Here is a 72,089-nt window from a genome sequence, read left to right on the forward strand (position 1 = left end):
CTTGAAATATTATAACTCACAAAATACCAAGAAGTTACCATCCAAAATAATACCAAAATTCCAAAGAATAAATATACAAGTTTACACAAAATATTGGAGAACCGAACTATGAAATGTGACTTACAAAATATTCCAGAAGATTTATTCACAAAAGAGTAAAAATATGATTCTTACGATTACTACAATGGTATATCATATTTTAACAAGGAAAAATATATTATATTTTTGGCAAGTATGAAATATATATTTTCTTGAAATTTTAGAAGATATATTATTTTTAAAGAAATACATATTTTCTTAAACAAACGTGAAATGCAATATTTTTGTGAAAAATATACACTTTCTTAAATAAATACGAAGTATGTTATTTTTGGGAAAAATGAATTTATATTATATTTCTTCCAAGTTGGACTTGAAAATATATTATTTTTGGAATTTATAAGAGAATACAAATATTTTTGCAAATGAAAAATTAAAAATAATTTTTCTAAGTAATATTCCTTGAAGTATATATTTTGGAAATATACATATCTATGATTTTTATTAAGGATACTATCCCGGAAAATTTAATACGAAATTAAGTATAAGGAATACTTAATGAATACAATAAAAAATACGTATCCTCGTACGTATAAATACACACCGGAATACGACCCCAAAACATGGCAAAACATACATGTATAAGATACCCCGATCCTTGGGAAGGAAATACAAACATAAGTACTTGGGAAGTATTATTACAATAATATTGTTCAACGATTATTCCAAAATTTATAAATATAATTTAAGTTAAAATATTAATTATTTTAACAAATAATTATGTAACTTCGAATAATGTCGAAGACACAAAAGAAACGTAACTCAAGGACATTAATACTAAGTCAAGGCACGACCCGTTCGTCTAATAGACGTTAGTACGTTGTAGGTAGTCGTGTTCACCGGATAAGCTCGAGTTACGATTGCTTAAGACGCAAGACTGTGAGTTCATGTCCTCCTTTTATTTTAACTGTTTTCGTTTTAGAACTTCGGGGGTGAAGTACATGTTACAAATGATTACGTTTACCAATGATTTACAAATGAAATGAACTGCTAGATCATGTGAAAGGGTAGGCGTTAGCTTGAGACCATTAATCCTTTAGAAGGACCGAGGGGCATGAGTGATAGATCTATTTGGGTGTTGCGAGCCCCACCCATGAGTCCGCGAGTTGGCTCATGTGGTGACTATGTCGTTCCAGCCGGGAGGCCCGGTGCGAAATACGCAAAGGATTGAGCCTTCCTTCACCGTTGCACACATATTGATGGCCTTGCAAACCATTAATTTATCTGTTCATTTTCACATACAAACATACTTACAAATGTTTCAAAGGTTTATTCACAAACACACACATGAACTCGCTCAACTTTTGTAGGATCGTTTTCAGACCTGTTTGAGTCGATCAGAAGAGTTCTTTGACAAAACAAGAGGCGGAAACTAATGTTTTGGTGCAATCTCAGCCGTATTCACTTTTAACTGTTGCTTTATTGATCACTGAATCGATTACAAGCTCTGACAACACTTCGGCAGCACTTCGTGGCAACCGGAATGACTATGACACGACTAACTATGTGATTTCGCTCCTAAGACACCCCTTCATATAGATGTTCTGATTTCGCTCCTACATGTAAGAACATTACGAGCGAAATCACTATCATGCACCTATGAGCGAAATCAGGCTTAGGTAATTTCGGGCGGAATCAGAATGTTTAGGGGTTTCGCTCCAAATGACAAAATGTCATTTGGAGAGGAATCACTTCCAAATACATGATCTAGGATTCCGTGCCCTGTTCTAGCCTATTTGACGCAATACTCGATACAAGACGTAGGCGACAGACGGATGCACCAACAAACTCCCCCTCGGATGTTGACGGAGTCTTCAGTGTCGAGTCTTCAGTTGTCAACCTTCAGTCTTTATCAGTCTTTATCACCAACAAACTCCTCTTTCTCAAATGTTGAACCTTTAAACTTCATCAGCATCAGCAATTTCAGGATCAACACTGGTTCTAACTGCTTCCTCACTTTGCCTTCAGACTCCCCCTCTCAATTTATGGGGTCGTAGTCTGGAATTCACACATTCATTCTAAGATCGTGACCTGACTCTCTTCCAGCTCAGGTTATCTGCATAATCTCTACCCAACTCATAAGTTTCTCAAAGATTAAATCTTTAAAATTTAGAAACTATGTCAGAAAATCTACAAAATGATTTGTTCCCAGAAAACCATTTGTAAACATAACATCTTCATACACTCTCTCCCAAACCTGTTCTTCATGTTTAGCATTTGAGATTTTGAAAATCAGCTTTTCACCATCAATTGTCGAAAATCTTTTTGGATTTTTGAATAAAATAAATGCATAAATGAAATATTTACAGACAATATTTTTGTGAGTTTGTGCAAGAGGATCATATCAGTTTTGAGACATATCACTAACACCGTTAAGCTTGATTTTATTTTAAGTTCTAAACAATTCACCTAGATTGTCAGTATGTTTGTCCTCTTAAATTTTCACACAAATTTCAACTGTTTCGAGATATGCAATTAATGTCTTAATTACTTAAACTTATTCGCATGTCCCACTACTTGAATATACTCCCGTATCCAGATCCCAATATTCAGTCTTACAGGTGAGTATACCACAGATGATATCTGTAAAGGGGTTAAATTGCGAGGGCCGTGAGAGCTCAGGTCGATACTTCCGTATACGCAAAGAGATGACGATTTCGACTTTTGGTGTGTCCCCTTTAGATGATCTTTTCTTCAACAGCAATGATTATCAATTTTCTTGTTTAATCATAATTGCTGAGGGCTTTTGCTATGTTTCAAGCATTTTACATAAAGCATTATATGGGGACAAGGTCAGTACTTCCATACAGCAGAAGTCCCGGTATAATACCCCAGATATCACTGAGTATAAAGACCTAGTATCTCAGAATAAGGGACCTTTCAAACAAGATTTCAGGGGTTACCTATATATTCAAGAAGTTGTTACCCACAGAATAAGCAAGTTTGAATTTTTAGGTTTATATCTCGTCACAATTTACTAAGTGTGTAAAAACCTACTGACACATCCACAGTGAGATTGTTTATCACATTTTTACTTTACATTTCTTTAGCGTGTTGTGATAGTCCACTGATGTACTATCATTTCCTCTTTTATGCAACAAAAACTCATTTTTCATTTTATCATGTTTTTGGTTTTTTCAGAATTTTCTAATGTTTTTGGATTTTCTGAAAAATTTCTTACTCCCCCTAAAATTCAAAAACATTTAAAGAAATTGAAAACAAACTATACAGAACATGACAACTGATATCGAATTGCCTCAATTCTCCATCCGCTTGGCATAAACAATCAGAACTCCCCCTCACAACAAACTATTTTCCCATTAAGATTTCAAAACACTTAAGTTTGTTTTAATCAAAATGGTTTTTTCGGAAAATAAATTTGTTTATCAATCACTTGAAGATTATGGGGTCATTTCATCACATTGTTTACCAATCTTTTAAATGATAGTTAAATCAAGTTCAACTTAATGACCTTGATTAACCACTTGTAGAATCAATGATTGATTCACTTGTAGGATCAAAAACCAAACATTTCAAACCTGTTTTTCAATCAATTACCCTCTTGTCGGTTGAATTCTCAAGGTGCCGATTCCTACTCCACACTTACCTACTTGGGAGTTCCGGCAATTCACATTTTTCAAATTCAAATTTTCAAAAATTTAAAATGATGCCGATTCATGCTCCTGCGATTACCTACTTGGGAGCTCCGGCAAGTCAGGTTTTTACTTTTTGAAAAATATGTCCACCTAAGCCTGACCTTCCTTGGGTGTAACAATCTCATCAACATCTTTTCTTTCAACAAACTTGTGAACACTTCTTTTGGCAGCATAAAATTCTTTGACACTTTTGGCCTTACCATTGACCATTTTGCCAAAAATGTGTTTCACATTTTCGTTGAAAGTCTTTTCAACATCAAATTTCTTCTTGTCAGTAAAAAATTGATTTGAAATTTCCACTTTCCCGATTTTAGATTTCAAATTTTTAGCATTCAGTGGTGGAAAGTTCTCATCATCCACTGTCAACACTGATTTTTCAATCTTACCTTCAACACATGGCTCCTCTGATTTTGTGGAATCAGATTCATCACCAGAACTGTTACCTGAACTTTTAACAACCCATTTTTGATTATTTTAAATTTTCTTTTCTTTTTAAAACATTCTTTGAACATTCTCCTTTCTCAAAGGTTGAATTTTCAAAGCCTGTAAAACTTTTGGTTGTAAGTTCAGTTTTCTCAACTACTTTCTCTTTCAATTTACCAGAGACTTCCTGTTTTGGTTTGAATGTTTAGGATAGTTTCTAGCAATGTGCCCAGCAGTTTTGCACTGAAAACAGGTTCTCGTTTCAATCTTCTTTTGAACAACATTCTTCTTCAGCTCTTCTTGCTTCTTGGCAAGGAATTCTTGATTCGTCTGCTTCCTGAATGCTTGTTCTTTCTCAGCCTCTGTCGTTTTTCCTGAAACAAACACAGTTTTTGGTTTATAAAATTTTTCATTTTTATAATTTTTCGGTTGATTAAATCCAAGACCTTTCTTTTTGAAATTACGATTATGGTTTGGTTTCTTTTGGAAACTATAACCACAATTATAACCCATTTTCTTGTTAATTCTTTGTTGGTCTCTTGAAGTGTATTGTTTAGGTTTTCCGAAAGATTTAAATCTTTTATTTAAGAAATATTAATTTCTGTGATTTTTGAAAACCTTGTTAATCATTTCAAATTTAACACTTCTTATTGGAAAAGTTTCATCAGAATATAATTTGTCAGAATCTTTCAAAGTATATGCTACTTTGACCAGTTCGTCATTCAAATTAGATTTTAATAGCAAAAATTTCGTATCATAAACCCGTTTGTCCTTTTTGATTGTTGGCTTTGACGTATCGGACTCAGACTTTGACTCGGGTTTGGACTCCATTTTTGACTCCTCACTATCATCTTTATCTAACACCTAATCGACCACACTTTTTATCAACTTTGACTCATGATCAGTGTCGGACGACGTGTACGTGACATCAATATTTTCTGACAAGTTATCTAATGGCCCAGACTCCCATTGTAAGTTAATTGCCTTTTTGACTCTTTCGGAATTTGGATTTCGAGGCGAATATCCATTTTCGACCGGGGGCGGACATCTATTGTAGACCACACTTAGTTTCTTACCAGAGATTTTTACTTCGTCCTCGTCTTTTGTCACAAATCTCTTTTCCTCCGAAGTCTTTACTTCTTCAAAAGTCTTCAAACTCTCCACAATTGGATAAATCCTGTCAACAACAAAAGTAGAACATGAGTAACTATCCAATAGATTTTTAACTCTCTCAGTTTCTATTCTTTGTGTTGCCAGCTTCAACTCCAGATCAGCACACTTCTTTGTGTAAAAATTGACCTCATCAAGCTGTCTTATGTAAGCTCCTTTGAGCGTATTCATTGCAACAGCTTGTTCACAATTCGACTCAGTATACTTCTTGATCCCTCTGTTCATTGTATCATATGATTCTTTCAATCTGTTAATGTTGTGCAACAGTTCATTATTTTGCTTGATCAAAGAATCACAGTTCAGACACTTTTCAGGAACTTTGATTGCTTCAGTATCAACTTTGATCTCACACTCTGGAACGTCTTTGACTGTTCTGTTTGATTGGAAAAACTCATTTCTTCTTTTTCTCTCGGCTTCAGCTTCAGCTTTTAACCTTTCTTCTTCTTCTTCCTCTTCTTCAATCTTTCTTCGCTTTTCTTCTGCAGCTTCCCTGACTTTTCTGCATTTTTCCGCCCACTTCAAATCGTAAGCATTAGCAATAAAGGCTTTAACATTTGACGTCTCTTTTGACATCTCTTTTGACATCTCCATTCTACCATGAGCAGTTTGTGCTTGATGTTGTGCCTGTTGTTGTTGATACAGCTGTGGTGTGACTTGATGATAAATTGCCTTTTTGTGGTAGTCGTTGTTTCCGAAAGGATTTTGAGCTCCACTTGCTTCTCGATTTGTACATTCCCTCTTGAAATGCCCCTTTTCCCTGCAACGAAAACAAGTGACTTTAGATTTATCAAAACCTAAAGTTGACACATGAGCCTCGCGAAAATCATCTCTGTCTGTAATTTGTTTGAATTTTTCAGCCCGTCTCAACACACTAGCCATGCACCATTTAATATCCATTAATTCCATTTCTTCGGCATTGATTTGATCATAATCCTCTTTCGTGAGCATTGGATTAGCGATCCTACCTGCAACTAAGCCTCCGTAGGATTCAAGCATGGTCACTAACAAAGACATGTGGCTTTTAGCAACTTCTTTAGTATTGTTCTGATCATTTTCCAGCTTTAAAGCAATGTTGCATTGAAGAACTTTGCCACTCTTTGTTGTAGTAAACTGTGGATCATATGGCGGAAATGAAGAGAATCCTGTTGTGCTGCTTGATCCCTGAGATGGTTTTTCAGAAGAATCTTTTGCATTGTAAGCTGTTTCTACCTTTGGAGAAAAATTTGTCTTTTCACTAACACCACTCTTGAAATACAGATTGATGTCTTGTTCTCCATCGTAGTTCTTCATCCGGGCAATCTTTCGTTGTTCCATCTCTTGGGCTTCCAGGTGCTTGATGAACTCTCCCAGTGTTAGCTTTTTATATTCTTTTCTGTTGTTTCTCAGCATCATCAGAAAAGTTCCCCAGATTTCATGTGGTAGTGCATCTGCAAGTTTTTCAATCAATTCATCAGTATCCTTTTTAATACCAAGTTTTGACATATTTCTCACCAAGTTACAATATCTTTCAATAATTTGCTTGGTGTTTTCAGATTTCAAACCACGAAATAAATCAAATTCTTTCTTCATGAGCGACATTTTCTTTTTAAGCATATCATCGCTTCCTACAAATTTTGCTTCCAATTCGGTCCAGATCGAATAAGCAGTTCCATCATGTTGAAGCAAAATCAAAATGTCCTCTTTGATTGCTTGCTGAAGCAGACTCACCATCAGTTTTTCATCTCTATATTTCTTTTTCTCTTCAATACTCATTTCTCTAATTGTTTGATGAATACCATTCGTTGTGGGTCTAACATATGGTTCTTCAGTGTGTTCCCACGCATCCAAGTGATAAGCTTCAACCCAATTTCCAAACAGTTCAGACCATGCATTGTAATCATCAATATCCATGAGTTTAGGCGGTTTCTGAGATGTCCCGGTTTCATTTTCAAGTAAAGCATTCTGAGTGATTGTAATCGGACTAGCAATGGCATTGTAAAATTCGTTGTCCATTGTTCAATTGTCCAAAAGTTCACAAATTCCAAGTTTCAGGCAAAATCAGATTTTGGAACGGAATCACCAAGTGCTGTTCAAGCGAAATCACTTTTGTACCCTTGGAGCGGAATCAACACTATAGTTTGGAGCGGAATTAACACGTAGCTTGGAGCGGAATCACAGTTCTGATTTTGGAGCGAAATCAGAAACTATCTTGGAGCGGAATTAGACTTGATGGTCAACAGGAGCGAAATCAGCTTTGAACTCTGGAGCGGAATCAATTTTGGAGCGGAATTAGCCAAGAACTTTGGAGCGAAATCAAGATTCTGAGCGGAATCAGGTTGCAATCTTGAGCGAAATCAAGTCTGACGTCATCATCTCGAACATGTTTTCAAGCGAAATCAAGTAAAATTCAATTTTTAGATCAATGTTAGCTTTGAAATTTTCAAGGGTTTATCAAAACATGATTACGCGTGATGTGTATGAAATTGAGCTGGTTTTACCGTGAAAAATTTCAAATTTTAAGAAGAAGGTGTAGAAAATCAGAAAACACAGCTGAAATGGCAAGAACTCTTCCTCCTGAGCTCTGATACCACTTGTAGGATCGTGAAACGACCTAACGAGTCGATCAGAAGAGTGCTCAGACAGAATCAGAGGCGGAATTCATTGATTCTGTCTTTGTTTAGCTTGTTTAACACTAGAATTCACTAATTTGTCTCTGTTTATTGATATGTTGACAATTTACAAGCTGGATACGATTTGGCAGGGCTTCGCCGTCACATACAAGACCTCAACTCCTAACTACTTGATTCCGCTCCAAACTGCCTATATATAGGCTTGGGGTTCTGCTCGAACATGCATGTGCATTTCGAGCGGAATCAGACATTACATTACAAGCGGAGTTAACATCTAACTACAGGAGCGGAATCAGGACTAAATCACAGGAGTGGAGTCAGGATATATGGTGATTTCGCTCCAAATGACACAATGTCATTTCGAGCGGAATCAGCCTTAATACAAGTATCCTCGATTTTCGTGCACTGTACAAACAACCCTAAACTAAGACTCGAACGAAGATGAAGTCGATAGACAACTGCACCAACAGACTCCCCCTTGAATGTTGACGGAATTTCACTCTGGTGATTTTTCGTCTTACATGTGGTAAATCAGGGACATTAAGTTGTACTTGATTTTCTACAAGTGGTGTTTATGGTAAAATCAGAAAACACAGCTGAAATGGCAAGAACTTCCTCCTGAGCTCTGATACCACTTGTAGGATCGTTTTCCGACCTGTTTGAGTCGATCAGAAGAGTTCTTTGATAAAACAAGAGGCGGAAACTAATGTTTTGGTGCAATCTCAGTTATATTCACTTTTAACTGTTGCTTTATTGATCACTGAATCGATTACAAGCTCTGACAACACTTCGGCAGCACTTCGTGGCAACCGGAATGACTATGACATGATTAACTATGTGATTTCGCTCCTAAGACACCCCTTTATATAGATGATCTGATTTCGCTCCTACATGTAAGAACATTACGAGCGAAATCACTATCATGCACCTATGAGCGAAATCAGGCTTAGGTAATTTCGGGCGGAATCAGAATGTTTAGGGGTTTCGCTCCAAATGACAAAATGTCATTTGGAGCGAAATCATTTCCAAATACATGATCTAGGATTCCGTGCCCTGTTCTAGCCTATTTGACACAAGACTCGATACAAGACGTAGGCGACAGACGGATGCACCAACAACTTTTGTTGAAGTTTTCCAAATTACATGTATTTCAGGAAATTAAAAGTGGATCTGGTGGGCGTTAGAAGGTTTTCAAGTGTTGTTAAAAATAAAAGATGGCATCCATGGTCAAGGGTTTGGTTTAGGGTGTCCTATCCTGGACTAGACACCTCTTCCAAATCTTGGTTTTATTTAGAGTCTTTTGATGAGTCCTAGTGAACTCTTAAAACAATTCGTCTGGTTTGTAAAACTTGAATTTGGAGTCTTGTTTAACAATGATGTTTGTGAAGTTTTCAAATTTATTTAATGGATGACGATCTATGGTTTATCATATAGTTGTTTTTATGATTGAATGTAATGATATTAAGAAAGTCACACCATAATCACGCTTCCTCAAAAGTCAGTGTAACAACTGTCACTAAAACCCGTAATTAGGATAATAATTATCCAATAAGAAAACCCTAATTAAGACACCCAAATAATTTGGCATAAACCCTGAAATTTCCGGAACAATCGGAATCAGGATTAGGGCCCCTAAAACTCGAAGGGGGCAAACCCTAATTGATAATTATCTAATTAAAATCGTTGCTAAAGGCTGATTGGCTGAATTTTTGACTCACCAAAGCTAAGACCCGAACTCAGCTAGGCTAGGAAATAGGTTGCACCCTTTACGGACCGTAAAGGTTAAGCCTTACGGACCGTAAGCCTACCGGTCAGCCTTACGGACCGTAAGGGTTAGGTCATACGGTCCGTAAGCGAGTCGAATTTCTGGCTATAAATAGCCGACCTTGGCACTTAACTGTTGAAACAAAAGCGACGTAGAATCGCTGTCTGTACGTCGAGTTAGATCGATTACAGTCCACAACACACACACACGATCACGAGGTGCTGCCGCAATCAGGGTAATAACTCGATCGCTATTACGATTCAACGTCCGATCGATTATAACTATCCAACGATAGTCCGGGTGCTGCTCAAATTGAGCTTGTACTTTGATTATTTGTCGTGATTTCGACTTGAATATTAGAGTGCTGTTCGAATTCGGACTATGCTCTGTTATTTGTTGTGAATCCGATTGAATTATCGAGTATTGCACTGATTAATCGTTGTGAGGGTTTAATCTCGTGAATTGACGTAACTGCTGTATTAGTTACTAACCTGCCTGTGTGTGCATTGTGTTAAACTAGGTTTAATCAAGGCTAATCAGTAGGCTTATATCTTGCTCGTAATCTGCAAAGTGAGTCATTCTTCTTTTAAAACTGTTTTCTCACAGATTGTGAGTAAGTTGTACAAAACTCCAAAGTTATTTTCAAAGTTATAAGTACAGGGATTAAGTCTTTGTAATCACCATATTACAGCCGGTATGTGGGGTTTTGTATACATTACTTGTTTCCCGTCACACTTGGACAAACGGGTGGCCAAGGGGTGATCTGACCACAGTCACAGACACCATTGGACAAATGGGCTAGCCAATGGTTGGTCGAGTGACAAATACTGTGGGTAGTTGGTTTGATATCAGAAACATTGTAATCGCTCTTAATACTGTAATTTATAACTAACGGGTCGTTTTAGAAAACAGAATGATTCACTCAGTATTTCCCCGCTGACAAAACCTTTTTCCAACATGTTTCAGGTGATCTATGTGATCCAGGAAAAGTGCAGTAAAGCACTACAAGCTCAGAGAAGTGGCTCATTGTGAATAAATAAATAAAACATGTTTTGGAAAATAATGATTTCTGTGTGAAATCAACTTATTGTAAATTATGGGATTTTATCCCTAAAAACTTTGTGTAATATATTAAACGAGCATTTTATGGTGAAAAGATCCTGTAATAAAAGACTTCCGCTGTCGCATAAATCAGATATCACGGGATTTCTGTCCCGCGGCCCCAGGAACGGGTCAAACCGGGCCGGGGGCCGTGACAGAAATAAGGTGGTATCAGAGCTAATTAATAACTATTGAGCCACTAATCGAGCCACTAATTTAAGCCTATTACTGAGTTAAGTATTTAACCAAATACTTAATCCTACTAGCTGTTATTTTGTGACTATATGTTTTATTAACTGATTATTTGTTAGTTACAGTATGGGTAAACAAAAGCTGCCTGCTATCTACCACAAATTAGATATCGCATCTTCTTCTAAAAACCCAGTAAACTAGAAGAAGGAATCTTTGTCCGCAAGACAAACTATGAGAATCCTCTTTCCCCAGAGAAAAGGGATTCGATACTTAAAAAGAGTCAGGAGAAAAAAAAACCCCGAACCAAGAAAGTTAGGTTTAACCCAGAAGTCCAGGAATTGGGTAATAGTTCACCTTGGGAAGACAAACTAGACGAAAAATGGGCAAATCTCTATATGCTAGCTACTGTAGCAGAAAATGCAAATCTCTAAATATCTGATAAGTCGGGGCTAGTAAGAAAAATCACTATCCAGTAAATAAATAAAATCCTAGCATGTTTATTTCTGTTGTCCTCTGTACAAATTGGTATGCAATAAAACTTCAGTGTTTGTTTGTTAAACTTTGTTCCAAAGTTTTAACATTGCATTCTTGTATTTTGCATATATACTATGCAGCATGAGTGAGATATCGGAAGCATTTCAGAATCTCAACTTATATCCAGTGCCTATCGAAGTCTCTTACGACTTTACTGGTTACATTGCTGACATAGAAGAACCTGTGGAATTCCAAGCTCCACCGCTGGAAAAAGCTAAACCTAAAAAGAAGAGAAGATACGTAGGGTGGAGGAAAGTACGCCGTAGGAAACCAGCCACTAGGAGACTTCCTAAAATAGAAAATCCTGTGAGCATGAGCAAGGGAAAGGAAATAGAAACTGGAGAAAGTTCGAAACCACCAGAAAAGGAAATAGGAATAGATCTTAAGCAAAAGGGAATAGAGATTGGCGAAAGCTCAAAACAACCAGAAGAAATCACGTTCCAAGACGAAATAGACCGTCTACTAGAAAACTGTGAGGTCATAAGCCCGATCCGCAATAATTTGTACCCTTACCCGGCTACAGTCCAATTTCCCTTAAACGTAGTACCAACTATTCCGGAACCTTTAATCCACACCCGACCACTAGGCGAGCTGGAGGAATGGTGGACAAATGACTGGCAATTCCAAAGCATAGTTAATAGTCCTTATAGTTTCCTTCCACAATTCGATCCAGAACCAATCCCTAATCCTCCCATGAGTAATGAAAACCTAGCCGAACTTCGTCAGTTCGGTGAAGAACTGATAGGTACAGGAAATAGGATCAGGGAAATGGGGTTTTGTATACATTACTTGTTTCCCGTCACACTTGGACAAACGGGTGGCCAAGGGGTGATCTGACCACAGTCACAGACACCATTGGACAAATGGGCTAGCCAATGGTTGGTCGAGTGACAAATACTGTGGGTAGTTGGTTTGATATCAGAAACATTGTAATCGCTCTTAATACTGTAATTTATAACTAACGGGTCGTTTTAGAAAACAGAATGATTCACTCAGTATTTCCCCGCTGACAAAACCTTTTTCCAACATGTTTCAGGTGATCTATGTGATCCAGGAAAAGTGCAGTAAAGCACTACAAGCTCAGAGAAGTGGCTCATTGTGAATAAATAAATAAAACATGTTTTGGAAAATAATGATTTCTGTGTGAAATCAACTTATTGTAAATTATGGGATTTTATCCCTAAAAACTTTGTGTATTATATTAAACGAGCATTTTACGGTGAAAAAGATCCTGTAATAAAAGACTTCCGCTGTCGCATAAATCAGATATCACGGGATTTCTGTCCCGCGGCCCCAGGAACGGGTCAAACCGGGCCGGGGGCCGTGACAGTCAGGGCGTGACATATACGGGCCGTATACAGTATACGGGCCGTATATAAGGATGTTTTTTCAAGTATCACGTTTTTCCAGTAAAAACACCATCATTCTAGGGTTTCTAAACTCTTCATCACCTTTAACAACGTTGATCGGAACACGCCGCTTAAATCGGCGCACAAGTAGAGTAACATTACCGATCAGTCCGTTGATCGAGTAACTAGCAGAAGAACCCGACAAAAACAAGTTCTCCACAGTTTGTTATTCAGATCTCTATTCGGCCATCTTTCCAAACTACAACACACGATAACTTTAAACTTTATATTGTGTGATTTGACCAGGAAATGATTGGAGGTGATTTCTACTTTTAATAAGCTGTCATAGTTGTCAAATTCGATTTCAACAAACCTTTTCCTTTTCCTTCAATTTCTAGAACATTCTCTGTAACATGAAGACGTGTCGGGTTCTTCTACTAGTGGTATTTTAATGAAGTATTGAAGATTGAATGTGCAAACCGCAACCGTTTTTTACTACGGAAACAGTGGTTATGCGAAATACAAATCGCAACCGTTTTTTACTACGGAAACGGTGGCTATGCGAAATACAAACCACAGTCTTTTGTGACTATGGGAAACACAAGTTATCTTTTTGAGCTTGATGGATGTCCGTTATCTCAGTTGAGGCGTGCATTGTTTAAATCTGAATATAACTAGATGTTACGTGTAACTTCATTAAACCAAGAACAAAGCCTATTTCAAAACATATGTGTTCGTATCAGCGTTGTTTATCACCTTGTGTGAGCATTGGAAACCCGACAAACAGTCTTGACAACTGTGACAGCTTATCTATCTGTGTGTGTCACATCCATCCTGTTATAGAAATCGATATGATTAATTTTACAGATTTTTTTCTAGTTAGCGTTGTTAACTACCAAAAGAATGCATACACAAATAGTTCTAGTGGATGAAGCAAAGTGACCGTTGTGTATCTGAATCAGGTTCTCAAACAAACACTACTAAAGATGAGTTGGTGATAAATACCGGAGCTGTTAACTCGGTTGTTCAATACTTTCGTGATAAATACAATGTTCATCTTCGTTATCCTTTGCTTTCTGCAATTCAAGCAGGCACGGATGCAAAACGTACTATTTTAAAACACATGTAGACGAAAATAATAAAACAAGCAGGCATTGATTTTGCTAAGATTGAAGGAAAGAATGTCACAACCCCCGTCCCCTAACAATCCAGGAACGGGCGGCCGTGTCCAGTTTCAGTGGTATCAGTGTTTATCAAGTTGGCAGCGGAAAATTTCATCAGGACCGTAGTTAGGAAATATTTTATCAGAGTTAAACACCACAATTTTAAAATAGAACATTGGGACAAAACCCAAGTTTGTCTAATAATACATTTATAAGCGGGACAAAACCCGATTTTTCATTTGAAATATTTGTAGGGAATAATCCCAATTATTGAAAACAATTCTCATTTTTTATTAGGTAACTTTTATTGCCACTTTTCTAAGCCTTCAGTGCTCTCTAGCTGGCTTTTATTGGCTTCACACTAAGTTACCTGAAACACGTGTTTAAAAACATTTTGTCAGTGGAAAATACTGGTGAGTGAATCCCAATTTAATCAAGAAAAGTGTTATTAATTTAAACAGTATTAAGAGCGATTACGATGTTTATATCTACACAATTACTCATTCAGTACTTGCCACTCGACCGGATCTGTGGCTATGGTCATATCACACATTGGCTAACCCGTTGTCCAATTGTGAAGATTATCATGTAATGTATACAAAACCCCATAATACCGGCAGTAATTGAAGAATTACAAAACTCAATCACTGCTAAATTGCATTGTAAAATATTTAAGGTTTTGTAAAAACAGTTTATAAAAAGGAGATTACTCTTAAAAAGGTTTACACAAAAAGAGGATTACTCACATTGCTATTATAGGGCTTTCCTTTGTGACTTGCTGGTTATAATATAATTAAATAAACAATGCACACGTGTTAGTATAATAACCCATTTTAACATTAGCAATACTCTCCCCGAGACGGCATTCCAACGACTCCGTCGGGTAGAACCACGACAGCCGTTACGAAACCCTAGATCAATCGGGCAACGTATCTAATACGTATCCAGGGGTTATGATACTTACAACGAGGCAGAGCTTCACTAATTAAGGGGGAGGGGTATAATGCCCGGGTATAGGGCCTACACTGCAGAAATTGAGAGAGAAATTAAAATTGTGAACGATTTGAAATGAGAGCTGAAGCCCTCCATTTATAGGCTGTTCGTCGACCTTGTCGCGCCCCGCGAAGACCACACCAAGGTATTACGCGGCCCGCGAGGTCCAGAAAAGGCAGCTAGGGTTTGCTGAGTCATCAACACGTGGCGGCACCAGGTTTCCTCTTGTCGTTGAGTTGTCGCGCCCCGCGTAGCTCCTAACCAAAACGTACGCGGCCCGCGAGCGAGGAAAAATCAGGTTTTTATTTTATTTTTAATTGTTTAAAGGTATTTCGGGCCTATTTTACGTATACGGGGTGTATTTAGGACATTTGGGGGTGTCTAAAATATTTTAGGAGGGTTGATATATCTTGGTACAATTTCTGGGTTATTTAATAAAATATATAGTGCACTCACATTAAGTATAGTAACCCGATTCTACTTTATCCCTACGTCACGAGACAAAACCCCAACGAATTTAGGCAGAGCCTTGACATACGTTACGGGGCCCTATGTCAGTCGGACAGGGTATTAGTGATCAAGGGTTAAAACACTTAAAACGGTGCAGGGCTTTTGAAGTAAAATTAGTAATATACTTAAAGAAATATGGATGTAGAAGAGCGAGAGAAGGAACGACAGACTACAAATGAAATGCAACATCTTATTTATACTCAATGTGACTTGGAGCTCACGAAACATCTTGATTCCTTATGACTAACAATTACATCATTCATATATACGTTGACATGAATTCTTAAATATTAGTGTTAATTATTTTATTAATTTATTATTATAATTAATTCAACTGCTTCACTTATTTGGCGCGTATAACTTCTAAAATATGATGTTTTATAAAATAATGAATATGTCATTGGAACGAGAATAATCTTATCTATATTTTGAACCAAGTTTCATTAAAAAACGGAGTACGTTCAAATATAATGTATTTTTATTATTATAAAACGGTTCCCACGTTTGCCAAAATTACCTCATATTTCTATTGGTCAACTTTCCCATGACCTATGCGTGTAATAATTTAGAAATTTTGGGAGTGTTTCATCCTCCCCACCTTGTTTTAAATCTCGTCCTCGAGATTTGGGCTACAATATTTTCTTGGGGTTACGTCACGTCTTTTAGTTGGTTATCAAGGTATCTGGGATAGAATCAAAACATAAGGATATCATAGGATAATTAGAATTCAGTGGTCACAAAACTTAGTTTCAGGATTTGATGTTACCCAAACCATACCATTAGCAAGGTGACTAAGTTTCATGAATCAAAAGAGATATTTGATAGGCATTGAAATGCAATGACTTGTAGAAACAATAGGATTCAACGCTAGAAAAGAACTTACTTTGATCATCAATTGAGGGAGATTCTAAAACAATAATCTCAATTTTTGAATGGAAATATGGAAAATGATTTGTCAATGATCAACCCAGAAATCAATAACATTTATTTAAATGGCAATGATACACTGGACAAAACAATAGAATTTAGTGTATCATGGTCTTAATACATAATCGTATCAAGACTACTTGAATAATGAGTTAAACGAATGATGTATGATTAGGGTTTACTATTAGCACAGGCTACAATTTATACAGGCACCGCAAGGTGTTGTAGTGATTGAAAGAATTTAATAATTACGGTGACCGAATGAATTTACCGTTTTCGAAATTATCTGGAAGGTTCAAATGGAGTAAATCTGGATATTCAAAAGATAGGATGTTCCATATAATGAAAGATATGAATATTGTAGGATAAATTCAAAGATGAAAGAAATGTTGGAGGTACATAAGAATTTAGGTACCTTTATCTTAATCACAAAATTGTATTAAGACTGGTTTAGGATAATGAATCAATAGATAAATTTGTAGCTCAAGTGTAGAAATGAGATGAGTCCAAGTTTTAAAGAAATCGCCACCGCAAGGTGTCGTGTTTTAACAAATGATATATCGAAATTGAAGACTTAAACAAGTTCAAATAATGAAATTACCTTGAATATGATGATCTCAATTCATCATACGGGATTTTGAAATTGAATATATATGAGCAAGTTCAAACAATTGAGCTTGGTTTGGACATATTCCAACAATGGATATATATATTGACAAGAAATGGTTTCAATGAAAATCTGGTAAGTAACTTTGAAAAGGAGTTTTCCAAGAAAGTTGTTGACTTGATTATCAAAGTCAACATTTTCATGATCGGGGGATTATTGAAATGAGTATAACAAAAATATTTATTCAAAAATGGTCTTTTGAAACGAATTCACATGAATGACAAGCAATGCACGTATGTCATAGAAATTTGGTCAAGAGATGAGACAAATAAGAGTTGACTCTATAAAAGGAAAAACAAAGACCTTTTATAGATGAAGTTTTGATCGGAATCAAAAGTCAACTAATAATTAAGTGCAGACAAAAATATAAGGGTGCTTTATTTTAAAAGTTATTATGGTTTATGGTGTTTATGCGTTCTTCTTAGCTTCATTTGGGTTTCTGTTCTCGTTGTCGGGGGCCTTAGATAGTTTTGGGCAGTAGCGACAGAAGTGACCTGGATTTCCACATTTATAACATACATTGGTTTCCCTTTTCCTTCTAACTTCTTCCTCTGTATGCCCAGCCTTTTTGCAGTAGTTACAACGGAGTATCTTCTTAAAATGGCGTTTTCTTGTGTGCTTTTTGCCGTTGCAGGTAGGCTGTGCGGTTTCTGGCTTCATTCCTTTGTCCTTGGAGGATTTGTTAGAGTAGAATTCCTTATAGGAGTATCCATAGGTTGAGGTTTCCTTTCATTTGGAAGATGGAGTTTTGATATGAATCTCATGACTTCCGTTGATACTAGGGTTAGGTTTGAAGTGATGGGTATGCTTACAGTGTATAGTAGGATTCTTGTTTATAGGCATAGAAATTTTAATAGCTTCAATGATCGAAGGTATGGCATTCGATATTCCTTGAGCTATTATATTTTCTATAGTGTTTCTATCAAAAGAGTTTCCATTACTATTCTCAATTTCTTGATCACATGCCATTTCCTTTGACATCTGAATTACAAACATGTTTAGATATAATTATCACAGAACTAAGCAATTATACAGGCATATTTTGTTTATCACCATTATAATCATAGCTATTAGTATTATGTGATGATAATTAAGGTAACATATACCTGTTATGTCTTAACATTTTCTTTTACTATATATCTTATCAAATTATAAGGAAAATGGAATCTTATATGTGTTGTTTCCTCCTTTGATGTAATAGCTTTTATATTGCCTTAATTTACTTATATTTCCAGGGCTTATGGCTGGATAGGTATTCAAAATAAAGGTAAGGGTTTTATATGAAATTATGAGATTTTCCGTCTTTGACCCATTTATTGTTTTTCAAGAGGTGGTGCTAATACAAATAATCTTAAGGTATCTTTTGAATTAAAGTTGGGTAACAAAATAGATCTTAAGTAAACATGTTGGTTGGTTTCTTCTGTTATATAAAAGCTTGTCCTTTTGCAGAAGACATTTAATTCTTATATATTAAAAATTGTGTCTTGTATATACATACGTATAATTATAAAGTTTTAAAATTTCTTTTATAATATCAATTTATGAAAATTCCAGTTAATTAATTGTATTAACTATCATGTTTATTTTCATAACTTTGTTTATTCCTTGATATTAACCGAATAAATTTCTATCAAATTTATTAAAGATAATATTTTAGAACAAAAAGGGAATTCATCAGAAAGAATAAATTTAAAAGAGATATAATTTTCTGGATTCTTTTTAGAGCAATTTTTAATCTTGGCAGGTTGACTCAATTTTTGTTATAACATATTTATAATTCAATTTAAATTCTTAATTTATTATATCTATGTAATTAAGATTCGTAATAGAATACAAAGTCTGGTGTTTCTAAATTCGATTCTTAATATATTAAGAATATTAAGAATGAAGTACTATTCTTCTATCATAATATATATATATACATATGACTTATCTATAATTTAAGAAATGAATCGAACTTATCAAATGGTAAAAAGTGTTTCCTTTAGAAATATATGTATATATATATTTTAAACCATATTGTTATGCCGTACTAAATATTTTTGTACATATTTTACTTCATGAATAAAATATTATTTATAATATTGGTACAAGTCATAAAATATACATACATTTGACTTACAATTAAGTTTTATGTTATTTCCTGTTGATACATAGGTATTATGTATTAAAATCATTTAATTACATAATATCAAGTTATTGTATGTATTCTGGTTTCATAAATACTGTTTTATAAAATATTTTGCATCTTCTGTGGTATACGTATATGTGTTTAAATTTTAGAATCGTCGAATTGTAATAATTCTTGTTCGTTATTAAATTTAAGGATTACGTTTTATAAAATTCTTTCTAGTGCAACTTTATTCAAGAGCCAAATATTTTATTCTTCCAAAAATATTATTACTATTATTTGTTTAATTTAAAATAGAATTTAATAATATTTTTGGTTTAATGTTTTATATTAATAATAATAATAACAACATATCTTAAGGATTTTCTTTAGAGAGCATGTGTATATAAAATTTTTCTAATGTATTAATTATTATAAATATTGACTTTACACATAATTTCTGAATATTACGTAATTTATCAAATTTTGATAAATAATATTTAATATTTAATAATACGATAAAGAATTATAACGTGATTTACAAAGTATTTCAAATTATTGTATTTAAATAATACTGAAATATTATATTTTAATAAAATATATGTGTTATCAAAACTTTGCTAAATAAACATCTTTAAATTAAGTAAAATATCTTTCTTTCAGTGAATAACATTTTATATTCTGATATTTTAGTGATATCGTACCTAAAGGTGTTATTTTACATCTCTAGTTAATATACTAATATTAATATCAATATCATAATAATATATTGGTATGGTATATATCTTAAGACATGATATTATTAATATATATATATATATATATATATATATAGGGTAAGGATGGTGTAAAAAGGGCCTGAAGTGTGAGAAGTGTATTATAACACTATATATAATACTATATAACACCATATAAACACCGTATAACAATATGTAACACCATATAATACCATATAACACTGTGTAACACTACATAACATTATATAACAAATATAACACTATACATCTATCATAGACATGCTATCAGACAAACTATAGTGTTATATTTGTTACATAATGATATATAGTGTTACATAGTGTTATATGATATTATATGTTGTTACATATTGTTATACGGTGTTTATATGGTGTTATATAGTATTATATATAGTGTTATAATACACTTCTCACACTTTGAGCACTTTTTACAGGATCCTCTACCTATATATATTTATATATATATATATATATATATATATATATATATATATATATATATATATATATATATATATTATAGCATAAATGTAAGATACAGATATGGGTAACACATATTGGAATTCAAGATTCGTTAAATGGCATAAAAATCATAATAAACACATTAAGATTTTATGTTCACATGATAACACATAAGATATTAATTTCCTAACACAAATGGTTAAGGGTTTAGATATTGGAAGAACACCTAAAGGGCTTAAACCAGTGACATAGCTCTGATACCACCTTCTGCCACAACCCTCGTCCCCTAACACTCCAGGAACGGGCGGCCGTGGCCAGTTTCGGTGGTATCGGTGTTTATCAAGTTGGCAGCGGAAAATTTCATCAGGACCGTAGTTAGGAAATATTTTATCAGAGTTAAACACCACAATTTTAAAATAGAACATTGGGACAAAACCCAAGTTTGTCTAATAAGACATTTATAAGCGGGACAAAACCCGATTTTTCATTTGAAATATTTGTAGGGAATAATCCCAATTATTGAAAACAATTCTCATTTTTTATTAGGTAACTTTTATTTTCACTTTTCTAAGCCTTCAGTGCTCTCCAACTGGCTTTTATTGGCTTCACACTAAGTTACCTGAAACACGTGTTTAAAAATATTTTGTCAGTGGAAAATACTTGTGAGTGAATCCCGGTTTAATCAAGAAAAGTGTTATTAATTTAAACAGTATTGAGAGCAATTACGATCTTTATATCTACACAATTACTCATTCAGTACTTGCCACTCGACTGGATCTGTGGCTATGGTCATATCACACATTGGCTAACCCGTTGTCCAATTGTGAAGATTATCAAGTAATGTATACAAAACCCCATAATACCGGCATCAATTGAAGAATTACAAAGACTCAATCACTGCTAAATTGCATTGTAAAATATTTAAGGTTTTGGAAAAACAGTTTACAAAAAGGAGATTACTCACATTGCTATTATAGGGCTTTCCTTTGTGACTTGCTGGTTATAATCTAATTAAATAAACAATGCACACGTGTTAGTATAATAACCCATTTTAACATTAGCAATACTCTCCCCGAGACGGCATTCCAACGACTACGTCGGGTAGAACCACGACAGCCGTTACGGAACCCTAGATCAATTGGGCAGCGTATCTAATATGTATCCAGGGGTTATGATACTTACAACGAGGCAGAGCTTCACTAATTAGGGGAGGGGGGTATAATGCCCGGGTATAGGGCCTACACTGCAGAAATTGAGAGAGAAATTAAAATTGTGAACGATTTGAAATGAGAGCTGAAGCCCTCCATTTATAGGCTGTTCGTCGACCTTGTCGCGCCCCGCGAAGACCACACCAAGGTCTTACGCGGCCCGCGAGATCCAGAAAAGGCGGCTAGGGTTTGCTGAGTCATCGACACGTGGCGGCACAAGGTTTCCTCTTGTCGTTGAGCTGTCGCGCCCCGTGTAGCTCCTAACCAAAACGTACGCGGCCCACGAGCGAGGAAAAATCAGGTTTTTATTTTATTTTTAATTGTGTAAAGGTATTTCGGGCCTATTTTACGTATACGGGGTGTATTTAGGACATTTGGGGGTGTCTAAAATATTTTAGGAGGGTTGATATATCTTGGTACAATTCCTGGGTTGTTTAATAAAATATATAGTGCACTCACATTAAGTATAGTAACCCGATTCTACTTTATCCCTACGTCACGAGACAGAACCCCAATGAATTTAGGCAGAGCCTTGACATACGTTACGGGGCCCTACGTCAGTCGGACAGGGTATCAGTGATCAAGGGTTTAAACACTTAAAACGGTGCAGGGCTTTTGAAGTAAAATTAGTAATATACTTAAAGAAATATGGATGTAGAAGAGCGAGTGAAGGAACGACATACTACAAATGAAATGCAACATCTTATTTATACTCAATGTGACTTGGAGCTCATGAAACATCTTGATTCCTTATGACCAACAATTACATCATTCATATAGACGTTGACATGAATTCTTAAATATTAGTGTAAATTATTTTATTAATTTATTATTATAATTAATTCAACTGCTTCACTTATTTGGCACATATAACTTCTAAAATATGATGTTTTATAAAATAATGAATATGTCATTGGAACGAGAATAATCTTATCTATATTTTGAACCAAGTTTCATTAAAAACGGAGTACATTAAAATATAATGTATTTTTATTATTATAAAACGGTTCCTACGTTTGCCAAAAATACCTCATATTTCTATTGGTCAACTTTCCCATAACCTATACGTGTAATAATTTAGAAATTTTGGGAGTGTTACAATGGATAAGAAAAGACTAACTAGCAGAAGACGTGTCGGGTTCTTCTACTAGTTATTCGGAATGTTTCGAATCATCACACAAGACGTGTCGGGTTATTCTACTAGTTATTCGGAATGTTTCGAATCATAACAGAAAACAGATGCGGTTTGCATATTCAATCTTCATTGCTTCATTAAAATTACAACACACGATAAAATGCTTGGAAAATTACATCAACTCTCCTATATCAACATACTCTTCTCCATACGCTTAGTTGTTATGCATGACAACATGAGGGGTCTAGTTAACTTTTAGATTCAGATTCAGGAAGCAGATGATTTGTCAAAAAACATGGTCAACGTAGTAAAATGTGAGCTTTTGCACCAACCGTATCGAGATACTTTGTGTTAGTTGCTTCTCTTGTTAAGTTTCTGAACCAACCGAAATCCACAAATTCCAACAGTTTCTTCGTAGATTCTGTCCGGTTTCAAAGCCGGTTGAGGATTACGAGTGTTCTAGACTCGTTCAAAGCCGGTTGATGATTACAAGGATCGTTCTAATAGATTAAAGAGAATAAACCATTTTTTACCAATTTTTACCCATAGTATACGGGCCATATAATATTATACGGCCAGTATACAATCATCGTATACATTGTATAGGATCGGTTAATTTTTTTTCACATGCTGTATACGACCGTATAATAGTATACGGCCCGTACTTAAAGGGTAAAAAATAATCTGGTAAATTTTTTTCACATGGTGTATACGGGCCGTATAATAGTATACGACCCGTATTCTTAGGGTAAAAAATGGTTTATTCTCTTTAATCTATTAGAACGATCCAAAATGTGATCAAACTTGGACAACGGACGTAATCTTGATTCAGATCTCTATTCGAACATCTTTCCAAACTACAACACACGATAAACCCTACCTGGAAACAAACCAACAAAATCCTGATAGTGAAAAACATCAGCAACCATTTTTTCTTTTCCTTCAATTTCGAGAACATTCTCACTGTGTATGTGCTTGTGTTGTAGAAACCGGTGATGAATTTGTATACACAACTGAACGTTCTTACTGTTTTGGAATTGGAGAACCGTTGTGTATTTGTTTACTCTGGAATTGGAGAACCGTGGTGAATTTGCGTACACAACTGAAGGTTCAGTGCACGAAAAGTTTCTTACGAAATGTACGTGATAAAACAAGGATGTTGGGAATTAAACGTATGTATGTGACAAAACAGGGATCATTCTAATAGATTAAAGAGAATAAACCAAGTACAAAATCACCTGCTTTCTGAATCTGAATCTGAATGTTAACTTTGACTCGTAAACCCTTGAATCCCAACGCTTCTCTAAAAGAGCCTGTATTAGAAACCATCCTATGTCTTTTACCAACCGAATAGGCAGGAAGGACAAGTATTCTCTCTAGGGAATGGAGGTACAAGTGGACCAATATTCCAAGCCTTCGGTTTACTTTGTGTAATAGAACTTCCGAGCTAACATCTGACGTAACAAGTACAAGGAAAAACATGGACATGAATGATTTACACCAAGTTGTGTTGTTGCGCCAGGGTCCAATACACGAGCTCACCCTTGTTATGGATGATTACTGGGAAGATTACAATTGTTTTGAGTTTTGTCAGATAATACTTCATTTGTCGAGAAACCATGCTTGATTTATGTAAAGATCTCTACACAAACTCTTCTACATCTTTTAACCAATTGTCCATCACTTAAGACCTTGAAAGATTTGTTGAAATCGAAGAAAAGAGTAACTAGCAGAAGACGTGTCGGGTTCTTCCAACAAATTGTATCCAATGCAAGGATCTTCGAATGCGGTGTTTACGTTAATTTTCAATAATGTTGGAAGGATTGTAGTTATAGAACCCGACAAACCAACAAAATCCGAATAGTTCAAACATTCTAAACCTTAACTGTGTGTGTGCTTGTGCTGTAGAAACCGGTGATGAATTTGTGTATCTGAATCAGGTTCTCTGCCTTAGATCGGTCATTCCTTGTGATACATGAACGTTGTATTCTTGTCTTTCAGAAGAGTTGGTATTGAACCAAGAATACTTCAAACATTCTAAACCCTACCTGGAAACAAACCACCAAAATCTTGATAGTCTTCTATGATGATTCGAAACATTCACGAACCACAATGGACTTAGACTCATACTACTCACCCTCCCCTGAGGAAAAGTTTTCCCGACGACTCAAGATAAAGCAGTTGGTTTGTGTTCATATCAGCGTTGTTTATCACCCTGTGTGAGCATTGGAAGCCCGACCACTAGCAGAAGAACCCGACACGTCTTCTATGATGATTCGAAACATTCACGAACAACAATGGACTCAGATTCATTGTTGCGAATTTGGTTTCTTCGGTACAGGCTGATGAAACCGAAGACTCAGACTCCTTACAACTCTCATCAAATGCCTCACCCTTCCTTTTATTCTGTAAATATTAAATAAAGAATAACACCATGCCCGTAACCCCGCGTTGATAGCTTCCGTTTTATTATAGTCATACGACATGTTTTTTTTTTCTTCAATCTTTGTTACTTGTTAATGGTTTGTTTTTTTCTACTTTTAGAAAGGTTTGAGCACCTCACGACTGTAAAATATCTCGTGTGATTGACACCTTAAATCCCTTAAATACTTTGAGAAAAATCTAATTTTCGAAGAATACGGGTCGTATAACAGTATACGGCCCGTATACACATTCGTATACATTGTATACGGCTAGGCAAAATATTTACACATGGTGTATACGGACCGTATACTGTTATACGGCCCGTGTGGAATTAAAAAAACTGACAAAGTCTGCTGGCACAAACTTTATTAGTTTTTTAAATTCTATACGGGCCGTATAATAGTATATGGCCCGTATACACCATGTGTAAATAAGTTTTTGCCATGTGTTAATATTAAGCAATTAAAAAAGGGGAAAGTGAATATGAGGCTGTTACACATCTAACCTTAGATGTAAAAATATCAAAACTACGTCGTTTTGATTAAAATATAAATAAAAATTTTAATTTTAATTCTTTTTCCCCTTGTTCATCTCCATCTATCCAATAGTTTCTTCTTAACTTCCTGCCCTACAAATTAATGGCCCTAATTGAATTATAAGGTTACTATGAACCCATCCTAAAACACACTAACAGTGAACTGCTACAAAATCTTGAAACCAGTATATTTTTCATAAGAAAAATTTAACATCTTTGATGATGACAAAATCCATGTGAAACATAAAAACTAGAAAGAATTAACCTTTGTTTGCATGTGAACATAAATCTGACTTTTAAGGTAAAAATACTAATTGTTAAATTGAATTAGTTCGATGATCTTGGCTTGTGTATAATAGACCATTGTATATCTTAGGCAATTGTAACAACCATATTACTTATATTTGTCATGTGAATCTCTTACCAAAGATAGGAGATCTCGGTTGTATATTATATATGATGTAAAGATGAATGAGATTGTATATTATATATGATGTAAAGATGAATGAGAAGGCAAGGGGTTTACAATTTTACATGGTATCAAACCTTTTTACCCTAGCCTTCCTTTAGCCGATCCTGCCTTCCCCATCATTCTTCTTCTTCTGCGCAAATCTCTTTCCCTGTCACCATGTCCAATTCTTCTTCCCCACACCCCGCGGTCACGGTCACCTCTATTAAACACCTTATCCCCGTCACCCTAGATATCGAGAATGGCCACTATACCACGTGGTCCGAGATGTTTAAAATTCAGTGTAAGGCACACCTTGTTTATGATCACCTACAACCTAAACCCACAACGGAAACTGCATCTTCATCCGATACGAACAAAGACAAAGACAAAGAAAAGCCGGCACCTACCGAGACATGGGAGCGTCTCGACTCCATTGTTCTTCAGTGGATCTACAGCACCATATCAACTGACCTTCTCCACACCGTCTTGAAACCTGATACAACTGCACATGAAGCATGGACAACCATTGCCAACATCTTTCAAGACAACAAAGGTACTCGTACCATCGATCTAAATAACAAGTTCGCCAACACCCATCTGGACCAATTCCCGAACATGTCAGCGTACTGTCAAGCTCTCAAGGTAATTTTCGACCAACTAACCAACCTTGGCTCTCCCGTCACCGATGAACAACTGGTATTGCAACTGCTTTCGGGACTCACGGAGCAATACGAGAACACTGCTTCTGTTATTCAACAGATGAAACCATTACCCGACTTCTATGATACACGTTCCCGCTTATGTATGGCTGAATCAAGAAAAATCAACCAAGCCCGGCACTCGGCTCAGTCGGCTGGTACGGCTCTTCATACTACTGTTGAATCACAACCTCGGGAACACCGGGACAGAACTGATCAAAGGGAACAACGAGGTGAAACTCTGGATCGGAGCCGCGGTCGCGGCCGTGGTGGTCGGAATAGTGGCGGCGGACGCGGCAGGGGGAACTACGGGTATTCCTCAAGTGGTGGTAACTACCCTACAAATGGCACAAATCAATTTCCTGGATTCTATCCTTGGCCCTACCTCCAATCTTGGGCCGGCCCACCTAATGGGCTTACTTCTACAACATCAGCACCTTGGGCCATGCCCCCTTGCCCCTATCCAACCATGAACAGAAATACTAATCCTGCTGCGGGTATCCTCGGCCCGCGTCCGGCCCAGTCTCATGCCGCCACTCATATGCCCACCGACATTAATCAGGCGATGTATGCTATGTCACTTCACGACCCCTCTTGGACGATGGATATGGGTGCCACATGTCACATGACTTCTAACTCTAAACTCTCGTCTTCTTTTAATAATGGCAATATTCGAAATATAATTGTGGGCAATGGTCAAACCATTCCCGTGTTTGGACAAGGCAACCTTACCCTACCACCCCCCCTCCCACCTTTTAAATTAAATCAAGTCCTTTACGCCCCATCCTTAATTAAAAACTTACTTTCCGTACGTCGTTTTACTACCGATAATCAATTATCTATTGAATTTGACACGTATGGTTTTTTGGTGAAGGATCTCAAGACACGGACTCCTATCCTACGATGCAATAGCTCAGGAGACCTTTACACCTTTGATCCATCCTAAGTCACCAAGCTCATCAACCCAACGGCTCTCACTGCCATTTCTCAAGACACATGGCATCAACGTCTCAGTCATCCGGGATCTTCTTTATTACAGTCTCTTAAAACCTCTAGTTTTATTAATTGTGGACCATTGAAAACTAATGTTTGTCAACCTTGTGTGTTTGGAAAACAAATTAAGCTTCCTTTTGTTGATTCTAAACATATTACACGTATGCCATTTGACATTATCCATAGTGATCTTTGGACCTCCCCCATTCTCAGTACGGGGGGTCACCGTTACTACATCCTTTTTCTTGATGACTTTTCTAAGTTTCTTTGGACTTACCCCCTCACAAATAAATCTCAAGTGTTTTCTGTCTTCACAACCTTTTATAACATGATCCACACTCACTTTGAACGTAAAATCAAATACCTACAATGTGATAACGGTAAAGAATATAACAATCACATGTTTCACCAATTTTGTCAAACGAATGGCATGCAATTTCGTTTCTCATGCCCCTATACATCATCACAAAATGGTAAAGCCGAACGAAAAATTCGGTCCATTAACAACACCATTCGCACTCTTTTAGCCCACTCGTCTCTACCTAACACATATTGGCATCATGCCTTAGAAGTCGCCACCTACCTTCAAAATATCTTACCTAGCAAATTATTACATAACACCTCTCCCACTCAAAAATTATATCAACAAATACCTTCCTACTCTCACCTCCGGGTGTTTGGGTGTCTATGTTACCCGCTTATCCCGAACACCAAAATTCATAAACTTCAATACCGTTCTATGCCATGTGTCCTGCTCGGTTACCCCACTAACCATCGGGGCTACAAATGCCTCGATCTTACCACTCATCAAATTATAATAAGCCGACACGTTATTTTTGATGAGACTATATTCCCATTCACCAATCATCCTAAACCCTCCCCACAATCTTATGACTTTCTATTCCTACACTCACACAACCCTATTTCTAATATTAATCCACCTACTGAACATATAACTCCACCCCATATAAACCAACCCCACTCACAAAACAATACCTCCCATGTATTCGCCCCACAATTCGCCCACCTGTTCATCCTCAACACCCCTCAAGCCCTACCTTCCAGCCCAACTCCACTTCTACTAGCCCAACTGTTATTACACCACTTGGCCCCCACTCACCCACCGGCCCCCACCCACCCACCGGCCCAAAATCAACCACCGGTCTTAATTCACCCAACACAGGCCCACCCCCTGCCCACCATCTCGGCCCACACAATAATTTGCATCCTGATCCTCTACCTCACACTCCCTCCTCCCAACCAAATACTATCAGCCCACTCCCTAATTCTTCTTCCGGCCCAACCTCCTCTTCCACAGCTAACATGTCTTCACCCACCTCTGTTACCTCGCCGCCCCATCCTCCTTCCCCACCCCCCACCCGAACTATCCGCACTAGATCCATGGACGGCATAGTTAAACCAAAACAACTATTCAATCTTCACTCTTCCACCCTTACCCCTATACCCAGAAACCCAAAGGACGCCTTGTCCAACACGGACTGGTATAACGCCATGACTACCGAATTTAATGCCCTTATTAAAAATAAGACCTGGGTTTTGGTTCCGAAGCAACCCCACATGCATGTGTTACGTAGCATGTGGCTTTTCCGCCATAAGTTTCGGTCGGATGGTACTTTAGAGCGATATAAGGCACGTTTGGTCTGTGACGGGAGCAATCAACAGATTGGGGTGGATTGTGGGGAGACATTCAGTCCAGTTGTCAAACCCACTACCATACGTACTGTGTTGTCCATTGCAGTGTCTCAATCATGGTCGATTCATCAATTGGACGTAACTAATGCGTTCCTTCACGGCAACCTCAACGAGACGGTGTATATGTACCAACCCATGGGGTTTCGTCATCAGCAATACACGGATCATGTGTGTCTCTTGAAGAAATCGCTCTACGGTTTGAAACAGGCACCGCGTGCGTGGTACCAACGGTTTACGGACTTTGTTATCTCTTTAGGGTCCATGCAGAGTAAATGTGATAACTCCCTGTTCACCTATCGTCTCGACGGAGTCACGGCCTATTTATGTAACACCTCGAATTTTTGTGTCCAATGATGTGTTAACACGTGTCATTTGTTTACACGTGGCATCTATAATAAACAAAGGACTAATTTTGACAAACCTTGAAAGTATATAAATTCGAGGGTTATAAATGTCAACAAGGGTAAATATACTGTATAGTATCCCTAAATAAAGCTTAAACCTTCAAACGAATAAATTATAGATCGTACAAAAACAAAACGCGGAAGAAAGTGAGAGATTACAAACTACAGGGGTTAATTGTGTCAACATGTTTAATAATACCTCTGAGTGACCCTTTAACGTTCCAAAGACTTTGTAATGGTATTATACCCTCACTAAAATAATATATATGAATTTCGCGAAGTTTCGATATGAAACGAGAAAGTTACGATCGAATTCGTAGAAGAAGGGTTAAAAGCGTCCATAATGAAAGTTAAGGCTTTCTGAATAATTAATAAATAAACCGGGGACTTTATAATGCGGGTAAATAACACGAGGCCCCTATCGGTAAATAACCGAGGGCCAAACCGCAAAGTTACCCCTTCAAAACCGAAAGGTCAGGCGAATCATTACGAAAGATTTCGTTATTAATGGCCCGATTCTGTAATCATTATAAAAGATTTGAAAAATTCAGAAAATATAACCTCACGCGACCCGCGTAAGGTTTAGACATAAGTCGAGGCGGGCCGCGAGCCTCCTCACTAATTCGCCTGATTTCTTAACCTTTAGGCGACCCGCATTAAAATGCATGGGAACTCCCATGCGGGCCGCGTAAAGTGCCCAGATGCAGAATGGTTGTAACTACTTGGCTTTTGGAGCTTTTGAACGATCAAACAACCAATAAATTGAGCATGGGTGCCCCCTACACGACCCATACCACTTAGGGACACCTGCCCATGATCCATGATCAATTGTAGCTTGTTGTGTAATGATCTTGAAGGCTCTTAAGCACTATAAATAAGCTACCTTGGCTCATATCATTCACAACATCAAAACACACAACTACTGATCATTCTAAGTGCTCCCAAGCATTCTCTTCTGCTCCATATTCAAGTTCTAACTTCTGTAAGTTACCTTGATCATCCATTGTTCAGTTTATGCTTAGTTTTTAGCTAAAAACCAAACCGTCGTAACTACGGTTTGACTTTATGATAAATCAGTAATGGTTCAGTCTTATGACGAATCAAAAGTGGTTATGAGTTGGTATTTATGTGGGTATTAAACCTCTAAAATGGTTCCCCCTGATCACCACTCTAACTATGTCAAATGTCGAGTCAAACGTGCGGTTAAAAAGTCAACAGAAAGCTATTTTAGCGATTTATGCATAATCTGTAATATATATGTTATGGAACCTGTTTTGATAATCATAAAACATGATAATAAGTACATAAACATGTTTGCGCTCGTTTGAATCGATCATTTACTATATAGAACCGGTTCGGAGCCGAATGTCGCAAAAGTTTGACTTTTGCTTTGACTTCAGTTCTGACCCGTTTTAGTGAGGTATAAATATACCTTAGGACTCTCTTAGGACCAGGTCACATGTTGGTATACGCCCCTGTGGTCGGTTCATGAGTTATCCGAGTCTTTTACGTATCTCCGTCATTCGCCTAAAAGTTGACCGTAACGGCCTTTTAAAATTAAAACGAGTATTTTGGACACGTGAACGGACCAAAACCTTGCTTGTTAAATTATAAGCATGTCCTTAAAGTTTCACGTCAATCCGAGGCCTAGAATGAGAGTTATGCTAAAAGGCGCACTTTTAAGAAAGTTTTGTAATTAACGGCGCAATTAGCATAACGCCCATCTAACCCAAGTTTTCGTCACCAAAACTTTTACCCACTGTGGTAAAATAATATTTTGGGAATTTTAAAGATTTTTAATAATTTTTACCTCGCTCATAACCTGCGGTTATGGCTACGGTTCGGTAAATACCGAATATGCCCTTTTTGGCCAAAACGGGAGTTCTACAAGGTCTTTTGACCCGATTCCAGTTGCCGCTGATTTTAAATAATAAATAAAGTATTTTAAGCTTTATAAGCTGTTCGGGAAACTCAGATTTCCTGTAGAACTCGAAAAGCCCTTTTAAAGTCTTTAAAATGACCGAAAAGCCCCTACGGGGCATAATATTAACTTAGACTCGTTACGGGCATTACGGAAGGTATCCTACTGATACCAAAATACTTTTAAGGCATATTGACTTAGGAAATAAGCGTACGACTCTTATGGTTAACCGTTTCGCCTATTTGCGCACACGGTACGGCTCATGAAACTAGTTTTCGTGCAATAGCCGATAAGGGTCAAATTATATTATTTGAACCCCAAAATCCAGAGTATGAACTATAAACCCATATAAAACAAGTCACTGAACTTGTTGGGTCCAAATCATACTCCATTCTCGGTTTTCGCCTTTTCGTGCGAATTAACCATATCTATATATCGGAATCAACCGGTTTAAGCTACGGCTAATACAAGGACCGTTAGGATTCTAAGAGGTTAATTAAAACCTTCGTTCCAGATTAGGAGCCCCAGTAAAAGCTATCGGTGACTTGATCTAAATTAAGGATTAATACTTGCAAAGGTAAATACTTTAACTTATTTCCCCTATATGGGCTTGGGTTACGGTATATTAATACCGCTTGATTGAGCATTATATAATTCCATCGCTTAGGTGGTTAATTGATTAAATATGATCGGCTCATTTAAACAGTTTTGTTGCTTATAAGCCTTTGGGGGGTTTAATGACCGTTGTCCCGGATATCCTTGGCATCATTTTACGAAATGGCCACGACCATCGACATCCCGGTGTAGGCGTACACCCGGTATAAAGTGTCGACATTAAAACTAAAAGACGTAGCCGTTGGTTTTCATACTACGGTTTTACGCAAACGTGGTGTGTCTATAAATCTTTAACCCGGCACGACCCGGGCTACTGAACGCATAAAAGAACATGTAAAACGTTCACAAGATCATTATGAATTTTCCCAAGTTATAAAAGAGTTTGTGCCTTGTGCATTCAAATCAATTTTAATAAACATTTTCAAATGTGTCAGTTGAATGTATTTACCAGTGTAAACTGACGTATTTTCCCCAAAAAGATTAAGTGCAGGTACCTAAACGTAATTGGCTGGTATTAGCTCCCTAGCGTCGGGATAAGCCTCGCAAGCTTGATTGCAGTATCTAATGGAACAATACTTTATCTGTATTTACGATCCACTGTGGATATTCAACTTCTGTAATACATTTTGATATTACAATCAGAGGTTGAAATTATATATTTAAATTATGCTTCCGCTGTGCATTATATAATTGTGTGGTTTGACTATATTGTTGCCAACATCGTCACGGTAATCCTCCACCGGGCCCACCGGTGAGACACGTGGAAATCGGGGTGTGACAATTTACTCATATACGTGGATGATATCATTCTCACGACATCCACCGACTCTCTTCGTGTGCAACTGATGTCTCGTCTAGCCGCAGAATTTGCAATGAAAGATCTCGGTCCATTAAGTCATTTTTTGGGTATCCACGTCCGTCGGCAAGGTAATCAAATGTTTCTGTCTCAACAGGTTTATGCAAAAGAAATAATCGAACGTGCAGGCATGTCGTCGTGTAAACCCGTGCCTACACCGGTTGACACCAAACCAAAGCTTGGTTCAAATGCAGGTGTTGATTTTGAGGATCCTACTTTGTATCGCAGCCTTGCGGGAGCCCTTCAATATTTGACCTTCACGCGACCCGACATTTGTTATGCTGTTCAACAAGTTTGCATGTATATGCATGCACCTAAGGTGGATCACTGGAATGCTCTTAGACGCATCATACGATATATCCAAGGTACATCGTCGCATGGTCTCACTATTGGCACATCTACGGATCTCTCATTGCGCGCATACACCGATGCCGATTGGGCCGGGTGTCCGGATACGCGTCGTTCTACCTCCGGCTATTGTGTCTACTTAGGGCCGAACATTATCTCGTGGTCGTCAAAACGTCAATCGGTTATATCTCGATCCAGTGCTGAAGCAGAGTACCGGGGTGTTGCAAATGTCGTAGCCGAAATATGTTGGCTTCGTAATCTCTTGCTCGAATTACACAAACCACTGACTAGTGCAAGTCTTGTGTACTGTGACAACATCAGTGCTATCTACTTGTCCGGAAACCCCGTCCAACATCAACGTACCAAGCATATTGAGTTAGATATTCACTTCGTCCGTGATCTAGTTCAACGAGGTTCCGTCCGGATTCTCCATATTCCTACGCGTTTTCAAGTGGCTGACATCTTCAAGAAAGGGCTACCCAAGGTTTTATTTGACGATTTCAGGTCCAGTCTCAGCATTCGGCCTCCCTTCGCTTCGACTGCGGGGGTGTAATAGACCATTGTATATCTTAGGCAATTGTAACAACCATATTACTTATATTTGTCATGTGAATCTCTTACCAAAGATAGGAGATCTCGGTTGTATATTATATATGATGTAAAGATGAATGAGATTGTATATTATATATGATGTAAAGATGAATGAGAAGGCAAGGGGTTTACAATTTTACAGTGTATACCATTAAATATATACGAAGAGAAAATTAATTCAAATTGGATCTGCTTATCCTCAAAGGTCTTGGAAATACGGTAGTGAAAAACCCTTCATTCCTCGACCGAACAATTAAAGGCCAGAAACTCCACCGCTATTGCATTACCTCACAAAAGTAACAGGCCGGAAAATCACAAAAAAAAAAAAAGCACAAAATCAAAGCCACCGCACACAGGGAAATGGGGCACATGTATCACTTTTGAAGCCCTATTAGCTTTCTTCAACTTGCACATCGAACAAAGCACAAACAAGGATGTGCTACGATGAAATTGGTAGAGCAGGAAGTTAAGAAGAAACTGTTGGATAGATGGAGATGAACAAGGGGAAAAAGAATTAGAATTAAAATTTTTATTTATATTTTAATCAAAACGACGTAGTTTTGATAGTTTTACATCTAAGGTTAGATGTGTAAACAACCTCATATTCCCTTTCCCCTTGAAAAAACCAACAAATGATACGCATTGGTTATTAGTTATTACACCGCACACGGATCGAAATCCACCCGAAACCCCCAAAAATCAAAATCATTTTAAAATTTTAAACTTTCACCGCCAATTTCTCAAACCCTCCACGGCTCCACTACATATAAAACCATCACAAACCCACAATCGCACATCACAAATCAACAATCTTCACATATCATCTTCACTCATAAATAAACATTCATGGCCCGTACGAAGCAAACCGCAAGAAAATCCACCGGAGGAAAGGCACCAAGGAAGCAACTAGCCACAAAAGCAGCCCGAAAATCAGCACCCGCAACCGGAGGCGTAAAAAAGCCGCACAGATTCAGGCCCGGGACCGTGGCGTTGAGAGAGATCAGGAAGTACCAGAAGAGCACGGAGCTTTTGATCCGGAAGCTTCCGTTCCAAAGGCTTGTGAGAGAAATCGCTCAGGATTTTAAGACGGATTTACGGTTCCAAAGCTCTGCTGTTTCTACTCTCCAGGAGGCGGCTGAGGCGTATTTGGTTGGGTTGTTTGAGGATACGAATTTGTGTGCGATTCATGCAAAGAGAGTTACGATTATACCCAAGGATATGCAGCTCGCGAGGAGGATCCGTGGTGAAAGAGCTTAGGATTTGGTGTTTTGATTTTTAAGATTTTTAAAAGATTTAGTTTTGCTGTTTTAAAAAGAGGGGTTGAGGCGTAGCTTATTGCGTGTTTTCCTTCGGTTTTGATGTATTACATGTTTGGTTTGTATTTAAAGGGTGGAGATACAATAGGAAGTTTATTTGGCTAGGAAGGCTAGGAAGTGATCTTGATCATCCATTAAGTTAATCAAGGGCTAAGATTAAATCAGGAAAATTGAAAGGAAGAAAAGAGACACGTGAGTTTGTTCAAGGCATTCTAGTCAATCCAAGCCAATAGTTTCTCTCTCCTCCAATTCCCCCCCATTTTTTAAACGTTAATAACTCTTTCATACGACATTATTTTTTTATAAAAATTGAACCACAAAACGAGCGTTTTTTTATCTTTAAAACGAGTATACTATTGCTATATTTAAAAAAAAAATTAAAACCCAGTTGCGTAAAACGCAATAGAAAAACCACAAGTTACGTAAAACGCAATGAAAAAAAAACCTAAAAAATGACATTTTTCTAAAATGCAATGCACCAAAAACACAAAGAAATTACTTATTTGTAAAACGCAATAGCCAGAAAACACACAGAAATGTCTTATTTGTAAAACGCAATGGCCAGAAAACACATAAAATGTGTTTTACCTAAAACGCAATGCACCAAAAACACAAAGAAATGTCTTATTTGTAAAACGCAATGGCCAGAAAACACTTAAAATGTTTGTTTTCTAAAACGCAATGGACTGAAAACACATAAAAAAGTGTTTTACCTAAAACGCAATGCACCAAAAACACAAAGAAATGTCTTATATGTAAAACGCAATGGCCAGAAAACACTTAAAAAAGACTCATTCTAAAACGCAATGGACTGAAAACACCTAAAAATGTGTTTTACCTAAAACGCAATGACTAAAAACACTTAAAAATGTGTTTTTTTCTAAAACGCAATAGCCAGAAACCACATAAAACTCTCTTATTTCTAAAACGCAATGGACACATAACTGTCTGTCACTGTGAACTGTCTGAATTGTCTACGAATTACTGTCTTCGAAATGAGCAAATTTCTGGAAAATTAATTTTTCTAATGCGTTTTTAGTACAACAATTTAATCGAAAAAAAACCCCAGCCAGGGGCTCTGCCCCTTGGACCCCGCCAGGGGCTGCCGCCCTCGGACCCCCGCAAAGATCGTAAAACGCAATGACTGAATCAAAAACCCAGATCGTAAAAATGAAATTAAAGAATTTCTTACATGGATCGAACCCGATTTCTTCATCAATTGACGAATTTTGAATGATAGAAACACTTATCAACGCTCGAATCGAACGAATCGAGTGATTATCTCCAAAATCACCGGTTAGATCGAGGGTGTTGATCTATATTTGCCACGTGGTGGTTATGTGTCAAAAATAAAAAAAAAACGAGATTTTTTTATGATATTAAACTGGGTTTTCTTTAACAAAAAAGCTAAAGAACACGTTGATCGGGTTTTGAATCATTGATTGGTGATGAAAATCGCACTATAATGTAGTGATTATTGAGATGGGGAGGGAGTCCAGGTAATTCCTCAGGAAATACCTCGGGGTAGTCACGCACTACTGGAAAGTCTTCAATCCTCTTTTCCTTTTCCTGCGTGTTGGTAACAAGTACTAAGATAGCGGTGTGCCCTTTTCGTAAACACTTCTGGGCCTTCAAGAAAGAAATAACGCCGGAGATTTCTCCACTTTTGCCACCTTGTACCATGAGGGGTTTGCCAGAACGGCGAGGAATACGAACTGCTTTCTCCTGACAAAGGATCTCAGCACGATGCTTGGATAACGAATCCATACCAATAACGACATCGAAGCTTCCAAGAGTAACAGGGAAAAGATCGATACTAAATGTCTGACCAGACAACTCTAGTTTGCAACCCTTGACAACGTGTGAGGCCTCGATGTTTCTACCATTAGCTAACTCGACGAGGTGAGGAGAACTTAGTAACGAAAGCGGACGCTTAAGCTTCTTACTAATACGTAGAGATACATAACTAGCATCGGCACCGGAATCAAATAACACAGAAACATAACGATCATCGAGTAGGAACTTACCCGCCACGACATTGGGGTCATTCCTTGCTTCTCCAGCTCCAATCACAAAAGCTCTTCCTCTAGCACCATTCCCAGCATTGTTGTTCTGATTGTTGTTCCCAGCTCCCTGATTATTGTTGCGATTCTGGTTCAGCTCAGGACAATCCTTCTTAAAGTGCCCCTCAGCTCCACACTTAAAACATGCCCGGTTGTTTCCCTGCTGCTGTTGCTGTTGGGGTTGTTGCTGATTCTGTCTAGCTGGGAACTGACTTCGACAATCCTTGGCGTCGTGCCCCATCTTGTGGCATCGCTGACACTGGCCCTTGTTACATGCCCCATTGTGGTGCTTGTTACACTTGTTGCACTTAGGGTAGCTTCCCCGGTAGCCACCCTGTTGTTGAGTGCCCTTGTTGTTTTCGGTTTTCCTTTGCTGCGCTGGGGCCTGAGTGGGGTTAGCATCCTTGCTTTGACTTCCTTCCCACTTACGCTTGCTGTCACTAGAAGTTCCGACAGTAGCACTGATCCTTTTGGGCAACCTGCCCTCCTCCACAGCCTGATCAGTAAGTTTGTGAGCAAGTCGAACGATCGGCTGAATGGTAGTGTGGTTGGCTGAAGTGACATGGCTTCGAATCTCTGGAGCCAAACCTTTGATATACAGTTCGATCCTTCGGTACATTGGTCGTGACATGTTCGGGCAGAGAGCAGCATAGTCATTGGACAACTTGGTGTAGGTTTCAATCTCTGACCCAACCATCTTGAGCTCATAGTACTCGTTCTCAAGCTTGTGGATGTCATCCCGGTGACAATATTCATCCTTAATCATATCCTTGAAATCCTCCCATGCCGTAGCATTTGCAGTTTCCAACCCAAACATCTGAATCTGCGCCTTCCACCAAGAAAGCGCGCTTCCTTCAAGCGTAGCAGTAGCAAACTTCACCCAGTTCGCAGGGGGACACTCGCAAACAGTAAAAACAGCTTCAATTTTCTCAATCCAATGCAGAAGACCTATGGCACCCTCAGTGCCGTTGAAAGGGAGAGGCTTGCAATCCATGAAAGTTTTGAAAGTACACACTGGTGGTTGCGCAGGTGCATGCTGACCTGTTCGTGAGAAGCGAAGCGTATAGGTTTAGAGGCGAAAAGTCGATGTGGCGGTAGGATCTATACATCCTAAAACAACGAGCTTACCTATAGGGTGAGCTGCAAAAGCCGCAGCCACTGTGTTGAGCAGGTTAGTGAACTGAGCCTGCGTCATGTTGATGTTTCCCCTCCCACGTCCACTCATTGTCTTCATAACCAGAAAACACAGTATGAGTGTGATGTCGTAGTGTAGCGAGAATGAGATAGAAGAGAGAGGTGTATCTATCTAGTTTAGGCACACTAGTACGTATAGCATAACAGGAAACATAAAGTAAGCAACAAGTAAACACTGGTCCGAGCTATGAGGTCAAAAGTGTTGAGCCTTGCACTTGGAGTGTAGTGTCGTCGCGAGTCACGGGTTATAGTCTGGTTTTCTCCAAAAAGATTTTCCCTTTTTAAAACCAAGTTCACTATAACCAATGGCTCTGATACCAATCTGTCACACCCCCAAAATCCACCTGCGGATAACACCCGCTTCGAGGGCGTGACTGACCAGGATCCAGCCATCAATTACACTGAACAATTAAGTTGATAACAAAAGTAATACTTACTAACCATAAGATTAGCAAATATCAAGTTCAGAGTTTAAGGTTTTAAGTTCAAACAGTTAATAAGTAGCGGAAGCATAAGTAAAGTAGTTTAAACAAAGTTCATAATTCAAAATAAGGTAACACCCAACACGAGGGTGAACAGACACTACACGTTCCCAAGCTGCAAGCTCCTTCGTCACTGGTTACCTGCAAAGCATGCAGTAAGGGGTCAACAATAATGCTGAGTGAGTCCACTAGTTGTCCAGTTTTAATTACCAAAAACTTTGTTTCACCGGTTAATTTATCCGTTTATACATGCCCTGGGGAGCTACCCCAAAAGTTAGCGACTAAACTGTTTTTCCAATACCGAACACTAGGTAACCGTTGCGTATCCGCAGGATGCCCCGATGTCAATGTTCTATCATCATTGACGGATTTCTGAGTACATTAGTTCACGACCGTCCCAAACCAGGGCACGGTGTGAGGCTGGTAAACACCTAAATAGCGCTATCAACTAATAACCCGCTCGCCTAACCCGGCGACTAATCGGTATTTGTAGTAGGGACTTGAGTGATAGAGTTTCGTTTAGTGCCGTTAGTTGCAATCCGTATAAACAGTAATTAACCAAAAGGTTTCCCAATACCAGGGAAGGAAAAGTAAGTTTTGTTCCCGAAAACTAGGGAAGGTATGTGAATAGTATCCCCTTTTACCAGGGGATAGGATTGTTTCAGTCTCGTGTCCCAAACCACCGGGACGCATGCTTTTAAGTTGTGAACTCACCTTGGGTTGCTCGGTAGGTTTAGGTTACTTGTCAATCACGTTGGTCACCACGTCCTAACATGGTTACCGGTATAGGTCAGGTTCGGTGTACAAGCATTCACGTAAAACACATATAGGCACGTAACTAACACGTATCAAGCATATAAGTAAACAGTGGGTTACTGGGCCGGCCTAAGTAATTAAGCAGTCAACAGCAACACATAATCCAGTCAACAGATAGTCCAAGTTAAACACATATGGGCCCAGTAACCAAAATGAACAGCCCACTCGCAACCAGCTGGTCTCGAGTCGCAACCAGGTGGTTTCGGCTTGTCACGCTGTGGTTGCGAGTCGTAACCGTGGTCTCGAGTCATCATGCTGTGGTTGCGAGTCGCAACCGACGTAGTCTCGAGTCGCAATCACGTGGTTTCGACTTGTCATGCTTTGGTTGCGAGTCGCAACGGTGTGGTTTCGAGTCGGAATGCTGTGGTTGCGAGTCGTAATGCCGTCGTTGCGAGTCGTAATCTGTCACTTTCATGTACACGTGATGATGCAGATATGACAGTCCAAATTGTACCAAGAATTCAGGCCCATAATAGGAAACAACCAATAATATTTCACTAACACTTTGCCTAATCTGAATATTAGTAAAGATAGATCAAACTTTGCCATTTTTGCATCTTCAAACCATATTCAAACAAGTTCTTCCTATGTTCATAGTTTTCTAGGGTTTTCATGCCAACATAAACACATATTTATGAACCGAAAATCACCTATTTTGACAAGATCATGATGCTAATCAAGAAAACATACATTATATAGCCGAAAATCTTATGTTAAACATCATCATTCTTGCAAGAAACAAAGAAGCATAGTTTGGTTAGCCATACCCATTCTTAGACTACTATTTTCTAGTCATTTTAAACATGTCACAAGTATTCACACATAAATGGTTTTCACATATAGTTTTCTTCACAAATCACCCTAGAATCATGCATAATGTTTCTAACCAAGCATTTTCTACTTCATATACACAACATAAGTCCTATGCACATAATGATGACTAACCGGTTGAGAAGGAGAAGAATGAGCCGAAATAAAGGAAGAAGCCGAGGAGATGAAGTGTCCGAATGAGTGATGATGAACTTGTCCGAGTTTCTTGTCCGGGATCCAAGCTTGAACCGAGAAGAGAAGGAGAGGATGGTTTGTTGTTTGAGGGTTTTCTTAGTTGAGAGAAAGTAAGGAGTGTGTGTATGTTTTAGTAGCAAATGAGGGAAATGAGGAGATGGTGGGGATTATATACAAGGGGTGTTTTCGGGTTGGGCTTGGGGTTTCGGCCCAAACCGGTTACGGCCCAAGGGCCACTCGAAACCAAGAGGCCCACTCGCAACCGCCCGGTTGCGAGTCATGGTCTCGGGTCGTGGTTTCGGCTCTCATATAAATATATACATAATACATACATATCACACATATCATGCAAAAATCACGTTTCCATTTAATAATATATATACACACACAAAATATTACAAGGTGATCGTTCGGAAAAACCTCGAGTGTCACAATAAAGGTTCAACATAAGGAAAAGTTTCGAACTTGATTTAAAGTTTAAAGCTTTGAAATTAAAAAAAATATTAAGTTACTAAATGATCCATTTATTGTCCAAGTTACAATCATTTAGCTATATATTGTAACTTCATTCATAATTTTATATATTAGAAATGCAACTTACAAATTCAGAGGATCAATCCTAGAAAAAAAATCCCTAACACACAAAGTCACAAATGAATGTTTTTTTTAATGGCTAAACTTGCACACCATAGGGATTGAACCCATGACCTCTTATTATTCTACACCTTATTTAACTCATCAACACTATTGGGGTATTCCCAATGGATACACAAATGTATGTACATATGTACATTTGATTCATGCTCGTATAAACGCGAGCTAGATTTGTTTTATATATTTATCATGTTGATATGTTTGCGAGGTTAAACTAAATATAAACTCAAGTTTGAGTGGTTTGAGTTAAAACGTGACTTGTTCACAAATGTGTTATGTGAAGAGAAGAATTGTCTAGAAAGAAGAATGGATCAATCTATTTACATGTAACAAATAATAAACCACAACATTAATGTTCACTAATGTTTTGATAGGGGAGACTATTTGCACACTTGATATTATATAAAAAGAAATTAGAATCTAGTTATAATAATACTACTAGTTTCATTCTAATTTGTTCACCAATGGCCTTTGAAATGACATAACTGGTTTTGTTAAAACAAATTAGAATGAAACTAGCAGTATTATATATAACTAGATTGTTTCCAAAAGCCGCGCGTTGCGGCGGCGACGTCTTAGTTGTGTATAGCTGACGACACGTTATGTGATGCGTTAACGTTATGAAAATGCGTGTTTTGGCGTATCCGATCTAAAGAATTGCGGTTTCAAAAGAAACGGAATCGAATTTGAATTGGTTCGTTTAGTGAGTGTTCCACCTAATCACTACACCACCCCTACCTTTGCATCAAGAGTTAGCAACGTCAAAACGTAAAATAACTCGAATTTATACCGTCGAATTCATACGTATTATTTTTTACCCGACTTGTTTTTTAACACAATTAACGTCAAAACGTACGTAGACCGACCGAAAACATAAGAAAAATAAGAATGAAAACGTATTATATTTGAGCAAACTCGTTTTTATAAAAATCCCATAGAAGGGTGAATTTATATTGCTTACGTTGAAACGTATATTTTTACCGACACGTACATTAAAATGTCAAAACGTAGAATAACTGAAAACGTACATAAAAATAAGTATAAAAACACATTATATCTGACCCGACTCGCTTCTGAAAAAAATTTACGTTGAAACATGAATTCATACCGACATGTATATAAAAATAACCACGTGAAAAAATAGGTTTTTTAAGCTAAAGGTTGAATGAAAAAAAAACAATGGGTAAATTTGAACGGTTAAAATCGTACGTTAAAACATTAATTCATATCGACACATACATAAAATAACTACGTCGAAACATTAATTAAAACTAAAGAATATATAAAAATGAAATTTCTTTAAATATAAGTATATTTAACAACTTTTTCTCATAAGGACGTGAGATTTAATATCTTCGAGGTAAGACAATTTTTATGTCGCTAGTGTCATTCTATGTAGGTTTGAAGAAAGACAAAAGTGAATCAACCTATCTTTGTCGGTAGTGGTACCGACCATTGTTTTTATGTTATAGGTAACTAGAAATAAGGTCCGTGTGCGTTACGGCGCGAGTATATCGCAAACATCGAATGGATTTGTTCAAGTGTTAGGTGATGCGTTAATATACGAAACCGCGTGTTTCGACATATCTGATTAAACTCAATGTAACATGTATAAGAAATGATCATAACGTAGAGTAAATTGAATCTATTTCGTAAAATCATAACTTATTCTATAGGATTAATTAAAGTTTCGAAAAAATAGGAAAGGAAAAAAAGAAACCACAATTTGACTCCACTATGTTCGGAACAAAATTTATGAAAACGTACATAAAATAAGTAAGAAAACATATTATATTAAAAAAATATATCCAAATGTAGACTAACTCGAATTGATACAGACGCATACATAAAAATATGCACGTAAAAATGGTTTTTTAAACGAAAATGTGTTATATTTGACCTAACTCGTTTCCAGAAAAAAGTTTATGTCGAAACTTAGACACCCTTAAATTTAGACTAAATTGCACAAATCAATCTTTATGTTATACCTAAACTGCACTTCATACCTTTCACTATGGAATCGGCGAAACTCAACCTTTATGTTCATGTTTTGTTACATTTATAACCTTTACAACTAACCGTCATCCAAAAACCTAGTTAAATTACCTCACATGCTTTGCATGTAAGAGTATTATGGTATTTTCACAAGCTTTTTATTTAATATTTTTAAACAAATATCAAAACCAGATTTTAAAGAATTAAAAAATATATTAATACATATAAACCCCTATCTTCTTTCTCTTAGCTCGCTCCCTTCCTCTCTCTCTCAATCTCTCTTTCTTTATCTCTTCAACAACCCCTACCACCACCAAATCCAGCCAGCATCACCACTAATACAACCGCAATACTTTAACAAAGAAGTGTGGAGCCTTTTCTGAATTGTAGATCTGTTCAGTAGTAGATATAATATGTGCGCACTAAACTTGTTAAAAGATGTATTTTGATGCACTTTGTGTTCATCAACACGTATGGCATGGCGTATAAAGAGAAGGGACGATTATGTTTCTAAAATAAATGTACATAAACACTGTTACACAACTATTATTTGATTATTGTTGTATAAGAATAACCAAATTTAAATAGAGATCTGTAATCACAAAACACTTGTACCTGTTGTTAAGGCATAATCTACTATACAAAATTAAATTTAATCCAGTATTCCTAACAATTTAAGCTTACTAAGACCATGCATAGTTGTCAAAAAGTGGGCGTTTTTTTGCCCAATAATGCCCAAATTACGCCCGACATCGGTCCTCCGAGGCGTTTTTTTGGCAAAATTTGGTTTAGGCGTTTTATTTTCCACGCCCAGCTTCATTTATTATGTCCAATCATCTTCATTTTCCTTTTTGTAAAACCAATAAGAATTTTTGATGTTTTTTTTATTTAATTTATTACAAACATAATAACCCACAATGCTTACATCCCTACCACACCCATTTTAAAAAACGTTCAATTATTAACTGTAATACCAAATAACGCAAAACACCCAAGAATTAGATGTTAACTACTACACATGGTCTAAAAATTAAATTAAAAGTTACATAATAAAATCATAGCATTTCTTCAAAATTAACCGTTTACATGTTAACGAACTTGTGGACTTCTTGTTCACCCACCACAGAGAGAGAACTCTGTTGGTCAACCACCGACGACTCTCCGCCATGACTAAATCCACCACCGTCTCCGCCGTATCTCACTCACCCTCACCATCCCTATCCTCTTCTCCATCCTTCCGACTCCTCTCTCACCTCACTCTTCCACAACAACAACAACCAGATCTCAACAACAACAACAACAACACAAACGCTTTCGAATTCCATGAAAGCGACGTCGTTTGGTCACCATCATCATCATCCGACGACGACGCATCTGAACTTCCGTCTCCGTCACCGTCACCGTCACACGCCTCCACTTCACCGCCGCTTCACCGTCACAACACCTCCGGCCTCTACGCCGCCTTATCCGACGACCAGCTCCCCTCCGTCCGACGAAAACCTGCCGTAACTCCGTCGCAATCCGCCGCCACCGCTGCAAGGACGATTCCGCCGGTGACCGTACGGCGTTCGTCTGAGCAATCTCCCGGTTTTCACCAATCGGCGCCGGTGAATGTTCCGGTTTGGTTGAAGAACAAATCGAGCGGTTACTTAGGGTTTGATGACGTCATTGATGACGTGGCAGAGGAGGAAGATGATAATAATAATGAAATGGTTCCGCCTCATGAGATTGTGGCGAGATCGTATGTGACATTTTCGGTGTTTGAAGGTGCTGGCCGTACGCTCAAAGGCAGGGATATGTGTCGTGTTCGCAACGCTGTGTTTCGGAAAACAGGTTTTCTCGATTGAAAACTGCGATTTTCGGTTCGGTTTTGTTATTGTTATCTGTAGATTTGGTGCCCTAATTTTTGGTTTTGTTATGATAGTTTTGTGTTTTGATGTGATGAAAGTGATGTGTTGTTGTGAGTGTCTATTCATATACAGAGATTATAATTAGAAGTTGAAAAAGAGTCATTTGAAGTTATAGTTACTTGGGGATTGGTAGGGGTGTAAACGCGCCGATCCCGAGCTCGACTAGGCTCGAGCTCGGCTCGTCATGTTTTTGTGAAGCTTGAGTTCGGCTCGTTCTTTTCTAAGCTCGAGCTCGGCTTGTGAGTAAAACCTAAAGCTTGGGCTCGGCTCATGCTATTTTTGAGAACAACCTCAAACGAGCTAAAAGCTCGGCTTGAGCTCACTTCAATATTGCTTAAATGAGCCAAAGCTCGGCTCGAGCTCAGCTTGCCAATGTTACCATCATCATTATTATTATACTATATATATAAAAACTAAACTTTGTTTGGGCTCGTTTAGGCTCGCGAGCCTAGACGAGCTTTGTATTTCAGGCTCGAGTTCGGGCTCGATAACTAAACGAGCTTTATTTCAGACTTGAGCTCGGGTTGGGGCTCGTTAAAGCTCGGCTCGTTCAAGCTTTTAACCAAGCTGATAACAAGTGGCTCTCGAGCCTCTAGTCTGGGCTTGTTTACACCCCTAGGGATTGGGGTGGAAGATGATACTAACTGCAGGATCAATGGTTTTTGGGAGGATTGATATGCTGCAAGTTTGTTAACTATTGAGAGGTGAAATGTGTTCATTGAAGGTGGAAGTATGGATTTGTGACCAGAAAGTGCAAGTATTATGTATTGCAGTATTGGTAAGTCTTTCGATTTGCGTTTAACTTGATTGGAAATGAATTCATGTACCTTTCGAGATACCGAGAACACTCAAAACATTGATGTGGTAAAACATAGTAAGTTTATGATTTTCGTAAGCAATGTCAACCGTTTGTGACACCTTAGGAAAATCCATATCGGTATGTTATGTTTAGTACGCATGAGAGATATCGAGTCATAAGGAATGCGCGCCTCAAATGCCATTGGCATGTTTTGGGCACATTGTTTATTGATGAAGTTAACTGTGCTTGGGTGAGAGCAATTTAGGATAAGTGAAACCAAAAACATTTCCATGAACTACTTGTCGTAAAAATGAACAATATTGGTTGGTATGAGGGATCAGATATGTGTAGTTTATAAGCTTCTTTTCAAAGTATGCAATGTTAAGTGATAGGCTACCATCTTGTAGACTTGTAGTTTATAAGCTTCTTTCCAAAGTATGACATGTTCAGTGATAGGCTACCATCTTGTAGACTTTTTTATAAGCTTATTTTCAAAATATGACATGTTCTGTGATTGTTAAAAGAAAGAAATGACTCTTACCTGTTGCAGTCATGTATATGTTCTACTGCTTGAAGGTACCATCTTGTTCTTTTATTTGGGTCAATCTAACATTATTTCACTATCATTCTTCTGGACAATGGCACTAGAAATGATCTACTTTTATTTAAAAAAGTTTAAACATTTTTTTGAATGGCTACACGCCCTCTAATTCTACTCCTAAATCAATACCTTTGTCTACCATGGGGGACTATATAACCCTTAATCTTATGGGGAGGGCTACATTTCAACATACCTAGACACTGCTAGACTACAAACCCTTTGTTTCTTTCTTTCTTTTTTTTTTAAGTTCAGTTTCAAGCAATATTATATTTATAAGTTATTAGTGATGACTGATGAGGGTCAAAGAAAAATTCAGCTCACTTTCAAGCATATTATGAGTGGCTTATGAAAGCTGTGTTGTTCCAAGATAAATGGAACAACTTTTTTTCTTCTTTTGTTTTCATTTGTGGATATATGCTTCTGGTCTTGTTATCGTGTAGAATATGTTGCACAAAATAATCATATATACAGAATCGGTTTATGAGTTATTGGTGTGGTTTGAATTTTGATTTTTTTTGAAAGTGAACCAAATATGAATTAGAATTCGAAAAACCTGTTAGAACTCAAGTTGAATAATGAGATATAAGTATTTAATAAAGTATGTATATGTATATGTATTTATTTATTACATGGCAAAAAGTGATATGTAGAATTCAAAATTTTCGGTTGGATTAGTTAAAAAATAGTTTTCTTTTTCTCCTTGTGGTTTGTCAGTTTTAACGTTTTTGCCCCATTAGTTTAAAAATAGACAAAATACTACCTGACCATGTTTTCGTCATTTTGTTCCCTGCACCCAGAGCCGGCCCTGAAGGAGGGCGGGGAGGACAACCGAACAGGGCCCGTGATTTCGTAGGGCACGTAATTTTAAAAAAAAATCCGATATTATATGTGTAAAAAAATTTCTTTAATAGGGTATAACCAGAAAAATATTAACATATGCCCACTTAAAAAAATCATATTGTTTAAACTATTTAGCCCATTAGGTTAGTGAGCCCAATACCCAAATATTTTCTAAAAACTAATAAAAAAAGAATTCTGGACGGCAACTCTTTCATCCGGTTCAAAGTTGTATGAAAAACTAGTTTAAATTTTTTATTTTAGTTAAGACCTAAGGGCACGTTTTTTGAGCTCGAACAGGGTACATGAATTCTTAGGGCCGACCCTGCCTGCACCAAATGGTGTCTACTTATGATGTTAAATGACACTCACGTGTGATAGATACAAAATTAGATAATATAGAAATGATGAAATCAAATATGCAAACTATATTGAATTGAAGAAGATGATAAGGACAATGGATAACTAACCATCGAAGTGGTCTCAGGGCTATGCCCTTACCATGCTAATGCAATGAACCTAACAAACTATCCAATATCTCTCCTCTCTAGGAATGAGCTCGGTACCGACCGGTACCGGAACCGAAAGTACCGGTACCGGTACCGAATATACCCGGTACGGTACGGTTCGGTACCGGTATTTGAAGGTAAAAACCGGTACCGAACCGGTATCGAAAATGTCAAAAATCGGTACCGAATCGGTATCGAAAAGGTACCCGGTTCGGTAAATTCGGTACCGGTACCGGGTCCATTTTGCTCATCCATACTCCTCGCTCCCAAAATGATTATTGATCCTTATTTATAGAAATATAAATTACACTTACCCCCTCCCACAATTACAAAAGACTATTAAGTAACAACTAGAATAAGATCTGTATCAATACTCCCCCCATAACACAAGACTTGTCCTCAAGGCTTGATAGAAGACCCAACAACCGGAGGAATAAACCCATCCGAGTGGAAATTGTCTATATGCTCCAACTGAAAATGCAGCCCCTCGAGTCCATCAGATTCATCATCCCTGAGTAACAACACATGAAGTTTACCCCCGGGCACTTATGAGCTGGACTATAGAGTTGTCCACATTTGTAGCAGAGTCCTTTCTTCATGCTTTTCTCCCACTCGGGCACTTATGAGCTGGACTATAGAGTTGTCCTACTTGCCTACTAGCAGGCCCGTAATTCCCAACAGTTTTGGACACCGTATTGCCCAACGAACGATGCCCGATCCCGGAGTCCATCGATGGCAACCCCGCATCTGGAGAGTACCGAAAACGAATCAACACCGCGCTGGAATCCAATGGCCGAAGCATCAACTTGACATCCTTAGCCAAAGACATTGCATTAATGCAAGAAGTTGGACGATGTAAACGAACCCTTGGTTTGACATCATCCTTCAATCCAGTGATAAAATAACCAAGAGTTTTGAGATTCCGGTAAACGAGGAACCAAGGACAACAAATACTCAAAATCATCTATATAATCAAAGATGGAATCCGATTGCTGAATAGTCGCTAATTGTTCATAAGGATTCTGAATTGCAAGACCATTGAAGCGTTGTAATAATTCAGATTGAAATTCGATCCAAGTCAAGAAGTTGACATCCTTAGCCAAAGACATTCCATCAATGCAAGAAGTTGGACGATGTAAACGAACCCTTGGTTTGACATCATCCTTCAATCCAGTGATAAAATAACCAAGAGTTTGAGATTCCGGTAAACGAGGAACCAAGGACAACAAATACTCAAAATCGTCTATATAATCAAAGATGGAATCCGATTGTTGAATAGTCGCTAATTGTTCATAAGGATTCTGAATTGCGAGACCATTGAAGTGTTGTAACAATTCAGATTGAAATTCGATCCAAGTCAAGGAAGGGCGAAGCTAAAGGATGATCGTAAACCAGTGTTGGGCAACACCGATCATACTTAGTTGAGCAAGATGCAACCGAGAAGCATCGGAAGTGTGATTGAGATCAAAAAACAGGTTAGCCTTCTGGATCCAGCCTTGAGGATCAAAACCAGAGAACTCAGGAAATTTCACCTTTTCCACATCCCATGGTAAACCAGAAGAAGCATTAATCGAATCAGATTGCAAACCAGATGAAGTGAAAACCATACCAGAAGAGCCCGATCCAGAAGAGGCCTCTTATGCTGAGAGTTCATCCAAGTGAGCATTACCTTACGGAATTCAGCCGATTCCACCCGATCCGCTTCTAACACAGAGAGAGAAGCCCTAATTTCAGCCTACATCAGATTGAAAGCTATTGAATGTTGGTCATGAGTATCCAAACGAGAAGTCTAATTCACCGTGATTGAATCGGAAATTTAAGGAACAAAACAGATGGAGGAATTAGGAGGTAGAAACCGGAATTAGAAATCGGATGCAGATCCGATAATCAGAACTGAAATCGAATTGGATCTGAGGTCCAAACGTGAAAACAGAGCTGGAAATTGAAATCAAAAGGATAGCAGAGGTGAGGCAGGTCTGACCAATGATAGACACTGAATTAGATAATAAAGAAACGATGAAATCAAATGTGCAAACTATATTTAATTGAAAAAGATGATCCCAAGGACCTACAATGGATAACTAACCACCGAAGTGGTCCCAGGGCTATGCCCTTCTCATGCTAATGCAATGAGCCTAACAAACTATCCAATATCTCTCCTCCCTCCCAAAATGGCTATTAATCCTTATTTATAGAAATAGAAATTACACTTACCCCCTCCCACAATTACAAAAGACTATTAACTAACAACTAGAATAAGATCTTTATCAACGTGCCTCTCAATGAGAGGCATTTATGTTTTTTCCCTTTTAAGCTTTCCAACACCATATTTTTAAAACCCTAAAAATACAACTAAAAGAAAACATAACCTTCAATCATTCCGCTTGAAGCTTCAAACAAATACTCACTGCTAGGCAACATGGTCAAATGTGTAGTGTGCTTGTGGATCTCTAACCTCTATCGCACATCTTGGACTCAAGCTAATCCAGGTCGAAGGTTATTTTGCTATGCTAGAGAGGGTTCAAGTTGTGGCTTTGTGAAATGGTCAGGCACCCTCACCATGTGTCGAAGATCTTTAGATTTATACATGGATTGTTAGGAGAGGTATACAATGAATAAAGTGATTGCTAGGGATGTTGTGTATCAAAATAGGAAACTGAAATGTCTGCTAGGGTTTACATGGTTGTTATGCATCTTGTACTTTATTAAAGAAAAATGACCTAAATTTGTTGTGAAGGTCATTAGTAGGCTTTTCTCAATTGTAATATGGATAGTATTGGATACACTAAGTTTGTGAGGGAACAATGTATGTTGGTTTTGTTAGTGAAATTACCCGTTATTATTGTATCTTGGTTTTGGTAATGAAATTAGCAGTTATTATTGTTATCCCAATTTGCAATGTTTCAAACCATTTTTAGTATGTTTATGCATTACAAAAATGGATGTTCAAATACATTAACATCACTAAAAGGCCACACATATAACTATTACAAAATGATGACCATACATAACACCATAGACATACTATTACCAAAACACTGTCAAAAGATTGCCACTGTTCTTGACTAAATTAAAATAAAAACACCGCAAAGTGGACACTAAACATCATGAGCTGAATCATTCACCTGTGAGATATGTAGCCCTTCTTCATTACCCTTGCATGACCTCTGATTATGACCCTTACCACCACACTTCTTACGTGTAACAATTTGACCAGCTCTTGTCTTTTTCCCTTGCTTAGATGCTTCTTCAGTCAATTCACCTGCACTCTTCTTCCTTTTCTTTCTTTGTCTTTCAATCTGTTTTTGGTGATTTGGTGGTATCCACATATTCCTACCATTAATTAAGTCAAATGTATTGGCATACACTTTCTTCCAAGTGTGTAGCCAATAGACACTAGAAACCCATGTCTCTGGTAAGCTAACTTCTATCCCATGTGAAGCCATATCCCATATCACAGCCACAGCATGCTTACATGGCATTGTATGTGGTTCCCAACTTCTGCAAGAGCATGTTTTTTCTGCTATTTAACAACATATTGTTTTAATGAATTCCCTATAACCTGATACTTGTTTATAACATTCCACATCATCATCATCATCATACTTAGTAAATCCCACCAATAGCAAAGCAAAGGTAGGGTCTGAGGAGGGTAAGATGTAGACAACCTTACCTCTACCCCGTAGGAATAGAGAGACTGCTTCCAGTGAGACCCCCGGCTCGAGTTTACTACATTCCACATGAAAGTCATATTACTAACATTAGCCTTGATCTTCTCAGATATTTCTGTAGCCTTTGGGATGATCATTTGTTGTTCATGTAGTTATAGTTCTTCAAGAAAACGATCACACTCATTTTAGTATTATCATCAACACGCTTTCAAGACGACCCAATGGAATGGTTAGAATGACACATATAAAGGTAAAACTTTCATATAGTTCATTCCTAATCAATTAGCCATGTAACATAGCCAAGCTTAAAGTTTTGTTGTTGTTGTTGTTGTATCACTTTACACAATGTATTGATTGAGGTAAAGTTTTTATATAGTTTTTTTTTTGAGTAAACTGCCAAAATGGTCCCTGAGGTTTGGTCACTTTTACCACTTTAGTTCAAAACTCAAAACTTTTGAATCTGGGTCCTTGTGATTTCAATTTTGTTGTCATTTTCATCCAAAGGATTAGGATCAAATACAAAGGATCCTAATTGTAAGAAGTGTAAGAAGGATTTATAAAGTGACAAGTGTCCAATAACCTAAAAAAACCCATTACACACAAAAAAAAAAAAAAAACTTAAACATTCACCACCATAAAAAATCTAAACCCTCACCCACACCCCCCATCACCCACCCCAAATTTTTTTTGCCGAGGGGTGGGGGTGGGAGTGGGTGTTCAGTTTTTTTTTTTTTTTTTTTTTTTTTGGGGGGGGGTTAGGTTTTTGGGGTTTTTTTGGTGAGGTATAGTTTTTTTTCTTTGCCGCGGGGAGGGGGGGTTAGGTATTTTTTTTGGGAGGGGGGTGGGAGAGGTGAGGTATAGTTTTTTTTCCGGGGGGGGGGGGGAGGGGGTTTAGGTTTTTGGGTGGTAGTGGGTGTTTAGGTTTTGGGTGGTGATATAGTGGGTTTAATTTTAGGTTATTGGACACTTGTCACTCTATAAATCCTTCTTACATTTCTTACAATTAGAAGACTTTGTAGAATAACTTGACCCTTCATCCAAAATCAAAACAAGGTTAGATTTTTTAGTTAACATTCAATTTTTTTTTCCTTTTTTCTCACTTTTAATGAAGGGCAAAATGGTCTTTTAACGTTTTATTATAACAAATTAAAAAAATCTTACCACTTTGCCCTTCATTAAAAGGGAGGAAAAAGACAAAAAAGTTAGATGTTAATTGAAAAATCTGACCAGGTTCTGTTTTTTGGATGAAAATGACAACAAAATTAAAATCATAGGGACCCAGATTCAAAAGATTTGATTTTTGACTAAAGTGACAAAAATAACCAAACCTCAAGGACCATTTTAACAGTTTACTCTAGTTTTTTCTTAATCAATTAGACATGTAACATGTGTGAGCTTAAAAGCACTTTGTAATTTTGTTGTACTTGTCACATTTTACACAACTAGAATTACGACCCGCCGCAATTGCGGCGGGGATTCTTTAGTTATAACTAAGTCGATTTAGGACCCACACGTTATGTTGAACCTGTGAAACGGGAAAAACAACAGACGATGTAAAAACGTTCACTCACACACGCACGTTGCGTGGTGTTAACTCACAAAGTTTAGAACGAAACGTAAAAACGGTACACCACGCACGCACATTGCGATGTGTTAACCCACAAAATTTAGAACGAAGCATAAAGCGAAAAATTTGCGAAAAAATGAAAACTATAAAAGACTAAAGTTGAAAGTAAAAAAAAAATTGTGAGGATAGATAGTAAAAGATAAAAAGTTTTGGGTTAAAAGTAAAGAAAACAAATAGTTTTGGGTTAAAAGTAATTTAGAAAATACCTTTGGGTGAAAAATGAAAATATCAAATTTTTTTTGAAAAACACCCAAAGCATTGGGTACAAGACATAGATGCACAAAAAGGTTGCTAATTTATAGTTTTTTTAATGTATTAATTGACCATCATAATTAGACCTGACTAAGCCTAAAATTCAATTTAAAAAAAAATTTAAATCGAGACAACATGGTACAAAACTACAAATCCATTCTAATTTGATTATAACCCAGCTTCTGAGTTTTAAAGAGTGTGAGCTCGAATTTATAAAGAAAAATCATGAAAGTGTTCAATATTTTAGGATATTACACGCCCATGTGTCAAACGTATTAAAGATCACATATACTCAAGTGGGTTGAATCGCTTGGGTTCATTAGCCCCCTAAATCTTCTTTGGGAAAGGTTGAACAATACTCCTAAATCTTATTTGGGAGAGGTGGTAATGAAATAGATGGGGTTATGGAATGGATTATTACCATTTTATTGTTTTGTTTGGTTACCATATGAGAATAAAATAAGAGGGTGTTTGGGGTTGAGTTTTGAAAATAGATTACACGTTTTGAATAATCAGAATCAGCAGAGCCGTCTCCGAGAATGTTAAAAAACGTTTGGGTCTCGTGCGAAATAAAAAAGTTTGGGCCCCCTCCCTATAATTGGTATTGATCGAATCTTGGTTTTGTTTAGTGTGATACAATATGAGTACTCGATATAAATAATAAACATTATGCCCAACAGGTTTTTATAAGCACAACTAGGGGTGCAAACGAGCGGAGCGGCTCGCGAGCTACTCGAGATCGGCTCGAGAAAAAGCTCGAAACGAGCCCAGCCTTATCGAGCTCGAGCCGAGCTTGAGCCTAAAATAAAGCTCGTTTGTTTATCGAGCCCGAGCTCGAGCCTCAATTGTGAACCTCGTTACGCTCGTCGAGCCTTAGTGTAAACAAGCCGAGTCGAGCCAAGCTTATTTAAACTTGTTTACAAGCCGACCTCGAACCTAAAAATAAGTTTATTTAGTAAACGAGTCCGAGCTTCACTTATCAAGCTTGCGAGCCTAAAAAGTCTATTATTTATATTATTTTTATTTAATATATTAATTTATAGATAATAAACGAGCCGAGATCGAGCTTGAGAAAATACCAACGAGCCGAGCTCGAGCTTTGAAAACAAAGCTCGAATCGAGCCGAGCTCGAGCCCGAGCTCTCATAAGTTAATCGAGCTCGAGCCTGGTCAAGCTCGGGCTCGGCTCGGCTTGTTTGCACCCGCACAATTAATAAAATGTAATGAACTGCAGTAGTAATAAAAATTATGCCTCTATATGATTTTATTTTATGTCAGGACTCAGGTGCACTTAAAAAAACTGATATTGACATTGCATCATTTCTTTAAGCTAAAAGCGACAAAAAAAAATTGTTGTAAAGGGAATGTAGGGATCGAACCTAGTCACCTACACCAATCCTATATTTGTCTAAATGATGAACCAGCAGAATAGACCAACAGCCAATCTTTTAATTATTTCAGAAATGAAACATTTTAGCATTTAAATTCTGGAAAGCTGAAAACAAATAAAAAAACGCAAGATGATGGTGTCGAACAAGTGACCTCAACGATAAAACTAGATACACTTACCAACTGAGCTATAGCTAAAGATGATAAAGATAGTTTATATCATGTATAATATATAACATTTAATAAAAACTTTTCAGGCCCTTTGTAAGTTTGGGCCTCGGGCCGTCGCCCGGCTTGGCCGGCCCAATAGCCGGCTCTGAGAATCAGATAATTAGCTGTAACAAAACGTGATGCAGAAAGATAGTGTTTGGATTTGATTATGTTGTTTGATATCACAATAATCAAATAATCAACTATTTGAGTGTTTGACAAATATATATATTTTAAAAAATAAATAAGTGAAATGACAAAAAAAGATATTAACCATCAAATCACAACGTAAAAAGTCAATTTTTAAAAAATCCCGTTTTTCTGCAGTAAGGGGTGACCTACTTTTAAATTATCACGTTTTGATCTCTACAAAAGGTAAAAAAGCAGTTTTATTAATTTTTTTTACCAAACACACAAAATGGATTTTTTGTAATTTCAACACACAAGAATCAAAAAATAAGGTTGAAAAAGCAATCCCAAACACACCCTAAGGGTCTGCTTGGTATTGCGTAATGGAATAGATGAGAGAATGGAATGGACGAGGTAATGGAATGAACAAAGGAATGAAATGGATCATCACATTCCATAGTCTTGTTTGGTTACCATGCAAGAAAGGAATAAATCATTACATTGTGTTGTTTGGTAGGTACGAAATGAGGAATGAATTAAATCGGTGATGGGTGGTGGCGGTGATCGGTGGCGGCTAGTGGCGGTGGCAGCGATGGGTGGCGGTGGTCGGTGGTAGCAGTGGTGGGTGGCGGTGGTCGGTGGGTGACGGTTGTTAGCGGTGGCGGCGGCGATGGTCGGGGTTGGCGGTGGTCTGTGGTGGCAGGTGGCGGCGATGGTAGTGGCGATGATGGTAGGTGGTGGTGGTGGTTGACGGTAGCGAGTGGTGGCCGCGGAGGATGGTGGTGGTGGTCGGCGGAGGGTGGTGGTAGTGGTCGGGGTGGTGGTTGTCCGTGGTTGCGGGTGGCGGCGATGGTGGTCGATGGTGGTAGCGGCGACGACGATGGGTGGTGGTGGTCGACGGTAGCGGGTGGTGGTAGCGGAGGATGGTGGTGGTGGTCGGCGGAGGGTGACGGTAGTGGTTAGGGTGGCGGTGGTTTGCGATAGCGGGTGGCAATGATGGTAGTCGATGGCGGTGGCGGTGGGCGACGGTGGCGGCGGAGGACGGTGGTGGTGGTGGCGGGTTATGACGCAGGTGGTGGTAGATGGTGGAGGTGATGGGTGGTGTTTGTGACGTAGGCTGAGAGATGAAATGGAATGGAAAAAAAACAGGGCGAGTGGATGGAATGAATTTGAGGGAATGTAATGACTTATGTAATGGGTGATTCCATTACGTTGACCAACCAAACACACTTTCTTTCATTCACTCGCAATAGTTCATTCCATTCCACCTCCCATTCCTACATACCAAACACTACCTAAATCATTACTGTATGTTGCTTGGTAGACAAAAAAAGACAAGAAATAAAACCGGTGGTGAGTGGCGGTGGCGGGTGGTGGTGGTGATGGATGGAATGAATTGGAGGTGTTTAAAGAGTATGTGACTGTAACACCTCGAATTTTTGTGTCCAATGATGTGTTAACACGTGTCATTTGTTTACACGTGGCATTGATATTAAATAAAGAACTAATTTTGACCAACCTTGAAAGTATATAAATTCGAGGGTTATAAATGTCAACAAGGGTAAATATACTGTATAGTAACCCTAAATAATGCTTGAACCTTCAAACGAATAAATCATAGATCGTACGGAAGCGAAACGCGGAAGAAAGTGAGAGACTACGAGCTACAGGGGTTAACTGTGTCAACATGTTAATATTACCTCTGAGTGACCCTTTAACGTTCCCAAGGCTTCATAACAATATTATACGCTCACTAGAATATACTGTACAAATTCCGCGAAGTTCCGTCTTAAAACGAGAGAGTTATACTCGGATTCGTATGAGAAGGGTTAAAAGCGTCAACAGTGAAAGTTAAGGCTTTCCAAATAATTAATAAACTAACCGGGGACTTTATAATGCGGGTAAATAACACGAGGCCCCTATCGGTAAATAACCGAGGGCCAAACCGCAAAGTTACCCCTTCAAACCCGAAAGGTCAGGTAAATCATTACGAAAGATTTCGTTATTAATTACCAGGATTCCGTAATCATTTCAAAAGATTTTAAAAATCTGAAAAACAGGCCTCTCGCGACCCGCGTGAAGGTTAAGCTTAAGTATAGGCGGGTCGCGAGCCACCTCAATTACGCGTCTGATTTCTTAAACTCAGGCGACCCGCGTTAAAGTGCATGGGAACTCCCATGCGGGTCGCGTGAGACGCCCAGATGCAGAAAGTTGGTGTTTTCTTGACTTTTGAGCATTATGAACGATCAATCTCCAATAAATGAGGCATGGGCGCCCCCTACTCGACCCATAGCCCTCTGGGACACCTACCCATCATCTCTGGACTGTTGTAAGTGTTTGTAATGATCATAGATGCTTGGCATTGGCTATAAATAGCCACATTATGCACATAACATTCACAACACCAAAAACACACATCTCTGGTCATTGCAAGAGCCCTCAAGTCCTATTCTCTGCTCTATAAGCAAGAACACACTTCTGTAAGTCGTTCATACTCATTTTGGTCCTGCATTTCCATAGTTTTAGCCTATAAACACAACCGTCGTAACTAACGGTTGTCATTACAATAACTTGCAAATGGTTCAGTCTTATGACGGATCAAAAGTGGTTTTGAGTAGGTAATTATGTGGGTAATAAACCTCTAAAAGGGTTCCCCCTGATCGCCACTCTAACTATGTCAAATATCGAGTCAAACGTGCGGTTAAAAAGTCAACAGAAAGCTATTTTAGCGATTTATGCGTAATCTGTAATGTACATACTATGAAACCTGTTTAGACGCTCATAAAACATAATAATAAGTATACAAACTTGTTTGCGCTCGTTTGAATCGACCATTTGCTATAATGAACCGGTTCGGAGCCGAATGTCGCAAAAGTTTGACTTTTGTTTTGACTTCAGTTCTGACCCGTTTTAGTGAGGTATAGATATGCCTTAGGACTCTCTTAGGACCAGGTCACATGTTGGTATAAACCTCTGTGATCGGTTCATGAGTTATCCGAGTCTTTTGCGCATTTCCGTCATTCGCCTAAAAGTTGACCGTAACGGCCTTTTGAAATTAAAACGAGTATTTCGGACACGTGAACGGACCAGAACCTTGCTTATTAAATTATAAGCATGTCCTTAAAGTTTCACGTCAATCCGAGGTCTAGAATGAGAGTTATGCTAAATGGCGCATTTAAAGTAAACTTTAGTAATTAACGGCGCAATTAGCATAACACCAATCTAAACCAAGATTTCGTCACAAAAACTTTTACCCACTGTATTAAAATAATATTTTGGGAATTTTAAAGATTTTTAATAATTTTTACCTTGCTCATAACCTGCGGTTATGGCTACGGTTCGGTAAATACCGAATATGCCCTTTTCGGCCAAAACATGAGTTCTACAAGGTCTTTTGACCCGATTCCAGTTGCTACTGATTTTAAATAATAAATAAAGTATTTTAAAGCTTTATAAGCTGTTCGGGAAACTCAGATTTCCTGTAGAACTCGAAAAGCCCTTTAAAAGTCTTTAAAATGACCGAAAAACCCCTACGGGGCATAATATTAACTTAAACTCGTTACGGGCATCACGGAAGGTATCCTACTGATATCACAACTTCTTTAAGGCATATTGACTTAGGAAATAAGCGTACGACTCTCATGGTTAACCGTTTCGCCTATTGCGTGCACGGTTCGGCTTATGAAACTAGTTTTCATAAATTAGCCGATACGGGTCAAATTATACTATTTGAACCCCAAATTCCAGAGTGTGAACCATATACCCATATAAAACAAGTCTCTGAACTTGTTGGGTCAGGATCACACTCCATTCCGGTTTTCGCCTTTTCGCGCGATTAAACCATATCTATATATATCGGAACCAACCGGTCTAGGCTACGGCCATTATAAAGACTCGTTAGGATTCTAAGAGGTTAATTAAAACCTTCGTTCCAGATTAGGAGCCCCAGTAAAAGCTATCGGTGATTTAATCCAAATTAAGGAAATATACTTGCAAAGGTAAATACTTTAACTTATTTCCCCTATATGGGCTTGGGTTACGGTATATTAATACCGCTTGATTGAGCATTGTATTCTTCCATCGCTTAGGTGGTTAATTAAATAATATGATCGGCTCATTTAAACAGTTTTGTTTCTTATAAGCCTTTGGGGGGTTTAATGACCGTTGTCCCGGATATCCTTGGCATCATTTTACGAAATGGCCACGACCATCGACATCCCGGTGTAGGCGTACACCCGGTATAAAGTGTCGACACTAAATTAAAAGACGTAGCCGTTGGTTTTTGTACTACGGTTTTACGCAATGTGGTGTGTCTATAAATCTTTAACCCGGCACGACCCGGGCTACTGAACGCATAAAAGAACATGTAAAACGTTCACAAGATTTTATTATAATTTTCCCAAGTTATAAAAGAGTTTGTGCCTTGTGCATTCAAATCAATTTTAATAAACATTTTCAAATGTGTCAGTTGAATGTATTTACCAGTGTAAACTGACGTATTTTCCCCAAAAAGATTAAGTGCAGGTACTATACGGAATGGGCTGGTATAGGCGTCCTAAGCATCGTACATAGTCTCGCAAACTCGATGCTGAATCTGAATGAACAATATTTATTACTTTTTGATCCGCTGTGGATATATTCAACTTCTGTAATACATTTGATATTACAACCAGAGGTTGAAGTTTATATATTTATCTTAAGCTTCCACTGTGCATTATATAATTGTGTGGTTTGACTATATTGTTGCCAACATCGTCACGGTAATCCCCCACCGGGCCCACCGGTGAAACACGTGGAAATCGGGGTGTGACAGGTTGGTATCAGAGCCAACGTTGAGTGAATTAAACACTACCCTATTGTGTTTAATCTCAATGACACAATTGCACATACTTGAGTCTAGACAAGAACTTAGGACAAATTCGGATTAATACTCCTTATTGTCTTTATTTTCGATTCGATTTTTAATAAATTTTGGAGCAGGAAAATGCCACCTGTTATATTCCGAGGAAGAGGAAGGGGAAGAAGAGGCAGAGGAGAAGTCGTGACACATCACGATAACGAAGCTGGACCATCTGGTACAAGACATCCTTCGATGACACGGAGTGAAGAACCACAACGACGAAGAGATCTTTACGAACCCGCGAGGCATTCCACTTCGCACAGCTCGACGCCATCTTATCGGCACTCCTTTGGACCAAACTCAGAGAATGATCCCAACAACCCACAACCTTCCTTCATACCTCTACAACGTTCGGTATCGACCCGGAATTATGACGACCCTACTCCATACTACATAGGTCAGTTTAATCCGGCTGACTACATACAGGAACCTTCAGGTTTTGTTCCACTAGGGCCACAAGACCACTTTTCTGAAGATCCCATGGAGGAAGATGAGGATCCTACTGAACCAGCTCGTGGTACGCCCACGCATCCGATAGAAGTCTCTGATGGGTCATCCTTCCATGGCACACCCTATCAGGGACCAGACAGTTTCCAAGCGTTATTTGACCGACATGAGTGGTACTACACGCCACCTCAACAGACATCTCAACAACCGCGACATCCACAGGATCCCTCTGAGGATTCACGCTTTGAGGCAGTTACGCCACCACCTCCGCCACCGGCACAACCAGTAATACCTGATCCGCCAAGGCGTAGGAGGACAAATGCTCATATGTCTACACGAGGAGGAGGGGGTATTCACTTCAGCACTCCTCGACATTCTAGTAGTAGCCACTATCCGCCACTACGAGAAGAAGGACCTTCAAGTCCTATACAGGAGGCGAACTCCGCACCAGCTGCACAAAATTCGCCACCATTTGGGTATGACCAACCCATACCTGCTTACACGGGTCCAACGGCTTATAACCCGTTCGAACCGTCACAAGCACAATACAACTACGGCTATGAGCGCGACCCATATGTGGTGTCGGCAAGATATAATGCGCGCTACCCTGACGGAGCACATGGAAACATGGGACCACCGGACTACTCAGCTCATGGGTATCCAATACCTCCCAGACCTCCAGTTCCGCATCAAGCGCCACAACCACGATTTTCTCCTCCTGAACAGGAAGAGATACTCCATCGACTAGATCGTGTGGAGAGAGAGTTCGAAGAAGAGAAAAAGAGCCACCGAGGATTTCTCAAAGGCTTGGCGAACCTACTAAAGGGCAAAAAGAAGAAACGTGACCATTAGCCCTTAATAGTTGTACTAATGTAATTTCTATTTTGAAATAAGTCCCTGCGTGGACACTTGTCGTATTTCAGTCCCTACGTGGACTTATCTTTGAGTCCTTACATGGACACCTATCTTGTATTAGTCCCTGCGTGGACTTGTCACTTATTTTAAACCTCTATGGAGGTATGTACTATTTGAAAGACCCGTTTAGGGCAATATGTAATTGTATTTGAGATTTTGGAATGTATGTTATGAGTTTTGTTTTAATATGTATAAAATAAATCGAAACCATTCCTTTTAATTGATCTGCCTAAATAAAGAATCTTAAAAGGTGAAACCTAGCTTGGTGTCTTTTAAGATCCAGTCAAGATGGTACGACCTAATTGAAAAGATTCTGATTCCCTGTTAACCTCTGTACGCATGTTAACGATCATGGCATATGTGATTCGTTAAAATCACGCACGTCATTCTTATACAATAATCCTTTAAGGATTTCAAAACCCAACTAAATGATTTATAAATCGTGGGTTAAATCACCAATGAAGGTGATCAATCTTATTAAAACATCCATTAGTGATGTAGTGCCTACGGGCCAATCTTATTAAGACATCCATTAGTGATGTAGTGCCTACGGGCCAATCTTATTAAAAACATCCATTAGTGATGTAGTGCCTACGGGCCAGTATTATAAAAACATCCATCAGTGATGTAGTGCCTACGGGCCAATGTTATTAAAAACATCCATTAGTGATGTAGTGCCTACGGGCCAGTATTATAAAAACATCCATTAGTGATGTAATGCCTACGGGCCAACCTTAGTAAAACATCCATTAGAGATGTAGTGCCTACGGGCCAACCATATTAAAACATCCATTAGAGGTGTAGTGCCTATGGGCCGTAATAATTGTCTTATAACGACAAAAGGCAGTGGTGGTCTATGACTCCCTGTCAGAAAGAGATAAAAGAACTACGGTTCAAATCTCTATGCCTTTGATTCTCTGAAATCTCGGCTAAGATTACAAAACATCATCATGATTAGGCTTTATGCCGCCAATACTATTTATATAGCTGAAATAGGATATATTCAAATCCTAATATGTAATGAAATAATAAGTTAACCAAATATGGTCTCTGTACCATGGTTGACAAATTGTCATAAAAGACGATTATATAATAATCTCCTGAATAAAATTTTGTTATCTTCTGTAACAGATTCAAGTTACAATGGCGGATCCCAACGGAGAGAATAGCCATACTAATGATAATGACTACGACAATACGCCAGTACATTTGACAGGCGCACAACTGAAGGGTCTGATTGACAATGCTGTTCAGGCAGCTCTTGATCGTCAATATACTGAGTCCCAAGGCAGAACCGTGTCAAAACCACCCTCTAAACCAAAGACACACTCCAAACCACCCTCTGAACCCAAGAAAGATGACGACAAACACTCGTCCACTGAGAATAGCGTTCATCGCGATAGAGAATATACTGATGCATCAAATGCTAAGGGTTGCACTTACAAGTATTTTGTATCTTGTAAGCCCCGGGAATTTACAGGGGAGAAAGGTGCTGTTGATTGTATCACCTGGCTAGATGAGATGGACACTATAGTGGACATCAGCGGGTGTGCAGCGAGGGATGTGGTGAAATATGTGTCTCAGTCATTCAAGGGCGAGGCCCTGGCATGGTGGAGGGCGTTGGTGCAGGCATCTGGTAAGTCTGCTTTGTACAAAATGACATGGGAGGAATTTATTGCTCTCATTAAAGAAAACTACTGCCCTCAGCATGAAGTTGAGAAGATCGAGGCTGACTTTGTGTCACTGGTGATGACGAACCTGGACTGCCAGGCATATTTGACGAGTTTCAATACAATGTCTCGTCTGGTCTCATACCTTGTGACACCAGAACCTCGAAGAATCGCCCGTTTTATTGGGGGCTTGGAGCCCGCAATAAAGGCGAGTGTAAAGGCCTCTCGGCCGACGACCTTCAGGTCAGTTACTGACCTTTCCTTGTCTCTTACCTTAGACGCTGTCCGTCTGAGGACTCTAAGGAACAAGGAGGCTGAGAAGAGAAAACGTGAGGATGATACCTAACGAAGATCAGGGAAGAAGCACCGTGGAAACGGTGAAGGCAAACGAGGGTCGGAGGCGAAGAAGGATGGACAAGCTGGTGAAAGGCCCAACTGCAAAATCTGCAAGAAACCCCACTCTGGGAAATGCAGATTTGCATCGAACTCACAGTCGCAATCAAAGACTCCTTCCTGTGGACTATGCAAGTCCAAGGATCATAAGACTGTGGAGTGCAAGAAAATCAAGGATGCAACCTGCTATGGTTGTAATGAAAAAGGGCACATCAAGAGTAACTGCCCAAAGTATGCCAAGAAGGCGGAAGAGACAAAGAAGTCAAATGCGAGAGTTTTTCGCATGGATGCAAAGGAAGCGGTCCAGAACGACAACGTGCTTACAGGTACTTTTCTCGTAAATAATATATTTGCAAGAGTACTATTCGATTCTGGCGCCGATAAATCCTTTGTAGACCAGAAATTTTGCCAACTACTAAATATGCCTATCAAAACCCTTGATATGAAATACGAAGTAGAGTTAGCAGACGGCACGATAGAAACCGTCTCAACTGTTCTAGAAGGATGTGAAATGTCCATTAGGAACCATTCTTTTCCTTTATCTCTACTTCCCTTCAAATTAGCGGGTTTTGACATTGTGCTAGGCATGGACTGGTTATCCCATAACCAGGCCCAAATCATTTGCGGCAAGAGGCAGATAGTTTTAAAGACTCCGAGTGGTGAATCGCTTACCATTCGAGGAGATACGCAGTACGGGTTACCCGAGGACGTATCTATGCTCAAAGCTTCAAGGTGTTTAAACAGAGGCTGTGTAATTTACATGGCTCAGGTGATAATAGAAGAACCTAAGCCGAAGATCGAGGATCTTCCTGTCATTTCTGAATATCCCGAGGTTTTTCCTGAAGAACTACCTGGTTTGCCACCAGATAGACAAGTGGAGTTCAGAATAGACATCATTCCTGGAGCAGCTCCAATAGCAAGAGCACCTTACAGGCTAGCTCCAACGGAAATGAAAGAACTGAGGACCCAGTTGGATGAACTGCTGGCGAAAGGTTTTATCAGACCTAGTTCATCTCCCTGGGGAGCACCAGTCCTATTTGTAAAGAAGAAGGACGGATCGATGCGGTTGTGCATCGACTACCGAGAGCTAAATAAAGTTACCATAAAGAACAGATATCCTTTGCCGAGGATCGATGATCTGTTCGATCAGCTGCAAGGAGCGAGCTACTTCTCAAAGATCGACTTAAGGTCGGGCTATCATCAACTAAGGGTCAGAGATGAGGATGTACATAAGACAGCATTTAGGACTCGCTATGGTCATTACGAGTTCCTAGTGATGCCTTTTGGGCTCACAAATGCACCGGCGGCATTCATGGATCTCATGAATCGCGTCTGCAAGCCGTATTTGGACAAATTTGTCATAGTCTTCATCGACGATATCCTTATATATTCCAAGAACCAAGCAGACCACGAGAAGCACCTCCGTTGCATTCTCGAATTACTACAGCGTGAGAAACTCTACGCCAAATTCTCGAAATGTGAATTCTGGCTACGAGAGGTTCAATTTTTAGGTCACGTTGTGAGCGAGCGTGGTATCCAAGTGGATCCCGCTAAGGTAGAGGCAGTCATGAACTGGCAAGAGCCAAAGACGCCTACCGAAATTCATAGTTTCCTGGGGTTAGCAGGATACTACCGGTGGTTTATTGAAAATTTTTCAAGGATTGCTGCGCCCTTGACCTCCCTAACCAAGAAGAAAGAAAAGTTTGTTTGGGGCCCAAAGCAGCAAGAGTCCTTCGAAATACTGAAGCAAAAGCTAAGCAACGCACCTGTGTTGACATTACCTGAAGGTACTGAGGAATTCGTAGTTTACTGCGATGCATCACACACGGGCATGGGGTGTGTGCTTATGCAGAAGGGCAAGGTGATTGCCTATGCTTCAAGGCAATTAAAGGTGCATGAAAAGAATTACACCACCCATGATTTGGAGTTGGGTGCCGTTGTATTTGCACTGAAATTGTGGAGGCATTATCTTTATGGTATTAAATTTGTGATTTATTCTGATCACAAAAGCCTCCAGCACCTGTTCAACCAGAAGGAATTGAACATGAGGCAGCGCCGTTGGATGGAAACCTTGAATGACTATGATTGCGAGATCAGGTACCATCCCGGCAAGGCGAATGTAGTCGCCGATGCCTTGAGCAGAAAAGAAAGGGTAAAACCTATTCGAATCAATGCCAAGAGCATTGAGGTCAAGAACAATTTAATTGAAAGGATTTTGGCTGCACAGCGAGAGGCTGTGTTGGAAGCTAATTATCCTAAAGAAAAGTTAGGAGTAACTGAGGAGCAGTTGACTCTTAGCAAGGATGGAATCCTTAGACTGAACAGACGTATATGGGTTCCGATTTATGGAGGACTACGAGATGTTGTTCTCCAGGAAGCCCATAGTTCCAAATACTCAGTCCATCCTGGTGCTGACAAAATGTATCAAGATTTAAAGGCAAATTATTGGTGGATAGGCTTGAAAAAGTCTGTGGCCGCCCACGTAGCAAAGTGCTTGACTTGTGCTCAAGTCAAAGCCGAGCACCAAAAGCCGTCTGGCTTGCTACAACAACCTGAGCTTCCCGAGTGGAAGTGGGAATGCGTAACTATGGACTTCATAACCAAGTTACCCAAAACCAGGAAAGGAAACGATACAATATGGGTCATAGTCGATAGGCTGACTAAATCAGCTCACTTCTTACCCATCAAGGAGACATATAGCTCCGATATGCTAGCCCAACTTTATGTTGATAAGATTGTAGCCTTACACGGCATACCTGTGACTATTATCTCGGACAGGGATACCAGGTACACGTCTCATTTCTGGAAGAGTTTCCAGCAAATCTTTGGGCACGCGTTTAAACTTTAGTACGGCTTACCATCCACAGACGGACGGTCAAAGTGAGCGTACTATCCAAACGCTAGAAGACATGCTTCGTGCATGTGCAATCGATTTAGGCGGTAACTGGGATAAGAATCTACCCCTGATCGAATTCTCCTACAATAATAGCTACCACACCAGCATAAAGGCTGCGCCTTTCGAGGCATTATATGGTAGGAAATGCAGATCGCCTGTTTGTTGGGCGGAAGTAGGAGAGGTCCAATTATCAGGACCAGAGATTGTTTTCCAGACAACGGACAAGATTGTTCAGATCCGGGAACGTCTCAAGGCTGCCCGCGATAGGCAGAAAAGCTACGCTGATCCAAAACGTAAGGATCTTCACTTCGAAGTAGGTGAAAAAGTGTTGCTTAAGGTATCACCCTGGAAGGGGGTGATGCGTTTCGGCAAGAAGGGCAAACTGAGTCCGAGATACATAGGACCTTTTGAGGTCATTGAGCGTGTCGGATCAGTCGCCTATAAGTTGAACTTGCCTGAAGAGCTCAATGGAATTCACAATGTGTTCCACATCTGCAATCTCAAAAAGTGCTTCGCCGATGAATCGTTGGTGATTCCACTGTCACGGCCCCTCGACCCACCCTGGACGGAGTCGGGGGACCGCGAGGCAGTTCCTGTGGTATTTAATTTATGCGGCAGCGGAAGTCTTTTTATAACAGGATCTTTTATCCGTAAAATATGCTCGTTTAATATATTATACAAAGTTAAGGGATAAATCCCCTAATGTACAATAGTTGATTTCACACAGAAATCTTTATTTTTCAAAACATGTTTTATTCATTTATTTACACTGAGCCACTTCTCTGAGCTTGATAGTGCTTTACTGCACTTTTCCTGGATCACACAGATCACCTGAAACAGGTTTGAAAAAGGTTTTGTCAGCGGGGAAATACTGAGTGAATCATTCTGTTTTCTAAAACGACCCGTTAGTTATAATTTACAGTATTAAGAGCGATTGCAATGTTTCTATCAACCAATTATCAAGAATGGGTATTTGTCACTCGATTCATTTCTGTGACTGTGGTCATACCACTATTGGGTCCCGTTGCCCTAATAGTGACGGTGTACTCACACAGAGTAATAATAACTCACATAGAGTAATATTCACTCACATAGAGTGATAATAATAGTAATGTGCACAATACCCCACATACCAGCTGTAATTTGGTGATTACAAAGACTTAATCCCTGTAATTATAACCTTTGAAAATAACTTGGAGTTTTGTAATACTTACTCACAAACTGTGAGAAAACAGTTTAAAAAGTAGAATGACTCACATTGCAGATTAACGAGCAATAGATATAAGCCTACTGATTAGCCTTGATTATACCTAGTTTAACACAATGCACACACACAGGTTAGTAACTAATACAGCAATTACGTCAATTCACGAGATTAAACCTTCACAACGATTAATCAGTGCAATACTCGATAATTCAATCGGATTCACAACGAATAACAGAGCATAGTCCGAATTCGAACAGCACTCAAATATTCAAGTCGAAATCACGACGAATAATCAAAGTACAAGCTCAATTGAGCAGCACCCGGACTATCGTTGGATAGTTATAATCGATCGGACGTTGAATCGTAATAGCGCTCGAGTTATTACCCTGATTGCGGCAGCACCTCGTGATTAGTGTGTGTTTAATTGTGATATAACGGTCTTAACTCGACGTACAAACAGAAATTTTACGTCGTTTTAGTGTCAGGTTTCAAGTCCCAAGGCCTGGTATTTATAGGTGAAATTGGACTCCCCCGCGTGTCGCGGAAGAAGCCGTGATCCCTGTCGCGACTCGCCTGGGAAACCTATATAGCCTAGGGTAGCCTTGTCGCGGGTATAGCCCTGCTGAGTCGACGTTCACCGAAACTTAGCTCCCACGAAAAAGTTATTAAGATATTACCAACTAGGGTTTATCCCCCCCTAAGTTTTAGGGGCCCTGATCCTGATTCTGATTGTTATGAAAATTTTAGGGTTAGTGCAGAATTATTTGGGTTTTTCAATTAGGGTTTCCTTATTACCTAATTACCATCCTAATTATGGATTTTAGTGACAGTTGTTACATTCTCCCCACCTTAAGAAAAATCTCGTCCTCGAGATTTACTGGAATAGATGAGGGTACTTTCGTTTCATTTCCGATTCCAGTTCCCAAGTGTATTCTGGTCCTCTCTTGGATTCCCATTTGACTTTTACCAACACCAGTCTTTTGTGTTTGAGAAACTTGACTTTTCTATCTTCGATCTGTAGTGGTTTCTCTATAAACTTCAACTTTTCGTTCACCTCTACATCTTGAAGAGGTACTACCAGGGATTCATCTGCTAAACATTTCTTGAGATTGGATACATGAAATACATCATGTACTCCTGCCAATTCTTCTGGTAGTTGCAAACGATAAGCAACTGGTCTGATTCGTTGAATCACTGGGAATGGTCCAACATATCTCGGACTTAGCTTTCCTTTCTTTCCGAATCGTACTACTCCTTTCCAAGGAGAAACTTTTAAAAGTACCTTATCTCCTATTTGGAATTCGAGTGGCTTGCGACGATTGTCTGCATAGCTCTTCTGACGATCTCGAGCCGTTTTTAATCTTTCCTTGATTTGAGTTATTTTGTCAGTAGTTTCTTGTACAATTTCAGGACCTGATAATTGACTTTCTCCGATTTCTGCCCAACATACTGGGGTTCTGCACTTACGTCCGTACAATGCTTCGAATGGTGCAGCTTCGATGCTTGAATGATAACTATTGTTATAGGAGAATTCAATTAATGGCAAATGGCTATCCCAATTACCACCAAAGTCAATTACACATGCTCGGAGCATATCCTCTAAAGTTTGTATTGTCCTTTCACTCTGTCCGTCTGTTTGTGGATGATATGCAGTACTTAGATTTAGTCGAGTTCCCATTGCTTTCTGAAAACTTTTCCAGAAATGAGATGTAAAACGACTATCTCTATCCGATACAATGGAGAGTGGGACTCCATGTAGGGATACTACTTCGTCCACATACAGTTGTGCTAACCTTTCCATACTAAAAGTTTCTTTCATTGGTAAGAAATGAGCTGACTTGGTTAATCGGTCTATGATTACCCAAATCGCATCATTACCTCTTTTGGTTTTGGGTAACTTTGTAACAAAATCCATTGTTATGAGTTCCCATTTCCATACAGGCATTTCTAACTGTTGTAGTAATCCTGAAGGTTTCTGGTGTTCAGCTTTAATTTGTGAACAAGTTAAACACTTGGATACGTATTCGGCTATATCCTTTTTCATTCCTATCCACCAGAAATGATTTCTTAAATCTTGGTACATCTTATTGTTTCCTGGGTGCATGGTATACCTAGATTTATGAGCTTCTTCTAAAATCTTATTTCTTAACTCTCCTTGCTTAGGTACCCAAATTCGCTTCTTATGGAATTTCCAAATCCCATCATTTCCTTGTTCTAGTTCTTTTAGGTAACCTTTCATTCCTTCAGCATCGTCTTTGATTGCTGTTTTCTGAATTTCTTTGATTTGTGCTATTAAATCTACTTGTAGATTTAACCTCAAAGCACGGACTCGTTTCTGTTTCTCATGGTACTTACGACTTAAGGCATCTGCAACTACATTTGCCTTTCCTTCGTGATATTGGATATCACAGTCGTAATCGCTTAGCATCTCCATCCATCTTCTTTGTCTCATGTTTAATTCTTTTTGCCCAAATATATATTTTAAACTTTTATGATCTGTATAGACAGTAAACTTACTTCCATACAGATAATGCCTCCAGATTTTAAGGGCAAAGATTATGGCTCCTAATTCTAGATCATGAGTCGTATAATTTTCTTCGTGCTTTTTCAGTTGTCTAGAAGCATACGCAATTACCTTCTTGCGTTGCATTAACACACATCCATATCCTAATTTTGAAGCATCACAATATACTTCAAAGTCTTCTGTTCCTTCGGGTAAAGCTAAGATTGGTGCATTCGTCAATCTATGCTTTAAAATCTTAAAGGCTTCTTCTTGTCTAGGTCCCCATTCAAACTTAGCGGCTTTACAGGTTAACTTAGTTAATGGTACGACTATCTTAGAAAAATCTTTGATAAATCGTCTATAGTATCCGGCTAAGCCTAGAAAACTTCTTATCTCCATAGTTGTTTGTGGAACTTTCCACTTTGTAATTGCTTCTATCTTAGCAGGATCTACATGGATACCTTCGTGATTTACCACATGACCTAAGAATTGTACTTCTTGCAGCCAAAATTCACATTTCGAGAATTTGGCATAAAGCCTTTCTTTTCTTAACAAAGTTAAGAGAACATGTAAATGCTCACAATGTTCTTTTTGGCTTTTGGAGTAAATAAGTATATCGTCGATGAAAACGATTACAAATTTATCCAAGTATGGTTTACAGATTCGATTCATCATGTCCATGAATGCTGCTGGGGCATTCGTTAATCCAAAGGGCATGACTGTAAACTCATAATGACCATATCTAGTTCTGAAAGCAGTTTTAGGTATGTCTTCTTCTTGTACCTTCAACTGATGATATCCAGATCTTAAATCTATCTTAGAGAAATACCTAGCTCCTTGCAGTTGATCAAAAAGATCATCAATCCTAGGTAGTGGGTATCGATTCTTAATTGTAACCTTATTCAATTCTCTATAATCGATACACATTCTCATCGATCCATCTTTCTTTTTCACAAACAGTACTGGTGCACCCCAAGGGGATGAACTTGGTTGTATGAATCCTTTGCCTAGTAATTCATCTAATTGCTTTTTCAATTCTAGCATTTCGGTAGGTGCTAATCTATATGGTGCTTTAGCTATTGGTGCAGTACCTGGAATTAAATGAATTCTAAACTCTACTTCTCTATCAGGTGGTAATCCAGGTAATTCTTCTGGAAAAACGTCTGGGTATTCTGAGACTATTGGAATATCCTGAATTTCTTTATCTTTAGTGTTAATGATTATTGAAATCATATACACCATTTCCTGTTTTCTTGAATAACTAGCCAATTTCATTACTAAGATGAATTTTAGTGGCTTTCGAGGTCTATCTCCGGTAATTAA

General features: G+C 38.5%; 4 protein-coding genes across 4 annotated transcripts; 3 read left to right on the forward strand and 1 right to left on the reverse strand.

Annotated features, from left to right (window-relative positions):
* Positions 1–33,427: 33,427 nt before the first annotated feature.
* On the forward strand, positions 33,428–34,339 carry LOC110913980 (uncharacterized mitochondrial protein AtMg00810-like). The gene has a single exon (XM_022158790.1). It carries the CDS (start codon positions 33,428–33,430, stop codon positions 34,337–34,339), a length of 912 nt encoding a protein of 303 aa, XP_022014482.1.
* Positions 34,340–35,149: 810 nt separating this feature from the next.
* On the forward strand, positions 35,150–35,642 carry LOC110912103 (histone H3.2). The gene has a single exon (XM_022156781.2). The coding sequence runs from the start codon at positions 35,224–35,226 to the stop codon at positions 35,632–35,634; it is 411 nt and encodes a 136-aa protein (XP_022012473.1). The 5' UTR covers positions 35,150–35,223; the 3' UTR covers positions 35,635–35,642.
* A 9,426-nt stretch (positions 35,643–45,068) lies between these two features.
* LOC110913981 lies at positions 45,069–45,749 on the forward strand. Its single transcript, XM_022158791.1, has one exon. It carries the CDS (start codon positions 45,069–45,071, stop codon positions 45,747–45,749), a length of 681 nt encoding a protein of 226 aa, XP_022014483.1.
* Positions 45,750–56,282: 10,533 nt separating this feature from the next.
* On the reverse strand, positions 56,283–57,075 carry LOC110913982 (extensin-like). Its single transcript, XM_022158792.1, has 2 exons — positions 57,047–57,075; positions 56,283–56,952 (listed from the first exon to the last, which is right to left on the reverse strand). The coding sequence occupies exons 1-2, from the start codon at positions 57,073–57,075 to the stop codon at positions 56,283–56,285; spliced, it is 699 nt and encodes a 232-aa protein (XP_022014484.1).
* Positions 57,076–72,089: the final 15,014 nt, after the last annotated feature.

This window comes from Helianthus annuus, chromosome 15, assembly GCF_002127325.2.
Source record: "Helianthus annuus cultivar XRQ/B chromosome 15, HanXRQr2.0-SUNRISE, whole genome shotgun sequence".
Classification (NCBI taxonomy): domain Eukaryota; kingdom Viridiplantae; phylum Streptophyta; class Magnoliopsida; order Asterales; family Asteraceae; genus Helianthus; species Helianthus annuus.

Bases quoted from the DNA above. Each gene is read 5' to 3' on its own strand.
- LOC110912103 (XM_022156781.2), top strand. From the start codon at position 35,224: ATGGCCCGTACGAAGCAAACCGCAAGAAAATCCACCGGAGGAAAGGCA.
- LOC110913980 (XM_022158790.1), top strand. From the start codon at position 33,428: ATGTCTCGTCTAGCCGCAGAATTTGCAATGAAAGATCTCGGTCCATTA.
- LOC110913981 (XM_022158791.1), top strand. From the start codon at position 45,069: ATGACTAAATCCACCACCGTCTCCGCCGTATCTCACTCACCCTCACCA.
- LOC110913982 (XM_022158792.1), bottom strand. From the start codon at position 57,075: ATGAAAGAAAGTGTGTTTGGTTGGTCAAC. The intron at 56,953-57,046 runs GTAATGGAATCA...TTCATCTCTCAG, and splicing joins AGTGTGTTTGGTTGGTCAAC to CCTACGTCACAAACACCACC.